The sequence below is a fragment of the Quercus suber genome, unplaced genomic scaffold (genome assembly GCF_002906115.3).
Source record: "Quercus suber isolate HL8 unplaced genomic scaffold, Cork oak 2.0 scaffold_118, whole genome shotgun sequence".
Lineage (NCBI taxonomy): Eukaryota > Viridiplantae > Streptophyta > Magnoliopsida > Fagales > Fagaceae > Quercus > Quercus suber.
Genome location: NW_027069583.1, coordinates 536276 through 608364, shown reverse-complemented (window position 1 = coordinate 608364; position 72089 = coordinate 536276). Strand labels below are relative to the sequence as shown.

General features: G+C 34.7%; 2 protein-coding genes across 2 annotated transcripts; both read right to left on the bottom strand.

The window, feature by feature from the left end:
• Positions 1-14025: 14025 nt before the first annotated feature.
• Positions 14026-19893, bottom strand: LOC111983171 (oligopeptide transporter 2). The gene is made up of 6 exons (XM_024014834.2): positions 19201-19893; positions 18990-19087; positions 15869-16432; positions 15529-15784; positions 15121-15303; positions 14026-14830 (listed from the first exon to the last, which is right to left on the bottom strand). Exons 1-6 carry the CDS (start codon positions 19705-19707, stop codon positions 14213-14215), a joined length of 2226 nt encoding a protein of 741 aa, XP_023870602.1. The 5' UTR covers positions 19708-19893; the 3' UTR covers positions 14026-14212.
• A 14080-nt stretch (positions 19894-33973) lies between these two features.
• LOC111997609 (oligopeptide transporter 4-like) lies at positions 33974-47604 on the bottom strand. The gene is made up of 6 exons (XM_065775724.1): positions 46896-47604; positions 46275-46372; positions 36952-37533; positions 36151-36403; positions 35717-35899; positions 33974-34871 (listed from the first exon to the last, which is right to left on the bottom strand). Exons 1-6 carry the CDS (start codon positions 47400-47402, stop codon positions 34251-34253), a joined length of 2244 nt encoding a protein of 747 aa, XP_065631796.1. The 5' UTR covers positions 47403-47604; the 3' UTR covers positions 33974-34250.
• Between the last annotated feature and the right edge of the window lie 24485 nt (positions 47605-72089).

Here is a 72089-nt window from a genome sequence, read left to right as displayed (position 1 = left end):
CGCCAATCTCCCACCCAAGCTTCGACCCATCACCGGCACCGACCTATCTCGCCAATCTCCCCACCCATTCGCCAAAAAACCCACCTCGCCGATCAGACCCAAGCTTTGGATTTCATCATTGAAGCCACCGGTCAGACCCAAGCTCTGGGTTTCATTCGTCAATCCAAGCTCTGGGTTTCATCATTGAAGCCGTTGCTTTCTTCCTTCGCCCAATGCTTTGATTTCCGTCCATCCAAGCTTTGGGTTTTTATTTTTTTATTTTTATTTTTTTTTATTTTTTTTGCATTGCGTGAATTTGCTTTGGGTGTGGGCTTGATTTTTTTTCTTTGTNGTATAATAGGAATATTAGTAAATTAATTAATTTTATTTTTAGAAACATGACAATATTTTAGAACATCTCAAAATAGAATAAAGGACAAACAAACTGGGACGGAAGAAGTATCTTATTTGAATATGATGATTACAACAAATGATGCCAACTTTCTATCCAAAATGACATTGTTTTTGTTGAATTAACGACAAGATGTAATAGTCGAATGTGTAAATTGCAAATTTTCGAAGTTGAGGAATAATTAAAAACTGATCCCAAACTTAAAAGTGTAAAGTGCATTTTAACCTTAAAAAAGGTATCTTTTATGTGGGTCATTTTTTTTTTCTTTTTTGATAAATAAGATCTTTTATGTTGGTATTTGTAATTCTAGTCATGCTTTTAACCCATTAAGCTAACTTGCACCAAAGAATTAAATCCAAGAGCACACATTAAAAAAAAAAAAAAAAAATCGAATCCAAGAGCACTCTATAAGTATAGGATTAGGGTCCTCTTCATTTGTTTTGAAATGGAGATGGTTCAAATAATGGGAAAAAACCTTTCTTTATTTTTATTTTTATTATTATTATTTTTTATGTAATAGAAAATGTATACGGCTATAATTCCTAATCAATTTTGTGGGGGGTGGAAACCCAAATTTATGTATTGGGCCTAAGGTCCTATTTGAAGGTTACTGTGTGTCCAAAGAGGTGAAAGCTGTTGAGAAGGAGTCCACATGAAAGAAAGATACCTCGAAATGAAGGGGATCAATTCGAAGAGAGCACCAGTGGTCCGAAGAGATCATTCTCCTCGGATGTAAAGATTCTTGGTCAAGCAAATATCTGGAGGGTTCAAGTAATCTTCCTAACAACTTCAATGATAAGGATAAGTTTTGGGCATGCCTGGAGATAAGAAGAATGGAGAAATATCTAAAAGGAAAAGCTGCCACCACCATATTAAATGCACTGCATCTGCTTTTCTGGCCGCATTAATATGGAGAAGACCCCTGAACAGTGTCATCTCAGTTATTACTACTTACAGAGAGCTAAAGAGGAGACCTGACGTGACATATACTCAAGTGGACACTTAGATGAAGAACAAGTGGACGATGAAGATGATGAGGAAGGAGGCTATATAAAGGAAAAAAAGCCTCTGATAAGAATAAAAAAAAAGGGGGAAAAAGAAGTGGACGATAGCTTTAAGAATTGTACTCATCTTTCATTCAATAATATACCTCTTCAGATATCAATTTGAAAAGTTTGAAAGTGTGTTTTTATATTAGTTAATTCTTTAATACTAGAGTTAACTATTATTTAGTTCACAATTAGCCTAACTTTTTCGCACACTCTCTACAAATTCATTGTTCTGGGTTCATTGGGCTCATAATCCAAACCTTTTGGGCTTAGGTTACAAAAACAGACCCTACAAATTTCATCATATACACTTTTAATCATGCGATACATATACCTTCTATGTTCAAATAAAATTAAAAATTTACCTTGAAATGATTCTTTTTCATTTGAAAAACAGATGAAAAAAATCTAGCAAACAAAGATGACAGTAACTCGTACGCTTGGTACCACCAAAATGGTGACATTATTAACATGTGGGGAAAGACTTTTATTTATTTTTTATTTTTTTAAGAGAGTTTCAACTTATGGCGTCCGTTCTTAATGATAGCTCTTTATCATCAAATCAAGACATCAATCAGTTTTTGGTATAAACGGAGATTGAATTCTAAATCTCTTATACAACCATCAGAGACTTCACCAATTAAGCTAATTGGAACCTATTATTGGGAAAAACATTTTTATCAGAAAGTAAAGAGCAGATAGCAACAATTTAGTGGAAAAAAGAAAAAAGAAAATGAACAAGCTTTAGGAAAAGAGTAATTTCAGAAGCATGTCTTTTACCACTCTTTTTTTACAATTTTTTTATGGGATATACTCCACTTGTCACTTTTATGTGGACTCATAATTTCTTATTTTTGAGTTGTGACAAATACAAAATGCTGTGACATTAAATATTTTCTTGGGAAAGGCCGGTTTGATTTGCTCCTAACTTAATACTCAGTTCTCATATCTCATTTCTTATCTCTTAAACTCAGTTTCCATATTTCATATCTCTCTCTCTAGTTTTTCTTTAACTCTATCCAATTTTTGTTTGGTTCCAAATCTTGGGTGCATGTCTTAGTGCCTAACTCAAAATTTTGACAAAATGGTGGAGCCCACATTCTGTGCAGATCAGAACATTAACACCGTGCAGATCAGAAGGGTAACATTGAAACTCTTTCTCCTTTGGCCTCTCACACCTCAAGAATTATATGGTGTGATTCCCAGCTAACCCCGCCTCCACCACCAATGACAACCCACAAACCCACCACCATACAAATCACAAAAAATCAAACCCATCCAAGATCCATTCACACCACCAAAATCTTCAACACCATAACAAATTCTTATATATAAAAATAAAACGAGAAAGAAAAGAAGAAGAAGAAGAAGTTGAGAAAGAAAAAAAAAAAACTACAACAAATTACCCCATAAAAATTCATAGAGCAGAGTGATTAATTGGTTTACCTCAATATATTCCATACGAGGCTTTACACCTATATGACTATACCCATGTTATATGGAATGACTACATATATTAAGATGGTTGTTGCTGAAACATATCATAACTTCTCATGTTTTCTTGATTAATACGTTCCTTTCTAATTTTAGAGTAGTGTTTGGTAATTTAACATGAAAGTACTCTGTATCAGGTATGAAGCATGTCATACCTTTTCATGGTATATTTTTATTGATTTTAATTAGGAACATGTTACAGATATATTCTGTTCTCTTGTTATGAGGAGTGTTTGATTAGTTTACCTGAAGTTTAGGAATGTCTGTATTTAGCTTTTGTAGTTTCAAATTTAAAGATGATATTGTTTATTGCCCATGTTAATTTTCATCCTAGTTTAGCAGAGTTTGTTAGTGTTTATTGAAGTTTGAAATAGCTTAATATATGTGGTTAAGCTTTTGAATCAAGGTATTCTCAAAATGTGTTTTTGGGCTTTGTGTGTAATGATAAAATAGCGAGTGAAAAAAGTTAGCTGCAACAGCAAACTTACCCTCTAGAGTCTCCAATATTCCTTTAACATTTTACCAATGAGGTTCAATGTTGAAATTTACTCCAATAACATTAGCAACACAAGTTTTTTGTTTGTTGTCTATACTATACATGGTTGGCTAACATTCCCTACCAATAAAACTTCTAATGTTAAGAACTTAAGCTTAACATAATTTGTCTCAGATTAAACTCATGCTAATTACATTAAAAATATCAGTTATGTAATCATTTTGGCACTACACTTTTTTTTTTTGGGATATAAAATAGAAAATTTATTATAGTTTAACCTAAGTGTATATGTGTGTAAAGCTCCCTCTTGGAGATTTGAATCTCGGTCCTTGCCCCCACACCTCACAAACACTTATGCTTGTGAAATGATCATCATGCCAAGGGTACGCGGTGGTATTTTGGCACTACAATTGGTTCCATTTGAGTTGGTTATTTTTGGACATTCAGCCTACCCTTGCCTAATTAGATCACGTTGCCAACCATTCCCTACCAATAACACTAGAAATAATTTGTCTAAGATTAACTCATGCTAGTTACATTAAAAATATCAGTTATGTAATCATCTTGGTACTACACTTGGTCCCATTTGAGTTGGGCATTGTTTTGGAAATTCAACCTACCCTTGCCTAATTATATCATGTTGCCAAAGCACGTATGCTGTGCTCATTTTTGTTTCTTTGTTTTTGTTTAGTTATGGTGTGATAATAAACTGATTTTTATAATAACTACTACTACTGTTTTTGGAGTTTAAAAACTATGCAGCACCATGGTTTCTTGACATGCTTCTTTTTCTAATTTCAATAGCTTCACGGTTTTTGCCTTTTGTCTAGTTCTTTGTTACCTATCATGTAGTGGTTAAACTATTGCTGGTCAGCATTGTTAATTGAGGTTGAAGCCAAGTGCATGTTTTTCCTGTTCCCACACTCTACATTTCTGTCTGGTTTACACTGCTCCTTTGGGTAAAAAGAGTAAAAAGTATTGCATCTTTTATCATGTATACGTGATACATCTCTGATGCGGAGATTTGACAACAAGGATGGGATTAGGTTTTGTCGTCTACATCTAGTTTTGTAATAGCTGTGGTTGCTATGACAACTAGTGGAATTAGGTTGTCCCCTACATCTACTTTTGCAATTCCTGTTTTGCTAATTACCGTGGGCCGTAGTAGTGGCTACTAGCTTTGTTTTAGACTTTTAGTTCCCATGCTGGCAACTGGTTGTGTAAGACGTATTGGCTATAATAAAAAGAAGGTTTAAATACATTTTACATAATGTAAGTTTGGGACCATTTCTAAGTTGGTTCCTTAATTTCAAAACTTATAATTTACACCATCGACCAGCTCTAATTGAGTGGTTGGATTTATTCTCTCCGTTTCAATTTATTTGTCCTGTTTAAAAAATCAAGCTTTTAAAAAAAATATTATTTATTGTCTTGTCTGCCTTATAAAAATGCATAAGTTTACAAAATTATTTTTAAATAAATTTATAAATTTTTTTTTAAAAGAGTTATTCTTAATGAAGCAACTAAAAAGGTGACCTAATTAGATTGATTTTTTAAATATTTGTTAGTTTTCTTTTCAAATAGTTTTGAAAATAAAATAGGGGTATAATAGGAATATTAGTAAATTAATTAATTTTATTTTTAGAAACATGACAATATTTTAGAACATCTTAAAATGGAATAAAGGACAAACAAACTGGGACGGAAGAAGTATCTTATTTTGAATATGATGATTACAACAAATGATGGCAACTTTCTATCCAAAATGACATTGTTTTTGTTGAATTAACGGCAAGATGTAATAGTCGAATGTGTAAATTGCAAATTTTCGAAGTTGAGGAATAATTAAAAACTGATCCCAAACTTAAAAGTGTAAAGTGCATTTTAACCTTAAAAAAGGTATCTTTTATGTGGGTCATTTTTTTTTTTTTTGATAAATAAGATCTTTTATGTTGGTATTTGTAATTCTAGTCATGCTTTTAACCCATTAAGCTAACTTGCACCAAAGAATTAAATCCAAGAGCACACATTTAAAAAAAAAAAAAAAATCGAATCCAAGAGCACCCTATAAGTATAGGATTAGGGTCCTCTTCATTTGTTTTGAAATGGAGATGGTTCAAATAATGGGAAAAAACCTTTCTTTATTTTTATTTTATTTTTATTTTATTTTATTTTTTATGTAATAGAAAATGCATACGGCTATAATTCCTAATCAATTTTGTGGGGGGTGGAAACCCAAATTTATGTGTTGGGCCTAAGGTCCTATTTGAAGGTTACTGTGTCCAAAGAGGTGAAAGCTGTTGAGAAGGAGTCCGCATGAAAGAAAGATACCTAGAAATGAAAGGGATCAGTCCGAAGAGAGCACCAGTGGTCCGAAGAGATCATTCTCCTCGGATGCAAAGATTCTTGGTCGAGCAAATATCTGGAGGGTTCGAGTAATCTTCCTAACAACTTCAGTGATAAGGATAAGCTTTGGGCATGCCTGGAGATAAGAAGAATGGAGAAATATCTAAAAGGAAAAGCTGCCACCACCACATTAAATGCACTGCATCTGCTTTTCTGGTCGCATTAATATGGAGAAGACCCCTGAACAGTGTCATCTCAGTTATTACCACTCACAGAGAGCTAAAGAGGAGACCTGACGTGACATATACTCAAGTGGACACTTAGATGAAGAATAAGTTGACGATGAAGATGATGAGGAAGGAGGCTATATAAAGGAAAAAAAAGCCTCTGATAAGAATAAAAAAAAAGGGGGAAAAAGAAGTGGACGATAGCTCTAAGAATTGTACTCATCTTTCATTCAATAATATACCTCTTCGGATATCAATTTGAAAAGTTTGAAAGTGTGTTTTTATATTAGTTAATTCTTTAATACTAGAGTTAACTATTATTTAGTTCACAATCAGCCTAACTTTTTTGCCCACTCTCTACAAATTCATTATTCTGGGTTCATTAGGCTCATAATCCAAACCTTTTGGGCTTAGGCTACAAAAACAGACCCTACAAATTTCATCATATACACTTTTAATCATGCGATACATATACCTTCTATGTTCAAATAAAATTAAAAATTTACCTTGAAATGATTCTTTTTCATTTGAAAAACAGATGAAAAAAATCTAGCAAACAAAGATGACAGTAGCTCGTACGCTTGGTACCACTGAAATGGTGACATTATTAACATGTGGGGAAAGACTTTTATTTTTTTAAGAGAGTTTCAACTTATGGCGTCCGTTCTTGATGATAGCTCTTTATCATCAAATCAAGACATCAATCAGTTTTTGGTATAAATGGAGATTGAATTCTAAATCTCTTATACAACCATCAGAGACTTCACCAATTAAGCTAATTGGAACCTATTATTGGGAAAAACATTTGTATTAGAAAGTAAAGAGCAGATAGCAACAATTTAGTGGAAAAAAAAAGAAGAAAATGAACAAGCTTTGGGAAAAGAGTAATTTCAGAAGCATGTCTTTTACCACTCTTTTTTTACAATTTTTTTATGGGATATACTCCACTTGTCACTTTTATGTGGACTCATAATTTCTTATATTTGAGTTGTGACAAATACAAAATGCTGTGACATTAAATCTTTTCTTGGGAAAGGCCGGTTTGATTTGCTCCTAACTTAATACTCAGTTCTCATATCTCATTTCTTATCTCTTAAACTTAGTTTCCAAATTTCATATCTCTCTCTCTAGTTTTTCTTTAACTCTGTCCAATTTTTGTTTGGTTCCAAATCTTGGGTGCATGTCTTAGTGCCTAACTCAAAATTTTGACAAAATGGTGGAGCCCACATTCTATGCAGATCAGAACATTAACACTGTGCAGATCAGAAGGGTAACATTGAAACTCTTTCTCCTTTGGCCTCTCACTCCTCAAGAATTAGATGGTGTGATTCCCAGCTAACCCCGCCTCCACCACCAATGACAACCCACAAACCCACCACCATACAAATCACAAAAAATCAAACCCATCCAAGATCCATTCACACCACCAAAATCTTCAACACCATAACAAATTCTTATATATAAAAATAAAATGAGAAAGAAAAAAAGAAGAAGAAGAAGTTGAGAAAGAAAAAAAAAAACCACAACAAATTACCCCATAAAACCCACAAACTCAGCCATCTCTGCCATCATCGTGTGAAGAAAAAAGAAAAGAAAAGAAGAAGCAGCAGCTAAGAGAAGAAACCAGAGTGAAGAAGAAAGAAGGAAAGAAAAGAAAAAAGAAACTAAGAGCAAAAACCCAACTTGAAGAAGAAAAGAAACAAAAGAGAAAAAAGGAAGAAAAAGAAAGAAGTAAAAGAAAAGAAGAAGAAGAAAGCATCAAACATCACTTTAGTACTTTGGGAGATAAATGGTTCGTTTGGATTGAACTTATTGTTACTGAAACTGAAAACTGAAAACCCTGTAGCAAAATAATTTTTAAATGTGTGAATAGTACCGTGAGACTCATTTTTAATATTTTTTTGTGCGTGAATAGTACTGTGAACAGTGATGAATAATGCGTGAACAGTGATTTTTGTCTCCTGCACAGTAAACCCATGTGATGTTACTATTCACACGCAGGGGAAAAAAAAAAAAAAAAATCTAAAAACGCAAAACGTAAACGTGGATTCAGTTGAATCCAAATGGGTACAAAAAGTGAACAAGAAAAAGAGAAAAATTGTGGTGGAGCACATGTGTGATCTGACCGTGAATCCCACATAACACCATATATTTATGATAATGCCCTCATATTTCAGTTTCCAAATAATGGAGACCCTTCAAACTTGTTTTCAATTCTCATTACTCTAACTTATTTTTTTGAGTTTTGAATTATGAAAACTCAACTAAAAAACTAAACCAAACAACATACTTTTAAGTGGGTCTCATAATTTTTGAGTTTTGAGTTATAAAAACTGAGTTATATAATTCAAAACTCATCAAATCAAATAGGTTTAGTGAGAACAAAAAAAAAAAAGACCGAGCTTTAGAAAAATAGTAATTTCAGAAGCATGTTTTTTACCACTCTTTTTTTACAATTTTTTTTTTATGGGACATACTTTATTTGTCACTCTTACATATACTCATAATCTCTCATATTTGAGTCGTGACAAAGTTCCGATACAAAATGCTGTGATGATAGATTTTTTCTTTGGAAAAACTAACGGTGACAACAAGCAAAGGTTGGGTAAAAGTGAAAGCTCCCTGTCAAAAGGATGACAGCCCAATACAAAACTTCGTACTTATGAGCCTTCACAATCACACACAACTTGACAAAGAACAGACACAACTAATAGTGATGAATTGGTAAGACAATACATTCCACGGATATACTCTTTACTAACCTCCAAATTTCCACGACTGCTTGTCGAGTCCACCACCATGATCATCAACCAATTACTTCTCTTTCGTGAGCAAACCGAGTTCGCTCCCCCCACACCACACAAACTGTAGGGCAAAAATAGCTGGGAACAACTATAATTTTTGCTAATGCAGTATGGTCTAAGCAGTAATTATTGTTTGGAAACGTGGGTTTTGAAAAGTGAAAACATAATCTTTTTTTTTTTTTTTTTATAAAGATAAAGACATAATAATTTCAAAAAAAGTGTCTTCTGAAAACATTACTTTTTATTTATTTATTTATTTTTATATATAAGATAGAATTCTACTCTATGTGCGTGAATAGGGGTGTTTGTGGTGCAGTTTAGTGCGGTTTTGAGCCATTTTTAACACTACACTTTGTGGTGTGGTTTGGCCAAAACCATCACCACATCACACTTTAGTTTTGCGGTCACATGTTGGATGCGGTGTACAAGGCTTGGTCAGATAGGTTTTAGGTTGATATATTTTTCTAGATGTCATGATCATTATTAGCTTATTACTAATAACTTTGACAATGTGATAGTAAGTTTAAGAAACTAAAAGTACCCCAAATATATACACAAAAAAAAAAAATAATAATTCATGATAGTGAACTGTACACAATTATACTTTTAAACAAATATAACATGTAACACAAAAATGCTTAACAAGCAATAACCATAAAATTCATAATAGTGTAACATATACGCAGCTAGTCATGCCTACTAGTTTCAAGTTTCAATTACCACAACCATAATCGAAACAAGTCTAAAGCAAAATATGAAAAAAAAAATTACAAACCCAATAAGAAATTGTTTAAATAAATATGAGCACAACAACAAAAAAGTTCATCCATCCATTGCTATACCTCTCCCCCACCCAACTATACGTCGTAGCTCACACTCCAACTCTTTACTCAATCTTCTTTTTCAATTGCCAATTTCATCAATTCTATGATGAGTGGGTGAGACTTGAGAGACATTGAGAGTGAGAGGGTATCAGGAGAGAAGAGTAAAAGTGTGAGATCTATGAAAAAGTGAATGGAGTTCTGAATTTTTGATTTTGTATTTAACCAAAACAAAGCCGATTTTAATAGAAAACTGGAACCCACCGACACTGGACTGATCACTTACTTCATATAATATTAAATTATTAATATATATTAAGAAGGAATCAGATTGCAGTCGTTAATGGTGCAAGAAGCAAATATAGAATCGGATTGCAATAAAAAAACTTAACATTAAGCAATGTATTTTTCACACCGGTCGGACCTAAAAAAAGATAAGAGGATTTTGTATTCTTGATAATATCTTTCTTTTCTGTGTATTTGAATGGCTTTAGCTACATGCATTTGTCCTGTACCAAAGCTGGTTTGTTCCAGTAGATGTTGACACAGCCTATGGTGCAAAAAGCAAGTCGATGTGCTTTGAGATTCTCTCGTCAGATCCAAAATCAACCCCGCATGAAAAATTTATCGCCTTCTCTCTCCCTCTCTTATATACCGTCGATTCTTTTCTAAATTATTCTCTTTTACTGACCTCTTTTTCTTAAAATCGAAAAGACTACTCCATACGATTTATATACCATCCTCTCTGCCACACACTCTAAATCCATAACAAAACAAAAAAAACAGAAAGGAAAAGTCCCTAAAGGCCACCACTCTTTTTGAAATGATAATTCATATTCATTTCCAAGCTTAAAAAGTTTTTCCTTTCTAAAAGCTATGGAGAGAACTTCAAGTCCTAGAATCAAAGCAGGGTTACTTTCTTGCTGGGGATGTCTCAAGTTGAAGCTTCCATGGACACAACAAAGAGCAAGAAGAAGTACTCATACGAGGATGAGAAGTGCGGATAAACTTGGTGGTGGATTTAACTATGACCCTTTAAGTTATGCTCAGAACTTTGATGAGGGTTGGGATGAAGATGATGAGGATTTTGCTCAACGTGGGTTCTCCGCTAGATTTGCTGCCCCTCCATCAAAATCACCTGGAGATAAGCAACAAGTTTCATTGAGAGCTGGTTGATATATATACATATAGAGGAGTATGTAAAACCTGATAGGTGCCATGTTGATGTTGATTGCTGAATGAAGCAACAAAGGTGCTCGCTTGGATGAAATTTGTAACTCTATATTTGTGCAGACAAATAGACAAATGAAAAATGCAATACAGATATGTTTATGATTACATTCTGGTTTGCGTTCCAATCATGTTAAGTACATGTGTTAATGATGTTTCTTAGTTAGCACCATCATATATATTGATCGATCTTAATTTCTTTAGTACTATATGTGTTACAACTATTAGGCAAAGATCTGGTTTGTCTTTTTGGGTTTTGTCTAGTTTTCATTTTTCATTTAATTAAGGGTCCGTGAGACTCTGATTCACAAAGCCCAGATATTCTGAGACCAATTTTCTTTGGGACGATTGTTGGTGAGCGCACTGAGAGGGTAATGTTCTTTTCTTCCTGTACTAGATGGTGATGGTGAGCCCTATGGCATGAAGGGACCTTTTACCAAGAACCTTAATTATTATACTAATGACTAATGAGTTCACAAGGGTGGACCAGGCTGCAAAAATATGGATGAAACTATGGTATCTCCTCGTAGTATATGCCCTAATGCTTCTCTAGTTTTGCCCTGGCACTAAAGATGGCAATTTTTTCTAACCCTGCTTAATCCGCTCTTTTCCGCTTTGTTTCACATGAGTTTTTTTATGCCCTACAAAGGTGGTGGGATGGGGATGGGGATGGGGATGGGGCAAAATTTTAGCCTCGCATCGTGGGGCGAGGTGAGGATGGATTTAGACTTTTTAGACTTACCTAGCCCCACTCCTTTCCGTCCCTGCCCCGTCTTGCGTTGCTAATGATTATAATTGTAAAATTTTTATACCCTAAAACCCTACTATTTAAACAAACATATTAATATTTGCTTATTTTATTCTACATAATGTGGTTCTTTGCCTTTATTTTGTCATGTGTTATACTATAAGAAAAAAAAAAAAAAAAGTTTTTGTTTTTGTTTTTATGATTGTCTTGTTAAACACTTAGATATATTATTCAATTTTTTCTAAAAATTTATTTTATTTGACGGGATAAATTTAGTTGTAATTTCAAGTATATTTTTATTAATGAAATAAGTTTCATTAAAAAAATTATACTAGTTGTAGGGAAAATTAACAAAAAGTAGAGTTTTAAGGGGTGGGGCAGGGCTTCATAAGGCTCTAAGGGGTGGGGATGTGTAAGAAATTTTTTCCCGTCATGCGGGTAGGGCGAGGATGGGGCAAGACAAAATCTTGCGGGGCAGGGGCGAAGACCCTATCCTTTGAACCCGCCTTGCCCAATTGCCATCCTTATTCGGCACGCAAGAAATACCCTCAATCAACGTTGAGTAATGAGAAATTATGGGGCTAAGCAACATCAATATTTTCACAAGAAAACGTGTGAACTTGTAACTCAAAATAGAATAAAACAAAACAAAACAAAGAAAGACTATACCCAGATTCACTACAACTTAAATAAAAAATATTAAAGGTATTGTGAAAATATTGTGAGATTTTGTTGTAACCATAGACTTTCTCATCAAGTAGCGATGATGGTCAAAGAAAGAAAAATAGTAAATAGTGGTATTAAGGATACTAAAATTTTTATTATAGACATTTTAAATAATAAATATTTTTGGAGTACCAACCAATTGAGTTGTAAAGCTTTTTGCACATAGATCTTACAAATTAATGTATCACCAATTACGAAAAGTAATTACCAAGAATTTTGTAGTTCAATTAACACATTTTGGTATTTTTAACGGAGATATTTATGGGTTCAATCCCGCCTCCCCTATTATAGCTATCAAATTTATAAAATAAAATAAGAAGTAATTCAAACCATATATTATTTTGTTGAAATACACAAATCTCATTCATTGCTACTACCAAATTTACTTGAAAAATCTTACCAAATTTACTTAAAAAATCTTTACAAATTGATGTGACAATGAACTTTAACAATACAATAAATTAATTTTAGAATTGTTTGTTTGTTTGTTTTTTTGGTTGGTGACATCAATTTGTAGGGCTCATATAATAAAATTAGTAATACTTTTAACATTAATCATCAACATAAGTTTGGTTGACCTACAATAACCTGCAATCCCTAACATTGCTCTACCAATGAATCCTTCTCATCTTGAGAAAATTAATATTCAATTGAGATTCCAATTTGCTATATTATGCAATGGCAATGCAAATGTTATAGGGGGAGTTGCAGATTAAAGAGGTGTGAGGATTGTTTTGTTATTCTTGTATTGGGCTTGGAAAGGATTTTTTAAGCATGTAATGGAAATTTGTAGTTTACTAATTTTCTCCATGCCAAACTATTCAAGTGGCTTATTGCTAATAATCTTGTACCTCTGTCGGGTGACACTAGATATTTAGGGTTCAAATTCTCCTCCCATTATGCTGTAAACAGAATAATAAATAAATAGATTGTGAGGTGAAAAAAACAAGGCCAATGGCGAAAAATCTAACTCAAAATCCAATTGGGCTTGAGAGCTCAGCCCAAGTATAGACCAAGGCCAGCTCCATTTACTTGAATATGAAATTGAATGGGCCAAACTTCAAGCTTCGAGCAGACTCGCGCTGTACAGAACAGCCCAGTTTGTAATCTACACAGGTTCTGTAAGGCAAGCTGACTAGTCTGGCAAAAAAAAAAAAGAGCATGGCCCATAAATTTTTAAAACTCGATTCACAAAGTTTTTGATGCAAGCCCAATTATTTGTAATGATGAGGTGGCCGACCATTATGCAAGCATGATGATGTGTGTTTGATGCATGACACGGTGATGATGACGTGGCCATGCTGACGTGGTTGAGCATACAGAATTATGCATCATTGAAAGGTGGTGAGTGATTTTAGTAACACATAAAAATTCACACTTATTCTATGTGGCATATATTATAACTAACTGTATGTCATTTTCACATAAATTCACCACTTACAGTCTATTATATGTACAGTTGTGAGTACTAAATAATATAGGTACTTAAATTGTTATAGAAAATTATCTAAACATTTCAAGTTACCTGACATTTGAAATTTTACTCAGATTATCAAGAAACTAATATACTTAATAAAACAATATCACAGGTCTAGTTTCTGTTAGTTATTTGTATAAAGAATTATAGAAACCCAAATAAAAAATAAAAAAATTCCCATGACAATGTCATTAAATATTCAACTAAAATCACAAAACACACTAAAGAGACTTCACTTTAATTAATTTGACATTTAACCAACTATCAATTTATCAAAGCCTTAATATTTACAAAAAAAGACCCTTTTTCCAATGATGTTGTGAAATTGAAACGAAACTGCTGAAGTACTTTGGTTGAAAGTGGAAAATTGATTACGAAACTAAATTGCAAACTGAAATGAGAACTAAAAAACAGGGCAGCCATCAACAACTATTCCCTTGGCAGTTGGACATGTGGCCAGTTCACAGCGTTCACCACCATCAGAACCCCACCAGGATAGGCTTATGTCCTCCATGGTAAGCGTGAAGTAGAGAATCACCCCCATGAAAGCCAACCCTGCATCCAGTGCTGCTGAAAGAACATAATTGTACCTTTGCCACCAATTCTTTCTATACTTAAAAACAAAGTAATTGAATATTGTTCCAACCACAATCCAGCAATTGAAGTTCACACTTGTAGCAGGTGGCATTGCTGCTGTAGCTCCAAGAAGTACTGGAAGGTTAATTAGTGAAATCCATTCCTGGTTGGGAAAAGCTTTCTGCATCAGCCATACAATTACAGGTCCAACTGCACCTCCAAGGAAGAACCAGTTGAGTGCTGGGTAGTTACCAAGCTTGCCAAAAATTCGTCTTGGTCCAACCAAACCCCATATGACAGAAGCATCGAAGAAGACGCGGTCACCCGGGCATGTCCAAGGACTGTTGGGAGGTAGTAGTTCATCCTGGCATATGTTCTCGACGGTATTCAACAGCCACCATGCCACTCCAAGATTCACTGTTCCAGCTATTATAGTTCCTATGAACTTTTGTGGAACAACAAAGAGGAAATGACATAGCAGGGAGTTAGATAATGTTTGAAACAATTTTAGTTTATTGTGATTGTTTGAACATGTATGCAACAACAAATGAAGGGAGGGGGGCGGGGGTGGGGTTTTATCACATAGCTGAACAGTAGGATGTTATTATGAAGCATTTTATTTAGGGATAGAGTTTCCTTTCAAACCGGTTTGGATTAATCTCTTCCAACCTAGTATGTGATGATTCATAAGTATATATGTGGATGTTTCTATGCAGTACTTTTTAAAATATTTACCTGAACAATGAACATGGATCGAGGTGGAATCTTCATGTAATGGCCTAACTTGAAATCACTCAGAAAGGAAATAGCCTGTGACATGCTTATATACCCAAAGGTCTTGAAGCAGACATTGGCTATTGGTCTACCTGGCAATATGACACCCATGATGTATTCTGTGATGATGTTTAGTCCTGGTGACTGCGTGAAAGTGGGTAAAATCATAATAATGTTAGAGCGAAATCTCAAATCTCATCAAATTCTCAAGTCTCAATATTCAATAAGGACAAATTCAGTTAATATCTGCAATTAAAAGAGAACCCCAGTTATGAATCAGAATTATATAATTGGTCAATACATTATTTTTCTGGTTTATTCTGATATCAAGTTAAGTGCAATATCTGAATTTAGTTCAGACTTTGTTACCTGATTGGTTGTGGCGGTTATGACACTGACTGGAAGAGTGAAAATTACGGCAAGTCCAGCTGCAAAGATGAGTCCCCACCATGGCATTTGGATCTCATCGATCATAAAAATGCACAATATAAGAGCGAGTATTAAGGACACCACAAGCATCACGTAGAACCACCAGCTAGGTATGTCCTCGTACTTCCTCATCAATCTTGTGTGAATATCTTGTTTTCCAGTGCCATATGAAGCTCGGAATTGCGCATAAATATCCCTGTTAAAACAGCCCATTTGAATCTAGGATATTGTGTCAATAATATAATACAATCACAATATACAACAGCTTCTGATTAGTTACCTCCCATTAAAAAGTGCCACATGAGTGAGGGTAGATATGATACCAGCAAAACCAATACCGTATGAGAGAGCAAAAAATACACTGAGATATATGCGTCCCTGCTTTTCATATGTTGGCAAGTCCAGCTCGAACTTGTCATTCACAATGGCTGATACATTATAAGTATTTCCGTGGGCATTGTATAAATGTGAGGAGAAGATTGGAAAATTCTTGGCATCATACAGGTTTACTCCCCAGTAGGCTATTGGAATTAACACATACAAGAGTAAGACATAGCCTACAGCAACATTGACAATGGCAAAGAAGGGGCTGATAAGAGGGCTGCCCAGGTATGAGGCTATGACTGACCAATCAAGGGAAAATGATCCAAGACCGAGTCCGTGCATGCCTGAACCAATCTGATGGGCTGTTAATGACTTGGGAAATGCCCAACATACCCATGAAATGGTTGACAACAATGGAAAAAGGTAGCCCGGGATCAGGTACCAGGAGAAGCTGCATATCAGTGCAATCAAGAAGAATTTCCCCCGTGACATGCGGCTGTTGTCTTTCTCATGCATAGCCCTGAATAATGTAAATCAAGGAGGCAGTTGATTAGTCTTTTTGTTTGCTTTCATAATTCGAAAATTAGAGAAAGGAGGGTTTGAATCCTAGATATCTTTATTGAAAACACTTTACTAACTGAGCTACAAGATTTTGGTATTCTCATCTTTTTTATTAAAAACTTAAATCGCAAGAAAGCAAGATTAGCTTGATATGTAGCTCAAGTAAAAATTAATGATACTGTAGCCACTCAATTTTAAGAGATGCTTATTGCATAAGGATTTTGTGGGCAAAGTCTATTTTATTATATCCATTTATTACAATTCTGTCTCAGCCAAAAAAGAGATTATTATAATTAATTTGATGATGCAGATGCACCTCATTTTTAATCTATTTAAGTGTGAGACGTACTTTTGAGTGTAACATATTATCTCGTAACTTATATGGTGTGTATTAGCAATGATTGATGACTCTAAGATCGAAGGACGATTGTAGTCACAGTTTCTAATATAATGTAGTTCAGCTCGACATCAATTTGGCCTAAATTTATTCATACATTTGTGAAAACACCTATGATGCACGGGTACGGATACGGATATGGGTACAATACGGGAACGAGAACGGGAATACAATATTTTTTGAAAAACTTAGGGTACTATATATATATATATATCAGGGATACGTGTATTAATAACTTATTAAACATATTTTATTTATGATTTTTTATATATTGTTAAACATTTATTTTATATACTGTTAAGTATATATCAATTTAAAAGCAATAATGGATAACAAAGTGAATCCATGGCCATTAAATGATGTTTAGAATACAAACTAAGATTCAACATTGAGTGTTCAACATTGAAACCAATGTATAAAACATATAAATAAAAATTATTACAAGTTTGGCTATCTCTCACTCTGGGGGATTGAGTTAGAACAACATCCAAGTCATATCATGAGTGTATCCTATATGTATTGGTATTTAAAGAAAAAATTAAAAAAAATTGGAAATGTATCTTTAGAGGTATGTGATACGATACCGGTATGATATGTATCAGACACGGGTATGTGAACAAAAATGGAGTATCCTTGCATTGTAGGAAAACACTACTAATTAAGATTTTTTTCTTCTTCTCATTGGTAAGTTACACAATCATCAAGATTTCATATTAACCTCATTATTATAGTAATAGGAAGTGCTATTTAAATTAGAGCTTATTGGTGTGCTTCTCGTTCAAATTTTAAACTAATTTTGATATTTTTCCTCATAGTCACAATTTGAACTTGAACCCAAGGTCGGTCCATAGCCTTGAGCCAATGCTTCAATAGCTAGCAAAGATAGAAACTATGCATATAGAGAACGATTTTACTTCCAACCCATCGTCTGTGGAGTGTGGACATTGTATGTATACATGGTATACCGTATACTACACATTCGAGTGCCGATAGGTTGGTTGTAAGGTGTAAGTTGTAACTGGCAATGAATGGTGTGGTTGTTCGGGGTTGGACAATAATCACAATATATCTGTCCTGGTCAATGGTGTAATAGTTCCAAAAATATATTACTAACTATAGACATAGTTGTAAGCGTTACGCTTGAATAGCCTTAATTTTCAATACATATGCAGTTATGGCGTCTAGCCTTAACTTTCATATTGTGAAACTTAACATTTAAGATGAACATAATGGCCATTATTATTGTGCCTAAATTTCAAATGTGAACGCCTAGAATCCTAGACCCATCACCTATCCCCTACCAATAGTTTGGCATTCCCTTCATGAATAGCCTTAATTTTCAATACATATGCAGTTATGGCATCTAGCCTTAACTTTCATATTGTGAAACTTAACATTTAGAATGCGTTTGGATTGTACGTTTATTGCATGTTTTGTGTTACGTTTGAATAGTGGGACCCACTGCACTGTGCACGTAAGTGAAGATAAACGCGTTTTAAATGAAGACAAACACAGAGTGGTCGTGCGTTTTGCGTGCATGTCATGTCATGAAGTAATACTTCAAAATTATTTTCATTGCAATTTGTCTTGTCATGTCATGTTTATACTAGAACTCACGTTTTAAAATTATTTTGCTACAATATTTTCAATTTTCAGTAAAATAAACGATATCTAAATACACCCTTAAGATGAACATAATGGAATGCCAGACTATTGGTAGGGGATAGGTGTTGGGTCTAGGATTCTAGGGTTCACATTTGAAATTTAGGCACAATAATAATAATTATTTGGATAATTCGATAAATTTTTTTTTGACAAAAAAAAAATGTAATTATAAAGGTAAAAAATTTACTTATAAAGCTTTATAAGTGATGCAAATGCTGTTATTTGTTCCTTCAAAAGGTAGGGAGTTATATGTAGTTTGCGTTTGGGAAGTAATGAAAATTATAAATTATTTCGCTATTTAGTTTATTTTTGCTACTATTCATGGGTCTTATTGTACTAATTTAACTAACTTTTATTTTTATCCACAGTAATTTCAACAATAAATTTTCAGTTTCAGCCAAATAAACTATATCCAAACAGACTCGTAAATAACAGCCTGGTCATAAAAAATTACCTGAACAAGGAGACCTGAACCAGACTACTAGGCCACCACATTTGCGAAGGATCCACCAAGTACTTCCTCAGTATTCCAGCCCACCCATACCCCAATACCTGCACCCACCAAGTACATCACAATGAAGGCTTAATTAGCACCAAACCAAACTAATCACAGACCTGTGTAGTAATGACTGCAGAGAAAGGGATTGATGGAGCTATATACTGACCTGCGTAGTAATGACAAGGATCCAACTGGCCAAAAATGAGATTTTCCTACGATAAAATGCCCTGATAATATCCACAATACTAATGGCATAAGCGGCTCCACTCCCAAACGCCGAACCTGCATTAGCGAATATCGAAATCAGCACGTGCTCCTTCATATTGAACGGCCCCGGATTCAGCGAAAACTCCCTCTCCCCAAACCCCGGAATCCGAAACGTCGTCGTCGGGAGCACATTCGCCATAAACCGTCCGATCGGCAGCGTCCCAACCTGGACCGAAATCATCGATATCACGAGCGGCTCCGTCCTGTACTGAAAGAAAGTGTTCAGAAACGACAGCAGCACACACGACAGTAGCCCCAGAAACCACATTCGAAACGTCCATACTGGAAGGCTCGGGTCGTCTTCGTTCGAAACGGTCAGTCGTACTTCCTCGATCGGCGACACGTCGTCGTCGTCGTCGTCGATGCCTCTCTGTGTGGGCTCGATTTCGAAGGATTTGGAAGCCATTGTAATTGGCTGGTAGTGGAAGTGTTTTAGAGTGAAGAGTAGTAATGGGAAGTTATATTCATCCCAAAAAAAGTGGGAGGAGTTACGTGGAGAGAGAAAAAGATTTGTTTGCTGATTTAGCGGAGATCATTATGACAAGAGTATAGACTGTTACGCTTGCTAAGTTGGTTGGGTTTTACTTGTCAATTTTGCTTTCAATTCTGTTTCTCAGCTTTAACTTTTACGTCCAAATTTTTAATTTTGCTTTCAAATCACCGATAAAAGAAATAGGAGGTTGACGCGGGTTCATGTATTCACCGCTTTTCGACAAAAATTGCTTTCAAATCTGATTGTGGGTTTTACCGAGAAAAGAAAGAGTAGGTTCATATGAGTCCATATATTCACCAATTTTTTTGACAAAAATTGAGTAAATAGTTGCGGGTCCTAGCATTGATGCCACTTGCTATTGCTATGCAGTAAGTAATTAACTGGGATTTGAAAGGATGTCAAATTGAGTGTAAAAGTAATTGTATGCATTGATTGAATTGTAATTGGCATTTTCCCATTTTTATACTCCTTATTTTGAAATATTTATTAGGCAAAAATATAAAACTCACTTTCTAAGTTTCATCATTTTTCATTTCAGTCATCTAAGTTTGCATTTTGTCATTTCAGTATTCTAAATTTTGAATTTTCTCAATTCAATATTCTGTTAACTCACCACCCATATTTGCCGTTAACTACCCAAAATTACACTGTTTTGGCCATAATTTAATATTTATTTTTATTTTATTATTTATTTCTTAATTAAGAAAAACCCCATAAATAATTTCCTAGTTCTCTTGCGCGTTCTGTTTTGTTTTGTTCGAAAAAGCAGTTTTGAACTCTCAGCCATGGATGTGAGTATGACGAAGCTGGATTCCTACGAGGACAAGTTGAAACTTCATTCCAACACTACACTCCTCTCCTACATCAAGGTCAGTCATCACTGTTTTTTTCTTTGCTTCCCAAACACAACTTTAAAAGAAAATTTAAACAATTAAAAAAAAAAATGATTTGAAGGGCGAAGAAGATAGTTGACACCCTTTAATACTAGAGTCAACGATCTTTCACCCACAAGGTGGAGGTCAACCTGCCAACACTAGCTTCATCCAATTAGCCGATTTCGATTGTGAATTCATTGTTCAAGATGTACGCTCCAAAGACGGAATTGTTCAAGATTTACTAGGAACTCTCTCGCTCTTCTTCTCACCCTGGGTCTCTCCTTATTTGGTTAGGCTAGGGATTAAAATTGTTCTTCTTCAGATGAGGTGGGTGGGTCTAACATGGGTTATTTTAATTTTTGAGGTTTTTTTTTTAATTAACGCTTTTTTTAATTAAGAAATAAATAAAAAGAAAAAAAAATTATGGCTAAAACAATGTAATTTTGGGTAGTTAACTGCAAATATGGATGGTGAGTTAAAAGAAGACTGAATTGAGAAAGTTCAAAACTTAGAGGACTGAAATGACAAAATGCAAAGATGATCAAGATGGTGACTGGTTATGTAATATTATGAAAAATGGTGAAACTTAGAGGGTGAATTTTGCATTTTAGCCTATTTATTATGAGAAATGTTAAGGTATAAACTATTTTATAATATTTTTACAAATAGTTGATATGTTAAATTCTTATTAGTTCTCGTTTGAACTAACTATTAATATAACTTTTTTATTTACTAATAATCATCTACCACATTAGTAATTTGTAAAAATGTTTGTAAAATTATTTGTAGCTATAGCATTTTTTTCATTTATTATTGGAGTAATGCTAGAAATGCAAAAAATTTTACAATTTTTTATTTTTATAGATGATCAATATGGTGAGTGGTTATGTAATATTATGAAAAATGGTGAAACTTAGAGGGTGAATTTTGCATTTTAGCCTATTTATTATGAGAAATGTTAAGGTATAAACTATTTTATAATATTTTTACAAATAGTTGATATGTTAAATTCTTATTAGTTCTCGTCTGAACTAACTATTAACATAACTTTTTTATTTACTAATAATCATCTACCACATTAGTAATTTGTAAAAATTTTTGTAAAATTATTTGTAGTTATAGCATTTTTTTTCATTTATTATTGGAGTAATACTAGAAATGCAAAAAAAATTTACAATTTTTTATTTTTATTTTTACAGATGATCAATATGGTGAGTGGTTATGTAATATTGTTATGTATTAATATATTTAGCCTATAAATTGGTTATTTTCCTCCACCTATTAAGAAACCCTGAGTTTTATAAGGAAACTACTATAAATTATATCTACTCCACATTTGCGAGGAAAATTATTAGGTACTCCTACAGTACCATAAATGCGTATTCTCCCCTCTCACATGAATGGTGAGTCCTACCATGAATTTAATTAGTGGGATCTACCATTCATGTGAGTGGAGAGAGTACGCATTTATGGTATTCTAGGAGTACACAATAATTTCTCAATTTGCGGTTGTTGCACTCCTTTTTTTTGGTTGATAATTTCATAGCTGAAAGACGAGATTTGAACTTGGACATTTACGTTAGAAACACTAAAAAAAATACCAATTAAATTACAAGGCTCGTTGTCAAGTGCACTTTGTCATTCCTTTCTTAGTTTAATTCCTAAAGTAAAAAATCTTGAATACGTTTCTCAGTATCGACCTATTAGCCTCAGTAATGTTCTATTTAGAGTTTTTTCAAAGGTTTCGGCAAACAGGTTGAAAAAGATTCTGCCTCATCTTATTTCTAACCAACGGAGCGCTTTCATGACGGAACGCTTAATCTCAGACAATGTTATGGTGGCTTTTGAGACTCTACACTATACGATGAATCACTCCTCCGGTAATATGGGATACATGGCTTTGAAATTGGATATGAGTAAGGCTTATGATAGGGTGGAATGGCTATACATGGAGAAATTGATGGGAAAAATGAGTTTTGCAGAAGCATGGGTAAAATTAATGATGATGTTTGTAGGGTTAGGATTTGTGGCCCAAGCGCAAAACAATGAATTTGTAGAGTATGGGTAAAAGAGCTAGGTTGATTATGGGATCAACAACAACTAATCACAACCCTCAAGCACAAACCAACATGAATTTTCACGTAAAGAATGGATATCCGAAGAGCTATATTATTGATTATGCGGTGAATACAGATCTTAGGGTTACAGTTAAGCTCTTATTCTTTTCTTCTCCCTCTTCCTTTTCGTTAGGAGCTTCTTTCCTTTATATAACCTCCCTTCTCCTCATCTCCATTGTCCACTTGTACCTCATCCGTGAGTCTACTTGAGAATATGTCATGTCAAGCATCTCTTTTAGCTCTGTGTGAGTGGCGGTAGGTGAGGACACACTGTTCAGAGGTCTTCTCCACATAAATGCGGCCAGAAAAGTTGCTCCAGAGCATTAAATACGGTGGTAGCAGCTTTCTTTTTAGATATTTCTTCATCCTTATCGTCTCCAAGTGTACTCAGAGTTTATCTTGATCAGGAGGAGTCCTCGGAAGATCATCTTGACCTTTTATACGTTCAATTGATCCATACTATTCGCATCAGAGGAATATAACCTCTTCGGACAGAAGGCGACCTCTTTGGATTGTAATCACTTTTCTCTCTGGGGGTCCCTCTTCCAAATGGGCCTTGCCCTTACCATCTTCTTCTTCTCGGACGCATAGTAATCCACATATGGGCTCTCGGCCCACTATGTTAGATTGGGCCTTTTCCCCCCCACAATGTGTATTTCCACTACTACTTACTCAGTTTTGATAAATGGTGAACCACAGGGACATATTACACCAACTAAAGGTCTTCGACAAGGCGACCCCCTCTCCCCATATTTATTGCTCTCATAGGTTGTTAAAAAAAGCAGAAACAATGGGTGACATAAAGGGGGTTTCTATTTGCCGGAATGGTCCTAGACTAACCTATCTTCTTTTTGCAAATGACAGTCTTATTTTTTGCAGGGCAAAAGAAAGTGAGTGTCGAAAACTGTTGGAGGTCTTAGCCACGTATGAAAGTGCACCAGGGCAGCAAATAAATAGAGAAAAACTGCTATCTTCTTTAGTAAATCAACCTCTCAAGCCATGCAAAATACAAATAAAGCAGCTCTTAGAGTACCGGTGGTTCAACAATATGAAAAATATTTAGGCCTGCCATCTTTCATTGGTCGAAAAAAGAAAGAAAGCTTTGATAACATAAAACAGAGGGTGTGGAAGAAGTTGCAAGGGTGGGAGGGCAAATTATTATCTTGAGCAGGAAGGGAGATTTTAATTAAGGCAGTGGTCCAAGCATTGCCCACATACGCGATGTTGTGCTTCAAATTTCCAAATGGATTGTGCCATGATATTGAGGCCTTAGTTCAAAATTTTTTTTTGGGGACCAAGAGGGGAAGGCTTAAAGGTCCACTGGACTAAGTGGGAGAGCTTTGCAAACTGAAGGCACAAGGGGGGATGGGGTTCAAAGATCTTTCAAGGTTCAACGATGTCCTCCTAGCAAAACAAACTTGGCGCCTTTTACATGATAAAACCTTAATGTTTTATAGAGTTTTTCAAAGCGAATTTTTTTTTCCAAATTGTACAATCATGGAAGCCATAAACTCGAGTTCAACCTCATATGCGTGGAAAGGCATTATCAAGGGTAGGGAAGTGATACAAAGAGGCGCGGTTTGGAGGATTGGGGATGGACAATCAATTGCAATCTGGGGTGAGTGTTGGCTTTTAGTGAAACATTCCCCAAAAATTGTATCGCCCTGTATAGGAGCTTTGGTTGGTGCTAAAGTCAGTGTTTTCATTGACAACAAACACAGAACATGGAAGGATGAAGTTTTGGATGCCAACTTGCTACGATTTGAAGGAAACATGATTAAAAAAATTCCTTTGTGCCACACCGATCAAGCAGACACCCTCACCTAGCCTTTCACTCCCACGGGGGAGTACACAGTAAAATCTGGATACACTTTCTTGCAACATGAATATTAGAACTCCCAACCTGGCCAATCTAACCTTGAGTACCTGAAGCTGCTATGGAAAGCAATCTGGAGTTTTCAGGTTCCGAGTAAGGTGAAAAATTTTGTTTGGCGAGACTCAAAAAATTCTTTACCTACAAAGACGAACTTGATGAAGCGGAAAATTATCAATGAGGATCTTTGTGAGCAATGCTGAAACCAAAAGGAAGATGTGGTCCATGCATTGTACCATTGTCCGAAACTAATAGACCTGTGGACAAAGGTTGATCTCTGGAATCACAGTAGCCTTCAACAAGCAACATCGTTTATTGATCTAATGGGTTGTGTTTTTGTAGATAACAGGGACCCTGCACTCTTCTCTGTGGTGGCATAGGTAATCTGGAATTAGAGAAATAATCTTCGCCTCAAAAAACCTGCAGCCCCACTCAACAAGCTGTTGTCTCAGTCAAAAGAAAGGTCGCATGACTTCAAACTCTACAACTCCTCCTCCATAATCCCAGTGGGATGGCCACCTACCAGTTGGCAAGCTCCAGATCGTAATACCTACAAAGTGAATTTCGATGGTGCTTTGTTTACAACAGAAAACAGGGCTGGGTTGGGTATGGTTATTCGCAATGAAGAGGGACAGGTCATGGTCTCTCTCTCACAAAAATCCACGCCCCCTTTTATAGCTATCGAAGTGGAAGCTATGGCAGCACGGAGGGCCTTAAAACTGGCACTGAAGCATTGTAATACTGTAACTCACTCTCTAGCGAGAAGGGCAGTTTCTTTATCTCAAATGCAAGTCTGGATGGAGGATGTATCACCAGATATTATTCATGTACTTCAGGCCAATTTAAATGGCCTTCCTTAATTAAAAAGTTTCGATCTTCTTTCTCAAAAAAAAAAAAAAAAAAAAATTACAAGGCTGTTAAATATTACACTATTATTTTGACTGTGAATATAAGTTGTAGTTATCAATAATATTATTTAGATGTTTTATATTTATATTTTTGAGTGGTGAATTAAAGTTGTCATTTAATATATATATATATATATATATTTGGTACGAATTAAAAGTTAAAAAATATTTTTCGGAGTAATTTTAGAAACACAACATTATACATAAGAATTTAGATGTTTTATATTTATATTTTTGAGCGGTGAATTAAAGTTGTCATTTAATATATATATATATATATATTTGGTACGAATTAAAAGTTAAAAATATTTTTCGGAGTAATTTTAGAAACACAACATTATACATAAGACTAATTAGTTTTCCCTTTAATGTTAAAACAAACAAAATATTTTTTTTTTGAGAAAAAAAAAACAGAACTTTGAAAACTATTTCTTGTGTTTTGAACATTAATTTATGAAGAATCTGATTTTTAAATCTTAATTTAATAAATGGGCTATCGAGTAAAAGTCTATTGAAAATGTATTGTGAAAATTTTGGTAATATAGAAATCATTTGTCATTTTTTGTATTTTATATTATACTCTACATATCACAATTTGTTATATATTTTTTTACTTTCCTTATAAGATAGTCAAGGTTTAAAATAGAAAAAAACAAACCATACTTTTTTTTTGAGTAAATAGTAATACTTATTAGAATACACACGGAAAAAGTAATACTAGTGTTTTAAACTAGGTTTATAATACATTACATAACCAGAGTACAACTACAAAAAGCAGAATCGGAAAAATAAAACAAATGATCTCTAACACGTATCTATATATAAATATAATTATAATTAGAATAATGTGTTATGTTGGTGCAAATACAATAATAATGGAAATAACACAAAGAGAAACTGAATAATACTTCTGAATATTATTAATTTAATAAGAAAAATTACACAATACTATTTGGATGAGGCCCCTTAGGATACAACAGTCTAACAAGTGTTGTATGACCAGAACAACCTCTACACAAAGTGTTCAAACCCAAAACTCCACTAGAAAGAACACCCTTCCTTGCCAAGAACCTCTCTATTTTTTCCTCTCTAGTTTTTTGGTGTATTTTTGCAGTAACTTGAATTGGGTCTGAATGAGTCTATTTATAAGCTCAAAGGGCCTCATCAAATTACTACCCAAATTAATCTGATTAATTAGGTCTATTATTTTGATGTAGTGGGTGTTACAAGATTAATTACTGGATATTAATCTGATGCATTAAGTCCTTCTTGCACACGTATATAGCCTAATATTTGAGGCAATTCATATTAGCCCATTAATCACCATAATTAAAAAGAACAGAATAGTCTCTCTCATTTTCAATGTGAGATTAAACATTTTCATTAACTCATCGTGTTCTATATTCACTCCGACATCTTTACATTTATGTTGTAATATTTATTCATTTTAATTAATTAATATTAAAATGCTCCAACACGTTATATTCAGTTTCCTAGTCTTGATATCTAGATAGCTGTACTTATTGTAACCTTATATAGCTGTACTTAGTGTAATGTATAAAAATGACATATTTATTGTGAGGTGATAAGTTTTATTTATTATATATATATATATATATATTTTTTTTTTTTACAAGATAGAATTTCTACTCTAGCCTAATTTAAGTGTATATGTGCATGAAGCTCTTTTCTGAAGACTTGAACCCGGCCCTTTCCCCCCACACCCCACTAGTATTTATACTTGTAGAATGACCATCGCACCAAGAGTGCGCGGTTGTGATAAGTTTTATTGCTATGTGGTAAGATGTATCATCTTAATAGAGAAAGATATTTTTTGTTAAAGACTTTGTTAGATATTTAATTTGCAGTGTCTATAATCTTAAAAGCAATTCATAGAGGTCTTGGTGCGATGGTCACTCTATAAGTATAAGTGCTTGTGGGGTATGGGGGCTAAGGGTCGGGGTTCAGGTCTCCACGAGGGAGTTTCACACATATATACACTTAAGGCACGTTTGGTAGACTGTAATAGACATTGTAATGTAATAGATATTCCTATAGCACAACTATTTGGTTGTTTGGTTATGTTTTTATTACAATAAATAGTTATTCTTTATGAATAGCTATTCTTCAAAATGAGGAATAACTATTCCTTATTAAAAGTACTGAATATCTATTCCTTCATCTTATGTAATAACTTTTTAAAAAAATTTCATAAAAAACCATTAGTTGCCACTTCAAAAGGAAAGAAAATAAATTTTCCTTCTTGTTAATTATTAGCTATATTTTGAACACTCTAAAATAAGTGTATTTTAGGAAATTTGACTTAAAAATGATTTAATTACACATTCTTTTTATACTCTACTAAATTATAGATGTATATTCAGAATACTATTTCTAAATGGCCACCAAACTAATGAATAGTAATACTTATTACATTCCAACTTAATGTATTCCTTGTAATACTTATTCCTATTTTCATATAATAATCATTACAGTGTACCAAACGTGCCCTTAGATTAGGCTAGAGTAGAATTCTATCTTGTATAAAAAAAAAAAAAATTTGACAAATAATTTCTACTTCATACAAAAAAAAAGTCAAATTATTTAAAAAGATACAAGTTTCAGAAATTGGATGCCCATCATTTATTGGTTTCATGAAAACAGTAATTTCCTCCTTTGGAAATCACACAAGTTTTTGCTTGTATTATTAAAATGAGCACAATTAATATGTCATTAGAGTGACATTAGATCAGTACTACAGAATTTTAATATGTCATTAGAGTGACATTAGATCAGTACTACACAAGTTTAATATGTCAACATTTAACACAAAAGTAAAAATAATTAAAAAATTATATTTATTATTTCTTTTATGTAACACCAATCACATAACTTTTCATGTGTTATTTTATAATCATTTTAAAAAAAAAACAATAATTCCTTCAACATATTTTATATATCCATTGAACAAAAAACTTTTGCCCCAATCCACTAGTACTTAAAGTTGAATTACCACGTGCCAAATGGGAAAGGACTAATTCCCTTCGTTGGGTTCCAATTATTTAATTTAATATCAAGATCAAAACAAATAAGCACACAAAATACAATGACACTTTCTACCGATCCAAAGTGGAATTCATTACAATTCTTCATGCATTGGACAAAGTGATGTGGTAATGCGTGCTTTCTAGCAAAGATGATTAGAATGAGAGTATTTAAAAATTTTTAAAAGGGAGAAACTACAATACCAGTTCCTAAGGTTTACCTGCTGAGCGCTTTTGGTTCTTAAAGTTTCAAGCGAACGTTATTTGTCTTTGAAGTTTTAAATATGATTGTTATTAGTCTCTCTGTTAACTCCCGTTAGTTAGTTTGTATATGTGTCTAACAGAACAATGATGTGACATATTTTAAATGATGAGACAATCTATTTATTATTAAAAAATTACACATCATATATAAACATAGAACCGGGTAAACCCAAATAATGTGGGTCTTCAATCCATCAAAGTCGGACAAAATGGGCAAATGCCCTTTTCTCCCAAACGAAGCAGCGTTTTGCCCTATTTTCCAAACTAATTAGGAAAATGTTCATCTTTTATAACTTGATTTGTGATAAATTGAGTTAAAAAAAAAAAAAAATTATACATAAGACTAATTATTTTTCCCTTTAATGTTAAAACAAACAACATATTTTTTTTTTGAGAAAAAAAACAAACAGAACTTTGAAAACTATTTCTTGTGTTTTGAACATTAATTTATGAAGAATCTGATTTTTAAATCTTAATTTAATAAATGGGCTATCGAGTAAAAGTCTATTGAAAATGTATTGTGAAAATTTTGGTAATATAGAAATCATTTGTCATTTTTTGTATTTTATATTATACTCCACATATCACAATTTGTTATATATTTTTTTACTTTCCTTATAAGATAGTCAAGGTTTAAAATAGAAAAAACAAACCATACATTTTTTTTTTGAGTAAACAGTAATACTTATTAGAATACACATGGAAAAAGTAATACTAGTGTTTTAAACTAGGTTTATAATATATTACATAACCAGAGTACAACTACAAAAATCAGAATTGGTAAAATAAAACAAATGACCTCTAACGCGTATCTATATATAAATATAATTGTAATTAGAATAATGTGTTATGTTGGTGCAAATACAATAATAATGGAAGTAACACAAAGAGAAACTGAATAATACTTCTGAATCTTATTAATTTAATGAGAAAAATTACACAACACTATTTGGATGAGGCCCCTTAGGATACAACAGTCTAACAAGTGTTGTATGGCCAGAACAACCTTTACACAAAGTGTTCAAACCCAAAACTCCACTAGAAAGAACACCCTTCCTTGCCAAGAACCTCTCTATTTTTTCCTCTCTATTTTTTTTGGTGTATTTTTGCAGTAACTTGAATTGGGTCTGAATGGGTCTATTTATAAGCTCAAAGGGCCTCATGAAATTACTACCCAAATTAATCTGATTAATTAGGTCCATTATTTTGATGTAGTGGGTGTTACAAGATTAATTACTGGATATTAATCTGATGCATTAAGTCCTTCTTGCACACGTATATAGCATAATATTTGAGACAATTCATATTAGCCCATTAATCACCATAATTAAAAAGAACAGAATAGTCTCTCTCATTTTCAATGTGAGATTAAACATTTTCATTAACTCATCATGTTCTATATTCACTCCCACATCTTTACATTTATGTTGTAATATTTATTCATTTTAATTAATTAATATTAAAATGCTCCAACACGTTATATTCAGTTTCCTAGTCTTGATATCTAGATAGCTGTACTTATTGTAACCTTATATAGCTGTACTTAGTGTAATGTATAAAAATAACATATTTATTGTGAGGTGATAAGTTTTATTTATTTTATATATATATATATATATATTTTTTTTTTACAAGATAGAATTTCTACTCTAGCAACATCTTTACATTTATGTTGTAATATTTATTCATTTTAATTAATTAATATTAAAATGCTCCAACACGTTATATTCAGTTTCCTAGTCTTGATATCTAGATAGCTGTACTTATTGTAACCTTATATAGCTGTACTTAGTGTAATGTATAAAAATAACATATTTATTGTGAGGTGATAAGTTTTATTTATTTTATATATATATATATATATATTTTTTTTTTACAAGATAGAATTTCTACTCTAGCCTAATTTAAGTGTATATGTGCGTGAAGTTCCTTTCTGAAGACTTGAACCCGGCCCTTTCCCCCCACACCCCACTAGTATTTATACTTGTAGAATGACCACCGCACCAAGAGTGCGCAGTGGTGATAAGTTTTATTGCTATGTGGAAGATGTATCATCTTTATAGAGAAAGATATTTTTTGTTAAAGACTTTGTTAGATATTTAATTTGCAATGTCTATAATCTTAAAAGCAATTCACAGAGGTCTTGGTGCGATGGTCACTCTATAAGTATAAGTACTTGTGGGGTATGGGGGCTAAGGGCCGGGGTTCAGGTCTCCACGAGGGAGTTTCACACATATATACACTTAGGGCACGTTTGGTAGACTGTAATAGACATTGTAATGTAATAGATATTCATATAGCACAACTATTTGGTTGTTTGGTTATGTTTTTGTTACAATAAATAGTTAGTCTTTATGAATAGCTATTTTTCAAAATGAGGAATAACTATTCCTTACTAAAAGTACTGAATATCTATTCCTTCATCTTATGTAATAACTTTTTAAAAAAATTTCATAAAAAACCATTAGTTGCCACTTCAAAAGGAAAGAAAATAAATTTTCCTTCTTGTTAATTATTAGCTCTATTTTGAACACCCTAAAATAAGTGTATTTTAGGAAATTTGACTTAAAAATGATTTAATTACACATTCTTTTTATACTCTACTAAATTATAGATGTATATTCAGAATACTATTTCTAAATGGCCACCAAACTAATGAATAGTAATACTTATTACATTCCAACTTAATGCATTTCTTGTAATACTTATTCCTATTTTCATATAATAATCATTACAGTGTACCAAACGTGCCCTTAGATTAGGCTAGAGTAGAATTCTATCTTGTATATAAAAAAAAAATTGACAAATAATTTCTACTTCATACCAAAAAAAAGTCAGATTATTTAAAAAGATACAAGTTTCAGAAATCGGATGCCCATCATTTATTGGTTTCATGAAAACTAATTTCCTCCTTTGGAAATCACACAAGTTTTTACTTGTATTATTAAAATGAGCACAATTAATATGTCATTAGAGTGACATTAGATCAGTACTACAGAATTTTATTACATATATAAACTTGTGTCAACATTTAACACAAAAGTAAAAATAATTAAAAAATAAATAAGCACACAAAATACAATGACACTTTCTACCGATCCAAAGCGGAATTCATTACAATTCTTCATGCATTGGACAAAGTGATGTGGTAATGCGTGCTTTCTAGCAAAGATGATTAGAATGAGAGTATTTAAAAATTTTTAAAAGGGAGAAACTACAATACTAGTCCCTAAGGTTTACCTGCTGAGCGCTTTTGGTTCTTAAAGTTTCAAGCGAACGTTATTAGTCTTTGAAGTTTTAAATATGAGTGTTATTAGTCTCTCTATTAACTTCCGTTAGTTAGTTTGTATATGTGTCTAACAGAACAATGATGTGACATATTTTAAATGATGGGGCAATCTATTTATTATTAAAAAATTATACATCAAATTATAAACATAGAATCGGGTAAACCCAAATAATGTGGGTCTTCAATCCATCAAAGTCGGAAAAAATGGGCAAATGCCCTTTTCTCCCAAACTAAGCAGCGTTTTGCCTCATTTTCTAAACTAATTAGGGAAATGCCCATCTTTTGTAACTTGATTTGTGATAAATTGAGTTAAAAAAAAAAAAAAATTTCTAGAACCCTATAGCAGCATTTTTAAGGAGCCTATAGTGACGTTTTAAGGACCTATAGTGGCATTTTGTAACTCGACCTCCATGAAATCGAGTTATAGGCAATTTTATTTTTTATTTATTTTTTTTTACCTATAACTCGACTTTATAGAGGTCAAGTTACAAAACGCCACTATAAGTCCTTAAAACGTCACTATAGGCTCCTTGAAAATGCCGCTATAGGACCTAATTTGATTTATCTTAAATTAAGTTTCAAAAGAGGGGCATTTCCCTATTTAGTTTGGGAAATGAGGCAAAACGCTGCTTAGTTTGGGAGAAAAGGTCAGAAGCCAATTTTGTCCCATCAAACTCATTAAAATTGGATCTTTCTCCAAAATCAAAGAACTTAGATTATTTTTTTCACTTTCCTTCATTTTCTCGAAATCCAAACAGGGTCTAGAAATATGTTCAATTCAAAATCAAATAACTAATATATATTTTAAAGGATTTTGCTACTGCAAAACTCCATCGCTGCAGTAGCAACACTAAAAGAAGATGTAGACAGCGAGTTCGTCAAGGCCTATGCCACTCATCTCAAACACTCTAGCCGGATCTCTCACTATGTATAAACACTTATTTTACATGTAGATACATATATTTGTTGAACCTGAAACTTTGTATTCTTTGGTTTCATTAATTCTTTGGGTGAGAAATGGAAGTGATCATTCTATTAAGTATTTGCCGTTAACCATTTGATCAAATACATATTGAAATTATTATACCATGAATGTTTAATTTGATGGTCTAAGGATTTTTCAGTGTTCAATTTTGAAAGAATGGTATTTTTTTCTTGAGAGATTTCTGCTTGGTCGTGTGTATATAGATGCAATTATGTAGATACCTCTAGCCTTGGTTACAATCTCTCTCTCTCCATAAACATATTCCTTGGTCCTGTTTGGATTTTGAGAAAAAGGAGGAAAATATAACAAAATCTAGGAACTTTGAATTTGGAGAAAGACATGTTTTTGATGTGTTGAAGACCCACATTATTTGTGTTTAGCCAGTTCTGATGTGTATAATATAATGTATAATTTTTTAATAATAAATAGGTTGCCATGTCATTTAAAATATGTCTAATCATTGTTCCGTTAGACACATAAGCAAACAAACTAACGGAAATTAACAAATGGATTAATAGCACTTATATTTAAAACTTCAGGGACCAATAACGCATAATTGAAACTTTAGGGACCAAAAGCGCTTAACAAAAAAACTTTAGGGACTAACAATGTAGTTTCGCATTTAAAAAAAATATATGATAGAATTTATTACAAAAATTAATAGTTACCTAAAACAGTTCAACCAGTTAATTAGTAGGTTATCAAGTACTTTAAGAATTACTTGATCAATCGCTCTAGATGTGGTATTCCATCTTTCATAATAGCTTGGCCTCTCTTTGAATTAATATATACACACACACACACACATCTCTCTCTCTCTCAAATAAACGAACTAGCTAGTTTTTATTGTTGCAGAAGCAAAATCAGAAATTTTGCAATGGTTTCGTCCTACAAATCAAACATGCATTAAAGCAAAATATATACCATGCAGAAGTACAGTGTTTTAGAGACCTGCCTGGTAGTGCAATTCATGGATCAATAATTTACAATAAGAGAGGACCTTCTGTTTCTTACAGCCTTCCTATATAAATTCTGTTCTGTAATTAAAACTTTCAAATCTCACACAAGCAAAGTAGGATCCTAGGCACATTAATATTGGACTTAGACTGTAGGGCAGCCCTCAACTGATATACCCTTCATAGTGGGGCAAGTTGCTAGTTCACAGTGCTCAGGATCAACATTAGGGTCAGAACCCCACCAGTGCAAGTTTCTGTTCTCAATGCCTAATGAGAAGTAAAGCAGAACTGCCATGAATGCAACTCCAGCATCCAAAGCTGCAGATAGGACATAGTTATACCTCTGCCACCAGTTCCTTCGATACCTGAACACGAAAAAGTTGAAGATTGTTCCAACCAAAATCCAGGAAGTATAGTTCAATGTTGTTGCTGGTGGTCCAGGTGCTCCTAGAAGTACTGGTAGATTGATGAGAGGAATCCAAGTTTGAGTTGGGAATGCCTTGTATAAGAGCCATACTGCAACTGGTCCTAACAATCCTCCAAGGAAGAACCAGTTTAGTGCTGAGTAGTTTCCTTGAGAGCCAAAAATGCGCTTAGGCCCTACTAAACCCCAGATAACAGAAGCATCAAAGAAGACTCGATCATTGGGACATGTCCAAGGACTATTTTGTGGAAGGAGATTTTTTTGGCATATGTTTTCGACAGAGTTCAAAAGCCACCATGCTACACTAAGATTAACTGTTCCAGCTAAAATGGTTCCAATGAACTGGAAAAAAAATGCAAAAGGAAGACATCATAAGAGGGTAATAAATGTAATGATAAGAACATAGAAAGAGTGATTTGTTTTATTTTTCAGTATCAATTTCAAACAAGAATTATCTGCTTATACTGTTCCAAGTTTTTTTTTTTTTTTTTTGCTGAATATGTTCCAAGTTATTAAGTTCTATAGTCATATGCCTGCAGCAATTTATGAAGTTAATGGACCAATTTGATTATGATATAAGATTCTCATAATGATGGTCAAATTACCAAAAATTAAAACATTGACTTCTTAATCAGGCGATTTCTTACATTGTTACATGTAATTTGTATATTAGATTTACTAAAATTCAGAACAATTGCTTATAGTAGCTGCGTACAATTTGAACACACCCACACACACACATATATGAATACATATATATTCTATTAGAATTGTTTTAAATTCCTACTGAGAGATTCTTTTTTGAGTATAAGTTTGTTTTTGTGAAAGTTTGAGTATATGCTTGTATTCGTGAGGTTTGTAAGTGTTATTTTATAAGTTTGGTTTAGTGTGATTATAATCCATATTGTTAATCAAGGATTTTCAGTAATGTTGCCCGGTATAGGCATGAAGTGTTGGAAAAGCGATGTCAAGTTTCTCAAAGAAAAAAAAGAAAAAAAGAAAAGGAAAAGCGATGTAAAACTGTATCATTTTATGTGCATGTTCTAATTAAATTGTTTTCCCGTGTTAATGAGCTTCCGCTAACCCCAAATTTCAACCATTGGTACTGGAATATGCCATCTATGACAACAATTTCTGAAGATATTAATGAATTATGCTAGCGTAGGGAGAGAGAACAGTGCACATACCTGTACTAGGAACATTGATCTTGGAGGGATCTTCATGTAATGACCCAGCTTAAAATCATTGAGAAAGGAGATTGCTTGACTCATGCTCATATACCCATATGTCTTGAAACAGACATTGGCTATGGGCCTTCCAGGCAATATTACTCCCATTATGTACTCTGTGATGATATTTAGCCCTGGTGTCTATACAAGAAGTATTGGTAATTAGTGGATAATGATTCTTGGAATAACCAAAAAGAAACGAAAACTAATAAAGCAGTCTCTCTTCAAAGCCCTGGTGTCTATACAAGAAGTATTGGTAATTAGTGGATAATGATTCTTGGAATAACCAAAAAGAAACGAAAACTAATAAAGCAGTCTCTCTTCATATTGATTTGATCTTTTAAAATAACAAATTTTCTCGATAATTTGCTCCCATTATGCAATTAGAGTACCTGATTTGTTGTGGCGGTTATGATGCTGATGGGAAGGGTGAAGATGAAGGCAAGTGCAGCTGCGAATATAAGCCCCCACCATGGCATTTGGACCTCCTTTTTCAGGAAGATACAAAGTACAAGCGAGACTGAGATAGTAACAATCAGAAGCAAATGAAACCACCATGAAGGTATGTCTTCGTAATTCTTCATCAGTCTTGTGTGAATATCCTCCTTACCCTTGGAAGAAGCTCGATATCGATCATAAATCTCCCTACAACATCATGGTTCATTCTCAAATGCAACCTTACGTACCAAGAAATTTATATAGAGAACATTATTGCTTGACAAGAACTGTGCATTTGCCTACATTTTTTCCTTTGAACTTCCAGCTTATTTGATAATTTACAGCTATTTCACTTACTTTTTTAGGTACAATGTACAGTTATATATAAACCAACTTTTAGAACAAAACAAACAAATTTTTAGAAAAAAAATTTCATCAAAGCTCATACTTATAATGAGTGATGTATTCATAAAAAAAATAATGAGTGATGTTATGGATATTACAAACTTTAAAACATAAGCATTAATATGTCACAAATTACAAAAAGAGTAATTAAACTATTCCTTTATTATGTTATTGAAATGACACCATCCAATCATATTCTTACCACATTAAGTTGTTAGTTTTTTTTGTAGTAAAATCTGTAGTTGCTATAACATTTTCCATTTATAATTACCTCAAAAGCTTTCACAACGTTGGCAACAAAACATAATGTAATAAAGCATGTGTGAATGAACGATGAAGAAAAACGTTACCTTCCATAGAACAAGGCCACATGGGAAAGTGTAGATGCAATAGCAGCAAAACCGAACCCGTAGGTGAGAGCAAAGAATGTGCTCAAGTGGATCTTCCCTAGCTGCTTATACTGTGCAGTATCTAGCTCAAACTTATCATTGACAATCAATGAAATATTATAATCCTGACCTTGAGCAGTAAACAAGTCAGCTGAATAAATGGGAAATGTTTTAGCATTGTATGCGTTCATCCCCCAATAGGCAATGGGAATCACAATATAGATAATCAATACAACGCCTACGAAGACATTGACAATTGCAAAGAAGGGACTAATTAGAGGGCTGAATAGGAATGAAGCCACTGTTGCCCAATCCAAGGTCAAGGCTCCAACCGCAAGTCCATGCAAACCTGACCCAATTTGGTGAGCAGTCACTGACTTTGGGAAGGCCCAGCAGACCCATGAGATGCTTTGTAAGGTTTGAAAGAGGTACCCAGGGAACAATTGCCAGCAAAAGCTACAAACTAGTGCGATCACAAAAAATTTCACTCTTGATAGACTGGGCTTCTTGCCATCCTCTTTTATTTCTTTTTCATGCAATGTCCTACATTGATATCAGTAAATATAGCATTAGTTTATCTTTGGTTATTGTAACAATTGGTATGGCTAAACTTGGATATTATAGTATAGGCTAAATGACACATTAATTAGTTAATTAATGAAAGGATGAATATGATAAATCTTAAATAACAATAAATGGGAACGAATTATAGTGGAAGAGGATGCATATCTACTCTCTAGTGCCTATGAGTTCAAAGGAAAGCAAGTGCACTAGTCCATCTCCACCTTAATAAAAAATAGTTTATAAATTAGTAAGAGTATTTTAAGTTGTAAATTTTGTTGGATTAGTAGAGCCTGTAATGGTGCAGCCCATACTTATATTAAGCTGGCTGGTAGTCTTAGAAGGTCTTTTTTTTTTTTTTTTTTTGGGTAATTAGTCCAACCTCCCTGTTGCTATTGCTGATATTTGTAGAGCCAATTGTAGGGGGGGTGTAATTAGTCCAACCTCCCTGTTGCTATTGCTGATATTTGTAGAGCCAATTGTTTTTTTTTTTTTTTTTGAGAAACCCCCTAGGAATAGGGAATATTATTAAGCATTTAGTCGAAGATCAAAGTTGTAAACATTAAAAGTGTCGGAATGAACAGACTCCATCCAAATAGTGAAAGGACTAAAAATAACTTTTCTAGCTAATCTATGAGCCATACAATTATCTCGCCTTTTAACATGGCGAAAAGAAACATAAGTAAAAAGAGAACTAAGAAAAGTAATGTCTTGCAAAATATGCCCAAACTTGGAGTGGAACATATTATCACCCTTGATCGAGTTGATAATGCCCAATTGTTCTTCTATTGTTCTTTAATTTTTTCTGTTAAAGAAAGTCCAGTTTATAAGAATAATAATAATAATAATAACACAATAAAGGTTTGCACCATCCCCCAAGGTTTATAAGAAACGATTGAGAGAGGCAAGTGACATCAAATTAGGTTAGTGAAGTTGTATGCTTGTATAAGCAATGCTAGGAGAGAAAATTTTTGAATTCTTAAATGAGTTTAATTTGAGGTTTCTTTTTCCACCAAAAAGAGAGAGAGAGAGAGAATTTTCACAACTTGTTAATGTGATATGTTATTATAGGAGCAACATCACTTTTAATTATATTTGTGGTTTATGAAATTTATTGTACTTTTATCTAACCTTCCCTCCAAAAAGAAAAAGAATAATAATGTGCATTTTTCAGTTGGACAAAATTTTCCTCCAAATTAATTTCGGAGAATTTTTTTAGAACCCATTAAATCTAGATCAATAAAACCACACACACATATATATATATATATACTATTTAAATAACTCACATAAAGATGATTTTATCAATGATCATGCAGTTGAGGCGTTTTTTAAAACCAATTTTAGAGGTAAGCCTTTCCATTTTCAATTTGTTGGTAGTACAACTGTACAAGGTGATGTTAAATTAATTATGACCTATAAATCAAGTAAAAAAATGTATGACTGAAAAAGATGTTGAAAGTGTATGATGTCATGCTTGAAGCCTATATGTATATGATCATGATGTGAAAAAGATAATTAAAAATCTTGAGAAAAATACAAATGGTTGTCAAGAAAAACAGCTAGAAAGTGACATTGGTGTTTTTTAAGGTATTCATGAAGGGTTCTAATGATTCTTTTGGATCTGGCTTGAAGGGTCAAAGTTTTTATTTGATCTTTTATTTCTAGAGGGAGGGTGTCTATCATAGTAAGGATATCATTAGGTTCTGCAAGGGGAGGGTTTAAGGATGAGGATGGATTAGTAATAGGATATACACACAAGGGTGGAGGAATAATGATGGTGTTAAGGACAAGAGGCTTTCTAGAAAGATAATCAGTGATGAGATTATCTTTGCCTTTGATGTGTTTTACTTGAAAAGACCATTGTGAAAACCAATTTGACCATCTGAGTAACTGAGGGTGTGGAAGCATTTTCCTTTTGAACTGGAGCATTTTGGGAAAAGAAGACATGTCCATTTCTACTAGAAAATTATGCCCAAGAAGATGGAACTGGAATTTTTCAATCCCATGTTTGACTGCTAGAATCTCTTTGAAAGTGGAGTGGTAATGAAGTTCTGAAGGCTTGAATGCACTACTTTTATATCCACAAATGCTTCTTTTGCCATTAAGTTCTTCAAAAAGGGCTGCTGCCCAATATTCATCACTAGCATTTGTCTACAGTATGCGTTTACCTGGTCCTAGAATCTGCAAAGGGGGAAGCTTTTCTGCTAATTTCTTTAGCTGTTGGACTGCTTCTGTATGAACAGAATTCCATTCTGGAGGTGATTTCTTCAGTAACTGAGCCAAACAATTCCTGTACTTGGAAATCTTTGGGGTGAAATCTGACATATAATTAACAATTCCAAGGAACTGTTGTATTTGCTTAGCACTTGTGAGCTTGTCTGGAAATTCACCAAGAGAGACAGCTATGTGAGGCTGTAAAGTATACTTTCCTTCTGAAATATTTACTCCCAAAAAGTCTATGGAAGACTGTCCTATGACCATTTTCTTTTCTGAAAGTATTACCCCTTGAGATCTTACCAAATTGTAGAATTCAGTGAGTAACTTTTCATGGGACTCTTTATCCTTTGAGAACAAAAGGATATCATCTACATAGATTAATGCATTTGTCAAGAGGGGCTGGAACAGAGTTACCATTGCTTTTTAAAATTGGGATGGAGCATTTTTAAGGCCAAAAGGCATGACTGTCCATTGGTAATGATGGTCTGGAATGCAGAATGTTGTCTTGTATCTTTCTTCTGGATGGATTCCTAGTTGCCAAAATCCTGCTTTAAGATCAAACTTTGAGAATACTCTGGCATTTGAAAGATGCTGGAACAGAGCACTCTTATTTGGCAAGGGAAATTTGTCATCTGCAAGGAAATGGTTGAGATCTTGATAATTGATCACCAATCTGAGTTTTCCGCGCACTTGCTCAGCATGTTTGTTAGCTTTACATGCCCATGGCGAGGTTGTGGGTTCAATGAGTCCTTCAGAAAGGAGGGTAGATAGTTCTTGCTTGGCCAAAGTTAAGTGTTCTGAGTTCATTCCTCTGTGACTGGCTTTTGTGGGGTTAACATCTTCATTCTTTTTGAAGGGTAAACTGATGAAGAAATTTGGATTTTTCCACAAAAGGTTTGGATTTTTAAGGAGGAATTCAGAGTGGCTGTTTGCACAACAGTCATTGATAATCTGAAATCTTATAGGATCAAAAGGAACAACTATGAATAAATGGGGAACTTGGGTCCAAGTGAGAAGGTGTTGTTTATGCATAAGTCCTTTTGAAGACCATCTAAGGCTAGGTATTTGATGAAGGAGGTCAAATTCTATAAGAAGATCTTTTCCTGAAAGAGGGGAGCCAAGGACTTGGTGTTTGATAGTGAGTGTTGGGAAAATTCTGATGAAGATGGGCTTACTTTTCAGGGTGATCAAAAATGTTTCTCCATTTGCTGCTCTGAACATCTGATGATGAGGTAACCAACATTCTTTGGGTAATATCTTAGGATGGAAAATTGTTGCTGCTACTCCTGTATCAAATAAGGCTATTACTGGGATGGGTCTAGCATAAATATCAAGAAGGATGTTTACTTGAGCTATAGGTGTAGGATTGGTTAGGGAGGCTATACTGGGCTGTGATGTAAAGATGGTTTGGATTTGTGGGTCTGAATCTTCTTCGTTGTCTAGATCTAGTTCTTCTTTAGAAGTAGAATAAGCCATAATTGTTAAGGCTTGAGGGGAGTATTCATCATCTAATGAAAAGAGGGACTCTACGTCTGAAAAAGGAGTGTCATCTGTATGAATCTGTGCCTGCTCCAAAAGTTTTGCTGATTTCTCCTGTTTTGGACAATTTTTTGCAAAGTGGCCTGGCTTTCTGCATACGAAACAGACTTTTGAGGTTTTTCCTTTGAACTGCTTTCTTCTGAGAAATTTCCATTTCTTCCTGCGAAAAGATTTCTTCTTGTGACTTGCATAATGCCTTTTCTTCCAGGAATATTTTTTGAAATGATCTCCCTTTTTTGTTGAACAGGTACAATTCTTGTCATAACACTTGATCTGCAAATTTTTCTTTTTACAATTATCCTTGAGTTTGCCATGAATCTTGCTAATTTCTGAAAGAAATTTTCTCTGGTTGCAGAGTTTTTCTATGGCAATGAGCACTTGCTGATAAATTTCTCCTAAAGAAGCTTGCTGCAATGTTATCTTTTGGAGATTCATCATGCAAAGAGTTTCGTCTCCCAATGGTTGTGGAAGGGAATTGAGAAAAGTGTATTTGGCATTGACATCATCCATGCCATTGAAAGAGTAGTATCTTCTTGACATTCTGTCAAAATGTTTCTCCAAATCTTTTCTTTCAAATGAGCAGCATTTCATCAGTAGAAATTCTTCTCGTGCTACATCAGTTTAATGAGTCACAGATCCAAGAAACTCATTATGGATTATCGTGAAAAAAATCCTCCAAGGCATTACATTGAGCGGCTTGTCCTTGCCTGTACTCTCCTAAATTAATCCACTATTCTCGCGATCTTCCTGTGATCCTTGCAACAAACTTAGTAATAATCTAGGAAACAGTGGCATTTGGAGCTTGGAGTTCTGCTATACACCAGGAGTACATGTTGAAAAATTCTTCATGCCATTTAGAAAGGGGAATATTATCAAGAATGAACAGATGTTTGGAGTCAGTGGTTGATGAATAAGTCAACCTTGTTTGGTAGTCTAAGATAATAGGTGGTGGGGGGAATATTGGTGGTGGAGGGGGGGGTGTTTGGGTCGAAGAACATTATCTTCTTCTTCTACTTTCGGTTCTGTATTAGTCATGAACACTTTCTCTAGACCAAGATCTGATAGGTCTAATTCAGAATCCTCAATTACATGGAGCACAAAGGGTTCTCTTGAATCAGCAAGGGTAAGGGTTTTGAGGAATGATGAAATTGGGTTTGGGGGGTTAGGGTCTACAGCCAACATGTTCATATCTGGAGGCCTTGAAGAAGCACCAACAGTTGGATCAGGAGGTTGGTACAAAGGTTCTTTGTCTTTCTTGATTGGAAAAGGTTCAGTTTGTGGTTTGTTTTGAGACTCAGATTGAGGTGGAATATTGTAGGTTATGGCAGGAAAAATTCCACTTGGCTTGAAAGGATTACGGTCTGGATGTGTTATGGCTAATGGTTGAAGACTTTGATAGGGAGAGATTAGGGAAAAAGGAGAGGTTAATGGTACGGACAAGTCTTTATATAATGATTGGCGAGGCTAAAGGGGCATATGAACATGTATCGGAGGAGTCTGAGGTGTTTCTTTCTGTGATCCTTCCATGGATTGGAGTTGTAGCAACAACTGTCTTCTTTCTTTTTCTTTTTGTCCAATAAGAGGAAAAGAGACAGATAGATCTCTGACTGTAGCTGTAATGGTTGCCAATTCTTGATCAATTGTTTTGATTTTCTTTTTCAAGTCCTCAATAAGAGAGTTTGAGGATGAAAAGGTGTGGGTGACTACCTCAGCCATATTTTGTTGATTATCCAGAATCTTTGAAAGAACTTGGTTTTGGGCCACAGCATTTTCTGCTTGCCAGTTTACAGCTGCTTCTGCCAAGGAAACCTGCTTCTTGGTTCCATCTGGATTAACGCCAACAGGGTTTTTAATTTTCCACACATGTTTGGTGTTGGTTTGAGGATGATCAAAGCTTTCTAATGGAGGGAAATTCTGTGAGTAGAAAGGTGAAGCTTGATCAAACATGTAGCATGGTAAATGTTTTTGTGTATGGTTTTGGCCAACAGGGAGGGGTTGACATTTTGGTATCTGGGGAAGGATCTTTTGATAATATGGGATTAATGGAGGTTTCTGGTTTTGGTTATGCTTTTCTTTACATAGGGAAGGAAAACGAAGAGGTTGTTTCTTGGTTCTGGAATAGAGAACATAGTAGTCAAATTTACCAGAGGATTTTCCAAGGAGGTCAACTTCTGGATCTCCTGCTTCATATCTTTCTTTGAGTTTTTGCTGGGAAGATTTCTTCTTTCTTCTTGAATTATCTTCTTCAAAATCTTCATCTTCTTGGTAGTCAACACAATTACAAACATCCCACCATATGTGGCCAGAAAGTGATTTTCCTTCATAACAAGGCTTTCCATCTTTGCCAAATGCCTTAATTTTAAGACCATTTTCACCAACATATGAAACCGGCTGGAGCATTGCCATTTGAGTCGGAAAGACTGTTACATCTTTCTTTTCTGGAGGAGTCGTTATGAATCTTGTCTCCATTTCACCATTTGCTTTTCTGATAAAGAAAGGCTCCTTTGACTGAATTGGCTTAGTTGCTTGATGAAGCATCTCATATCTTGTAATCCATGATTTTGGAAAAATAGAAGTCATTTGTTCCCTATTTAGTTTTCTGGGAACAAATGTACACATTGGTGTCATCCCTGAGGATCTCTGAGGGACATGTTGAAGTTGGGAAAAAGGGTAACAAAAACTATTCCTGCATTGAGAGTGATTTGAACAGTTCCAATGACTGCATTCTGGTATTCTAGAAATCTAGAGTCAAGAAGTGAAATTCTGGAAGCTATAGGAAGCCCCTTTATTCCATGGAAGGTTAATGCCAGCCTTATTGCACCAAAATGAAGATGAGTGTACCATTGTTTTTGCCATGGAATCACAAACTCTCTGGGAAGGGCAAGAGTGATAAAATTTTATGTTTCACTTGTTGGGATATTAAATTGATCAAACTTAGAGGCTTGAACATATTCTTTTACAGTAGAAGGACGAGAAGGACCTAACAACTTTTTTATAGATTGTTTAAAAGAGGTTTGAGGTTTATCAAGTACAGTATAAAGATTTACAATAGGGAAATCAGTAATAGGGATCTTACTATCCTCAGGAATGTGGGAAATTTCGTACAGATAGTCTAATCTATTTGCAGTAGATTTGCGAAGGGAAAGATCAAAGATAGAGATAGTTGGTATCAGAGCCATATGATCTGTTTCTCACTCCTTTGATTAGTACACTTTGATTATTGTCCTGATTAGTATGCTCTATGAATTACAGTTGCCACAATATGTGGATTCTCTGTATTATTCACATCAGAACACTGGATTTGATAATCAAGTAGAACACTAAGGGGTTTGTTCTTAGAAGTCTCAAAGAACCTTATTTTCCATAGTAACCTTGTGGACGTTTAAGCCTGAGTTGGTGTTTAGTCCTGTTAGGCCTTGGTAAATAGTTCTTTCTCAAAGAAACTATCATGGCAAATCTAGAGTCAAGAAGTGGAAAACACCTTTTGCCTTTTGGGTAACCAATTGGAATGTTGCACATTACCTCTACATCTTTAGATTATCAATAACTGTTGTGCAAACAGCCACTTTGAATTCCTAAGAAGGCAAGAGAGAGTTAGGATCCATTTGTATTTTTCTCAAGATTTTTTCTAATATCCATTTGTATTTTTCTCAAGTTTAAACTATAGAAGTTCACTGTTTCCATTTTCTTTGTCCTACAAGTTGATTAGGCTGACGGAGGACATTGACAAAGTAGAAATCAAGGAAACAAAGATAAAGACAAGTCTTTTTGCGCGTAAATTTTTGGCTATAAGCCTATAATATTGAAAATTGGGAAGATGTGGACCTGCGGTTGTTTCCAAAAGTTAAAGATAATGGGACTGCACTGAAATTCTATGTACTATGTATGCATGTTCACACATGTTGGTGGACATGTTAGAGGTCGTTTTCTAGGTCAATATCATAGCCAGTGAATTAAAGATGGAAAATGTCTAATTAAATTTTTTTATTAACTTATGACATCCATTATATGATGATTGCTCTTTATTATTAAACTAAGATATTAATTGATTTTTTATATAAACAGAATTTGAACTTCAGACCTTTTATTTGACGACATATGATGTTACTAGCTTAGAGGAAGTTTCACCATCACCACCCCCAGTTGGGAGATGGGCAAGGTAAAATATGGGCATGGGGGCAGAGCTAGCTAGCTATATGCTAATATGAGGACATTAAATTTGCTTATTAATTATAAAAATGATATTGCACCGCTCAAAGGGGATTATGTATCTCTTCAAACTAGTTTAGAGAAAAACTTTCTAAACTTATCTTACGTCTTTTTATTAAATGTGAATTTTGAAAATCTAATCGTTGGATTACATAATCTTTATGTTCTTAACTTGAATGTTAAATTTCGTTCAAATCAGATATTATTTACTATTCAATCAATAAACCTATTTTCTGTGCATAATTTTTTACTACAAAAACTTCAAATTTAAACAAGTCATTAATAACATAGCTATTGATCTTTGATCTTTTTGAAATTTTACAAGTATGAAAAATATAATAAGAGCATGCAATTTAAAAATTAAATTTTCAAAATTCACATCTAATAAAAAGATATAAGAGAAGTTTAAAGGGTTATTTTCCAAACTAGTTTGGAGATAAACATTTTCCATTCAAAATTTCAAATATACGACATTCGCGCCTTCAAGTCATTCCTTGATGTTCGAATATCATAACTTGGTCTGCCATTTGGGTTGTAGGACCATAACGTAAATAACAAGTTTTATTAATATAAGCATTTTTAAGGAAAAGACATTTTTCCTTGGCTTATTATCGTGGTCCAATAATTCCAAGTCCAAACAAGTAGCTAAGGGTAACAATAGTTTGGACTTTGGACTCATTTCATCATTAGTCACTGTGCATAAAAATTGGAAAATCAAATTAGGACACCAAAATTTTTTAACGAGTGTACGGTACCTGAAGAGTGATATTTGAACAAGTGTATTCGGCCACCACATATGAGCCGGCTCCACCACATACTTCCTCAACAGCCCAGCCCAGCCGTATCCCAAGACCTACATATATATGTCACCATACACATGCTCATGTTAGTATGAACCATGAACCACCAAACGACAGCTTCATATGATGCAAGTGTTGGTCTTCACTCAATAATTATCCCAAAGTCGTACCTAAGACTCATATCATATATTATAAGCGAAATACAACATATATCAGATAATATGGGAGTAAAAAATACTTAAAAACCCATTTTCTCTGTGGATAATAGCAAGACATAAAGGAAGATCCCATTTTCTGTGGTTGTGTCTTAATCAACAACAGAATAACCAAAAGGCTAATTAAAAGGTTGCAGGGAAATATATTAAGGTATATATATATATATACACACACAATTATACATATAAAAGGTACGTATACAAGCTTAGTTTAGGCTAGAATTCCGTGTCTGTGTGTGTATGTATATATTCCTCACTTTTCTAGGCTACCAAACAGAGTAAAAACCAAACCAATATTACCTAACTTTGAAAAACATAAATAAGCAAATTTGAAAGAAAAAAGAAGAAGAAGAAGAAGAACCTGGGTTGTGATAATAAGAATCCAAGCAGAAAAGAAAGAGATATTCCTTCGATAAAAAGCCTTTATAATGTCAAAGATATAGACAGCATAAGCTGGGCCATTCCCAAAAGCACTTCCAGCATTAGCAAATATAGAGATGAGAACGTGTTCCTTCATGTTAAAGGGACCCGGGTTGAGCGAAAACTCTCGGGACCCGATGCGAAACTTGGTTGTGGGAAGAACAGAGGCCATGAGCCGTCCGATGGGGAGGGTGGCAACTTGGACGGTGATCTGGGTGATGATGAGGGGCTCTCTGCGGTAAGAGAAGAATTGGTTGAGGAAGGAGAGAAGGGCACAAGAGAGAAGGCCTAGTGTCCACATTCGAAATGTCCATACAGGGAGTGAGGTATCGTCGGTGGTTGGTACAGTTAGCCGGACTTGCTCGATTGGTGACTGCTCATCTTCGTCTATGGTGGAGTCTTCTCGTAAGTTACTGCTTGGTGGTGCCTCAGTTTCTAAAGTTTCCATTTTGAGAGTAAGAACAAGGAGTGTGAGAATAAATACTCATTATGATTGATTGGTATACCCAATCTCCTGATAAGGATGATGTATTAAGCCGTGTTAAAGTCTATATACACCCAACTGTTTCAATTTCACAAGAGTTTTCTTAATGATAAATTATGAGTGTTTGCAACCAGGTACCGTCCTCCTCAATAGTACCATCACACACAATGGAATTGAGAAGATGCAATTGTTATATCCAACCTTAAAAAAAGTGGGTCATAAAAATTTGTCATATTAGTTTGGTTGAGTGACTATTTAGAGAGAGAAATGCTAAAATTATTATATATTTTACAACATAAAACTTAAAAATTGATGTGAAAAAAAAATATAATAAATGAATTTCAAAATTATTTTTTTTGTAATTAGTAACACATCAATTTGTAGAGAGTTTACTTTATATTATTCCTAATGCCACTCTTTTAAAAATACTTTTTTTCTTTAACTTTTAAATTTATTTGTTTATGTTGTTTCAAAATAAAAAATTTATTTGTTATGCATATCTTTTTAAAAGCTCATTTTTTAAAAATATAATTATATTTTAAATAATTTTTTATTAATAAAAAAAAAGTTTTGATCAAAATGTTATGTCCAACAACAGTACAAACTAATTTACAGCGTTAGTATTGCTAGAATCATTCATCAAATTAGCAATAATTTTAGCATCCAACTCAATTTCTAGAGCATTGATTTGAAAATTTTGACACATGATCAGACCATCCCTCAAAGCCCAAAGTTCAGCTAGGAAACTTGTTGTGGTTCCAATATGCCTAGAAAAAGCATGAACCCATAAACCTGCATCGTTTCGGAGAATACCCCCACCACCTGACATACCAGGATTGCCTAGCGAAGAACCATCAGTATTAAGTTTAAACCATCCCCTTTGAGGCCTCTCCCATCTGATGCGCTTTTCAACTCGAAGCTTGCTGGCAACCATGTTCTGAGCACAAAAAACATACTCAGCTGCTCTTTGGATGATTTCTTTATGGATTGCTTGATTAGTGGGTAGATTTTTGAAAACCNTATTCTCCGAAACGATGCAGGTTTATGGGTTCATGCTTTTTCTAGGCATATTGGAACCACAACAAGTTTCCTAGCTGAACTTTGGGCTTTGAGGGATGGTCTGATCATGTGTCAAAATTTTCAAATCAATGCTCTAGAAATTGAGTTGGATGCTAAAATTATTGCTAATTTGATGAATGATTCTAGCAATACTAACGCTATAAATTCTGCTATGGTGGCTGACTGCAGGCTCCTAATTTCCCAAGTTCCGCAAGTTAAAGTGATGCATTGCTACCGGGAAACAAACAGTTGTGCTGATGGTCTTGCTAGAGTAGGAAACAAACAGCTTGATGCTGATATAATGTATTACAATGCCCCCCCTCCCTGTTTGCGTGACTGTTATCTTTCGGATTTGTATGGTCTGTATCATGTTAGGATTTGTCCTAACTCTGATGTTGCTGTGCTTCTTTAGTTGAATGAAATTCCCTTTTAACCAAAAAAAAAAAAAATTAAAAAAGAAAAAAGAAAAAAGACACTGGTGGCTGGGTATAATCTATGGAATTTAGAGCATCCACATCAGTGGATGTAAAAATTTTGTAAATTTACACATCTAAAACCTACTTTTTTTATTTTACACAGTCACTTATTCAAAACACCCACATCAGTTTATCTATTATACATGCTATTTTCTTTAAATAATCATTTTATATTCTTTTTTTATTATTTCAACAACTTTACTATTTAATCCCACTTTCTCACTTCTCCTTTTTGAATCGAACGCTATTCTCTCTCTCTCTCTCTCTCTCTTTCTCTCACACGGTGAATCTTCTTTCTTTTTCTTCTTTCTTTCATCTTTCTTCTCCAGTAAATATTTCTTCTTTCGCCCATTTCTTCCCCGGAAAACTCTATTAACAAACCAGAAAACTCCATTAACAAACCAGCAAACTAGAAAACTCCATTAACAAACCAGAAAACTTCAATTCAACACAAACCCATGTCAATCTAAGTTCGATCCAAGCACGGTGCCGATCTGAAACTCCAATCCAAGCACAGCGAGAAGAACGCCGATCCAAGCATGCCGATCTAAAACTCCAATCCAAGCATGCCGATCCTCCATAAGCCTCGATCCATTCTCTATGTCTCCGTTGGTGTGTCTGTGTGTGGGTGTGTTTGGTTTTGTGGTTGATTTTGTGGTTGATTTTTGATTTTGTTTGTGGGACTGTGTGTATCAGAGGAAGAAGCAGATGATGAAGGTGTTGGATTTGCAGTTGGAGAAAAGAGAGAAAAAAAGTAGCGAAATTAAAAATTATTAAAATAATGTATAGAAGATCACAGTAACCGTGTATATATCCATGGTTACTGTAGATCTTGCATATTTATGCATAATTTTGCACAAGTTTATACCCACTGATATGAGTGTTTTTTTGATCAAAATGTGTAAAAAGAGCTTTTTTTTTTTTTTTTTTTTGTATTTTGTATTTTGCAAGATTATTCATAAGCCAAAAGTGATATTTTGTCCTGAGCTGTGAAAGGTTACTGAAAGGTTTGGGAAAAGCTTCAAAGTGAAAAGAACAAGAGTAATAAAAGATAGAGTTGGAAATCTCAAGAAAAGACTACTAAAGGTAAGAAAGAAAAGGGAGGCGGACAAGACAATACAAGTCTAAGGAGTTATGGTTAGGATGCTTGTGAGACACAAAAGCTATTTGGCCTTCAGAAAGACCAAAAGTAAGAAAAAACTCTCATTGAAGAGAGAGAAGCTCTCGTTTTAGAGAGAGTTCCTTGCCTCTAATGTGTTATTCCAAGGTAATATATGATGTGACTTGCATTTGACTATTCGACTGTTGAAAATATTCATTTTATACACTCACAGTTCACACTCTAAGAGCATTCACATCAACTCATGAATAATCTTGCAAAATACAAAATACAAAAAAAAAAAAAAAAAAAAGCTCTTTTTACACATTTTGATCAAAAAAACACTCATATCAGTGGGTATAAACTTGTGCAAAATTATGCATAAATATGCAAGATCTACAGTAACCATGGATATATACACGGTTACTGTGATCTTCTATACATTATTTTAATAATTTTTAATTTCGCTACTTTTTTTCTCTCTTTTCTCCAACTGCAAATCCAACACCTTCATCATCTGCTTCTTCCTCTGATACACACAGTCCCACAAACAAAATCAAAAATCAACCACAAAATCAACCACAAAACCAAACACACCCACACACAGACACACCAACGGAGACATAGAGAATGGATCGAGGCTTATGGAGGATCGGCATGCTTGGATTGGAGTTTTAGATCGGCATGCTTGGATCGGCGTTCTTCTCGCTGTGCTTGGATTGGAGTTTCAGATCGGCACCGTGCTTGGATCGAACTTAGATTGACATGGGTTTGTGTTGAATTGAAGTTTTCTGGTTTGTTAATGGAGTTTTCTAGTTTGCTGGTTTGTTAATGGAGTTTTCTGGTTTGTTAATAGAGTTTTCCGGGGAAGAAATGGGCGAAAGAAGAAATATTTACTGGAGAAGAAAGATGAAAGAAAGAAGAAAAAGAAAGAAGATTCACCGTGTGAGAGAAAGAGAGAGAGAGAGAGAGAGAGAATAGCGTTCGATTCAAAAAGGAGAAGTGAGAAAGTGGGATTAAATAGTAAAGTTGTTGAAATAATAAAAAAANAAAATTTTCACTAGACACAAGCCTTGCCCATTTTCAACAATATTAATATTCATGTTGGGGAGGGGCAATGAGTCAGAAACTTTCAAACTCATTTTTGTCATTTCCAAGGCTTTGTCATGTCACACGTGCTAGGCTCACCAAACTAAAAAGCAAAATAACGTTGAAAGAAGTCATCTACTTAAACTGAAGGCAGGAGACCATGAAGAACGAAAGAAGAAGTAGTGAAGAAACAAAGAAGAAGAAGGAGCTATGTCGTCTATGATGGGTTAGGTGTTTTTATTTTTATTTTTTTTAAAGAGCTTGGCCTGAGTTGTAAGAACCGCTCTCTGTTTTCTTGGCTCTTTGTTTTCTTTTTCTCTCTCACAATTTGTTTTTGTATTTTTTATATTCAAATTCTTTATGGACTGAGATTAGTTTTTTGGCCAAATATAGTAAAAAAAACAAACCATGAGAACCTCTAAAATTGGCCACGGTTCTCAGAACCATACAGTTTGACCGCGGTTCGAGCGGTTTCATGCACTTTTCACATAGAGAAGTTCTTAGAGTTAAAAGAACCGAAATGATGAGGGGTTCGCGATTAACCAGGTCGGATCGTACGGTCCGGTCCTGGTCTAAGAACCATGATTCTATGTATTATGTATGCATGTTCACACATGTTGGTGGACATATTAGAGGCTGTTTTCTAGGTCAATATCACAGCCAGTGAATTAAAGATGGAAAATGTCTAATTAATTTTTTTTTAATTAACTTATGACATCCGTTATATTATAAGTACTCTTTATTATTAAACTAAGATATTAATCAATTCTTTATATAGATAGAATTTGAATTTTAGATCTTTTGTTTGACGACATTTGATGTTACTAGCTTAGAGGGAGTTTCACCATCACCACCCCCAGTTGGGAGATGGGCAAGGTAAGATATGGGCATGGGGGTAGAGCTAGCTAGCTGTATGCTAATATGAGAACATTGAATTTGCTTATTAATAATGTGCATTTTTCAGTTGAACAAAATTTTCCTCCAAATTAATTTGGGAGAATTTATAAAACCATTTATATATATATATATATATACTATTTAAATAACTCACATGACGATGATTTTATCAATGATCATGCAGTTGAGGCGTTTTTTTTAAACCAATTTTAGAGGTAAGCCTTTCCATTTTCAATTTGTTGGTGGTACAACTGTACAAGGTGATGTCAAATTAATTATGGCCTATAAATCAAGTAAAAAAATGTATGACTGAAAAAGATGTTGAAAATATATGATGTCATGCTTGAAGCCTATATGTTCATGATGTGAAAAAGATAAATAGAGATCTTGAGAAAAATACAAATGGATATTAAAAAAAAGAATAATCAAATTTAAAAGTTCACTGTTTACCATAAAAAAAAAAAAAAAAAACTTACGATCGATAATAGTGGACCGCCGGTTGCACTCGTTGGCAAGTAATTATGACCTCTCCACTAAACTATGGCCTATAAATGCAGGAAGTTTGGAGAAGAAAGGGGTTGGAAAAAATGGTGCGCAGTATGGAGAGTATAAGAACAGAGTGAGTAAAAAGAGAAGGTGACCCAGACCCACGAGGAAAGAAAAGAAAGGGCCTTAGGTCTCAGCGAGAAGAACGACCCAGTGTTGGAAATCCAAACCCACTATACAAGTAAGTTGTGAGCCCAACTTGAGGCCCAGTCTGACGGGTTTCGGTATCGGGCGCGCACATGATGTTACTAGCTTAGAGGAAGTTTCACCATCACCACCCCCAATTGGGAGATGGGCAAGGTGAAATATGGGCATGGGGGCAGAGCTAGCTAGCTATATGCTAATATGAGAACATTGGATTTGCTTATTAATTATAAAAATGATATTGCATCGCTCAAAGGGGATTATGTATCTCTCCAAACTAGTTTAGAGAGAAACACTTTAAACTTATCTTATATCTTTTTATTAAATGTGAATTTTGAAAATCTAACTGTTGGATTACATAATTTTTATGTTCTTAACTTGAATGTTAAATTTCGTTCAAATAAGATATCATTTACTATTCAATCAATAAGCCTATTTTTTGTGCATAATTTTTTACCACAAAAACTTGAAATTTAAACAAGTCATTGATAACATAGCTATTGATCTTCGATCTTTTTGAAATTTTGCAAGTATGAAAAATATAAATAAGAGCATGTAATCTAAAAGTTAGATTTTCAAAATTTACATCTAATAAAAAGATATAAGAAAAATTTAAAGGGTTATTTTTCAAACTAGTTTGGAGATAAACATTTTTCATTCAAATATATGACATTCGCGCCTTCAAGTCATTCCTTGATGTTCGAATATCGTAACTTGGTCGGCCATTTGGGTTGTAGGACCATAACGTAAATAATAAGTTTTATTAATATAAGCATTTTTAAAGAAAAGACATTTTTCCTTGGCTTATTATCGTGGTCCAATAATTCCAAGTCCAAACAAGTAGCTAAGGGTAACAATAGTTTGGACTTTGGACTCATTTCATCATTAGTCACTGTGCATAAAAATTGGAAAATCAAATTAGGACACCAAAATTTTTTAACAAGTGTACGGTACCTGAAGAGTGATATTTGAACAAGTGTATTTGGCCACCACATATGAGCCGGCTCCACCACATACTTCCTCAACAGCCCAGCCCAGCCGTATCCCAAGACCTACATATATATGTCACCATACACATGAGGCCACCACATATGAGCCGGCTCCACCACATACTTCCTCAACAGCCCAGCCCAGCCGTATCCCAAGACCTACATATATATGTCACCATACACATGCTCATGTTAGTATGAACCATGAACCACCAAACGACAGCTTCATATGATGCAAGTGTTGGTCTTCACTCAATAATTATCCCAAAGTCGTACCTAAGACTCATATCATATATTATAAGCGAAATACAACATATATCAGATAATAAGGGAGTAATAAATACTTAAAAACCCATTTTCTCTGCGGGTAATAGCAAGACATAAAGGAAGATCCCATTTTCTGTGGTTGTCTTAGTCAACAACAGAATAACCAAAAGGCTAATTAAAAGGTTGCAGGGAAATATATTAAGGTATATATATATATATATATACACACAATTATATATATAAAAGGTACGTATACAAGCTTAGTTTAGGCTAGAATTCCGTGTCTATGTGTGTGTATATATTCCTCACTTTTCTAGGCTAACAAACAGAGTAAAAACCAAACCAATATTACCTAACTTTGAAAAACATAAATAAGCAAATTTAAAAGAAAAAAGAAGAAGAAGAAGAACCTGGGTTGTGATGATAAGAATCCAAGCAGAAAAGAAAGAGATATTCCTTCGATAAAAAGCCTTTATAATGTCAAAGATATAGACAGCATAAGCTGGGCCATTCCCAAAAGCACTTCCAGCATTAGCAAATATAGAGATGAGAACGGTGTTCCTTCATGTTAAAGGGACCCGGGTTGAGCGAAAACTCTCGGGACCCGATGCGAAACTTGGTTGTGGGAAGAACAGAGGCCATGAGCCGTCCGATGGGGAGGGTGGCAACTTGGACGGTGATCTGGGTGATGATGAGGGGCTCTCTGCGGTAAGAGAAGAATTGGTTGAGGAAGGAGAGGAAGGCACAAGAGAGAAGGCCTAGTGTCCACATTCGAAATGTCCATACAGGGAGTGAGGTGTCGTCGGTGGTTGGTACAGTTAGCCGGACTTGCTCGATTGGTGACTGCTCATCTTCGTCTATGGTGGACTCTTCTCGTAAGTTACTGCTTGGTGATGCCTCAGTTTCTAAAGTTTCCATTTTGAGAGTGAGAACAAGGAGTGTGAGAATAAATACTCATTATGATTGATTGGCATACCCCAATCTCTTGATAAGGATGATGCATTAAGCCGTGTTAAAGTCTATATACACCCAACTGTTTCAATTTCACAAGACTTTTCTAAAATGATAAATTATGAGTGGTTGACAAAAACAAAATTTGAAGTTAGTGATCGGGCCATGTTCACAAGTCATGTTTCTCCCGATCACAATCAACCGATTATTAATTTATTATGAAGAGGTTGAGAAATACAAGTTCAGTGTTCCTTCCGTTGCTCTTTTAATTTGATCATTTAGTTTAGCTTAATTAGAACCATTGTCATTATCATTTGCAACAGGAAAATAGAGGGCTCAAGAGCTATTTGATGTGACATTATGTATACATTTATACTATTACTAATGTGAATGCCAACTCACCTTGATTTCTTATAAAAAAAAAAAAACTCACCTTGATTTAATTGCACTTGGAGTAATTTTAACTGCACGTTGATGTGCATTAATAAGTAAAGAAACTGTTTTTCCCCCTAAAGAAGAGATTGTATTAGACACATCAACCAGGTACCGTCTTCCTCAATAGTACCATCACACACAATGGAATTGAGAAGATGCAATTGTTATATCCAACCTTAAAAAAAGTGGGTCATAAAAATTTGTCATATTAGTTTGGTTGAGTGACTATTTAGAGAGAGAAATGCTAAAATTATTATATATTTTACAACATAAAACTTATAAATTGATGTGAAAAAAAATATAGTAAATGAATTTGAAAATTATTTTTTTGTAATTAGTAACACATCAATTTGTAGAGAGTTTACTTTATATTATTCCTAATGCCACTCTTTTAAAAATACTTTTTTTCTTTAACTTTTAAATTTATTTGTTTGCGTTGTTTCAAAATAAAAAATTTATTTGTTATGCATATCTTTTTAAAAGCTCATTTTTTTAAAATATAATTATATTTTAAATAATTTTTTATTAATAAAAAAAAGTTTTGATCAAAATGTTATGTCCAACAACAGTACAAACTAATTGAAAAAAAAAAAAAAAAAAGACACTGGCGGTTGGGTATAATCTATGGAATTTAGAGTATCCACATCAGTGGATATAAAAATTTGTAAATTTACACATCTAAAACCTACTTTTTTATTTTACACAGTCAATTATTCAAAACACCCACATCAGTTTATCTATTATACACGCTATTTTCTTTAAATAATTATTTTATATTCTTTTTTTATTATTTCAACAACTTTACTATTTAATCCCACTTTCTCACTTCTCCTTTTTGAATCAAACGCTATTCTCTCTCTCTCTCTCTCTTTCTCTCACAAGGTGAATCTTCTTTCTTTTTCTTCTTTCTTTCATCTTTCTTCTCCAGTCAATATTTCTTCTTTCGCCCATTTCTTCACCGGAAAACTCCATTAACAAACTAGAAAACTTCATTAACAAACTAGCAAACTAGAAAACTCCATTAACAAACCAGAAAACTTCAATTCAACACAAACCCATGTCAATCTAAGTTCGATCCAAGCACGGTGCCGATCTGAAAACGATCCNCCCACCCTTCGAAGCATGGCTGACATACCCTTTGCACACATCAGAAACAAATAAGGTGATAAATGGTCACCTTGTTTAATTCCCCTAGATGGGTTAATGAAGCCCCTAGGCTTCCTATTGATAAGCACGGAGTATGAAGTTGTGGGGACAGTTTCCATTGCCAAATGTACCCATTGTTCATCCAAGCCCAAGCATAGCATCATTTTTTCAAGGAAGCCCAATTCCACCCTATTATACGCCTTGCTTATATCTAGCTTCACTGCCATCTAACCATTTTTTCCCTCTTACGATTTTGCATCCTATGCAACACCTCAAAAGCTATAGTTGTATTATCTATGATCAGTCTATCTAGCACAAAAGCACTCTGAACATCAGATATGATTTTTGGTAAAATAATTTTAAGTCAGTTAGCAATAACTTTGAAATAAATACGTGAAATCACATTGCCCAAACTGATGAGACGGAACTCTGAGAGGTATTGGGGATCATTTTTTTTTTTGGGATCAACACAAAATAGGTGCAATTCATTTTGTGCAATAGGTGACCCGAATTTGGTACTGACAAAATAGCTTCAATAACATCAAGTCCAACTATATGCCAATATTTTTGGAAGAAGAAAGGGGACATACCATTAGAACCTAGTGACTTTGAAGGATGCATCTAGAAGAGAGCTTGTTTAACCTCACCAGCAGTGTAAGGTTGTAATAAAATATGGTTAGATTAACTGTAACCCGTTTGTCCACTGAGTCAAGCACAACCTCCATATTTGCATTATCTGGATGTGCCGTTGTAAACAACATTTTGAAATAATTATTTGCCACTACTGTAATCTCATTTTCTTCGGTACACCAGCTACCTGCATCGTTGAATACCCCCACAATCTGATTTTTTCTTCTTTGCTGACTTGCCCTTTGGTGGAAAAATTTTGTATTTTTGTCCCTTGCTGGTAACCAAATTGCCCTTGATCATTGTCTCCAAGCTACTTCCTCCTGGTAAAGCAACCTATTTATTTCTCCTCTAACCATTTTGATCCTTTCCACTTGATCTCCACGATTTTGACATGTTAAGTCCTCCAACTACCTATGCTTCTCCTCAATTTTTGCTTTAGTATTTCCAAAAGCAAATTGTGACCAGCCCATCAATGAAGTCCTACAATTTTTAATTTTTTCAAATAGCCTAAACATTGGATTGCCATGAGGATTAGACCGGTTCCAAGCTTCTTGAATGACCCATTCACACTCGGGGTGCGTTGCCCATTTTTCCTCAAACTTGTTGGGAATTTTTTTACTACGAACAGAATTATTTGGGCCAAAAGTAGTGAGGAATATTGGGTCATGATTAGAGTAAGAAACCTGGAGGTGTGTGACTCGGTAGTGAGGGAAAAGCTTCCTCCATTCAACTGTTGCACAAGCACGGTCTAGTCATTGTTGGACATATGCGTCGTCATGCCGTCCATTATTCCAGGTGAAGATGTTTCCAACATATCCAAGGTCAATCAAATTACAATGGAGCAGAGCAGTTTTGAAAGCTTGCATAAGGGCGTGTGATTTAGGTAATCTACCTCGTTTCTCCTCTGATGATAAAATCTCATTGTAGTCCCCGATACATATCCATGGCATTGAGTATCGAGAGTGGAGATGCCGCAACAAACTCCAAGTTTCATGACGACAAGATCAGTCTAATTGGCCATAGAAACCTGTTATTCTCCAAGGGGGATCTGTAAGGCTAAACACAATGGCATCAATGTGATTCTGGGAAAAGGTTTGAACATGCAAGTCGATTTCTTCCTTCTAAAACATTGCCAATCCGTCGCTCCTCCCCAAACTAGGAATTGTAAAACTTGCTTGGTACTGTAGGTCTTCTTTCATATTTCTCATCTCCTTTACTGATTATTTGGTCTCCATGAGAAACAGAACCTTGGGCGCTTTACCTCTCACAAGATGCGAGAGAATTTTTAGTGCTCAAGGGTTCCCAAGTCCCCCGACAATTCCAACTGAGGATATTCATTGTGATCGGTGGGGTTGTATCATAGCCTCTATCGTTGGGTATGATGATTTTGTGTTGCCGGCCAAAATCCTAAGCCTTTTTTTTTTTTTTTTTTTTCAGTCTTCTCCATCTTCGAATCCCCCTCAGGTTTGTCACTGTATGTCCATTTCTTGCTTGCGAAACTCAGTCCAATCAGAGAGTCTAGTACCATATCTGTTCGTGTTCTGTGAGTTATTTTTTCCCCTTCCCCAACTTTACTGAGTCATGTGGTGTATCAAACTCCTTAGTTGTCTTACGTGATCCCTTAACAGAGACGTGCATTTGCTAGTCTTTAACTCCTTTATCAGATATTGCTTCAGTTATGTAATCAATAGAAATACTAATTAGATCAATCCTAGGAATTTCGGAGTTATTGATGTTGCTGTTATTCTTCATATCGATGGGGTTTAAAGCTACCATTTTCAACATTAATAAGCCTTTCCGTTTCAATTCCTTGATTTTCGGGCTTGTCATGCTACGCAATAACTTCTGAAATAACTCCCTGGTTTGGTTCTGGCTGCGGCGGACCCCTAGCATGTGTTTTGTTCATTTTGGTTTCGCGTCGTTGATGTACATGAAATATATACAATAAAGTACTCACATATCTACATATTTAGCCTTACTTCTATGTTATTTTGTGACTGATTATATAATATCTTTGTGTTGTAGATAACAAGGGCTTTACATGCAAAGTGGGGCTATGCCAATTAAATCAAGCCAATTTACATCCAGCCAGGCATGAATATTAAATTTAAGTCTAATTGGAGTAAGGAATCAAAGGAAATTTGCACCAAATCCAAGTCCAATTCGGATTAGGATTCCAGCCTGCACATCAGTTAGTATTTTCGGCATAACTTTCGGCTCAGATGTCCAATTGAGATGATTCAAGTTGGGCTGGAAAGTTAACTTAAAGGGCTACAACTTTGTAGTTTACCAGAAGCCCTAATTCTGACGTTAAGTGGGCCTAAATAGTCGGTTAAGTAAAGCCTAAAAGTCTGGGATTTTCTCCAAACGGGAATTCAACTTGTAATAGGATTCATTGACCTATTTAAAGGTTTTTTAGGGCAGAATTCAGGGGGGACTGAGGCTAGTGCTAGGGCTGTGATGCAAAACAGAAAATTGGAGCAAGAGACAGTGCCGCATGTGGCTTCTCTGTAGCTTTTCTCCATGTTAGCATTGTGACTATTTCTTTCTCTATTTTATTTGTCTAGTTTAATGTTTAGTATTTTATTCTTTTGTTTTATTTCAATTACCATGAGTAGCTAAATTTATAATTAGGGTTGAGGATGAAACCTTGTTAAGGATTATTAGTAATATTTATGTGATTTGATTTTTCCCACAATAGTTGTTCTTTAATGATTTAAATTGTTCTTGCTTCATATCAATTGACTAAGATGGGATTCTAGATATGAGTTCAATCATGTTTTTCTCATGATTTAGGATTTGTCTTAATTAATTGAATGCTTGGTTTATTAATTCTTGATTATAAAATTGGATATTGTTTGTGATTTGTCTGTCAATGGATACAAGTTATGATTTGATTTTTAGAATTGGATATATCTTGTGATTTGTTTGGCTACGGATACAATTGATGATTTGGTTTTATACTTAAGAAGCGAAGAAGAACATGCTTTTGATTTTTAAAATAAGGATTTTAATGAGGATATTTTCCATGATAGCAAGATTGATTTCTAGATTATCATGTAGTGAGTTGGGAAAAATTAATGATCATAAATATATGCTGATATGACTTACAAGGTGGATTCCAAAACCTTAATTCCTTTCCCTTGATTGTTTTCATCTTTTTATTGCTTTATATCTTTTGCTTAGTTTAACTATTTGCTTAATTTTATTATTTGCTTAGTTTATTTAATTTCAAAACAACCAATTTTTATTAAACTAGATTAGGATTAATTTGGTTAAGGTTTAATTAATTTTCCTACGTTCATTCAAGTCCCTGTGGGTTCGACCTCGTTCTTGTCAAACTATACTTCGGTACGGTTCGTACACTTGCGAGTATTTTAAAATTTCACAACAGTCGTCGAGGTGGATTGGATGGCTTCCTCCCTGAACTATCGGGCTTCCGCCTGTTTCCTACTTTCAACCATTCCCCGTAAGGGAGCTCGCCCCCTTCATGTATTTTCTCCTTTGAGCAATCCTATACCTCATGGCCTAGCATGCCATAGTTGTAGCACAGTTCTACGAGTCGCTCATATTTAAAGGCAACCCTAACTTCGTCTCCCTTTGAACTAATAATAGGAGCCCCACGGAGAATAGGTCTGGTGAATGGAATTTCAATACGAATCCTTAAGAAATGTGCTTGGTCGGATGCAATGGCCTTACAATCCACCTCCACCACATGGCCTAGACCACTCCCAATATGCTGGCCTGCTTCTTCATTTATGAGGTCAAATGGTAGTCCCCAAAGTTGAACCCAAATTGGTAAGACTGGAAAAGACATTGACCTCGCCGTCATGCCTTTTTCCCATCTTCTGAGCACCAAAAGTTGATTGTCAAAACTCTACGGTCCATTATTCATGACCCATCTCAATTGGCTTTCAATGGCAAACTAAATTGGATTAAGCCATCTCCAATGTCCACCATCTTCAAATCATTCCCCATTTTCCACACTGACCACAACAAAATCCTTCGTTGCTTTTTGGTTAAATGGTCAGGGGTAAGAAACTTTCCTATAACACTAAGTGAATGTTCTTCAAGTGTCCTAACTCGATGGACTGGCTGAATAGTGATTGCTTCCCCTTCCTCTGACGTGAGTTTTTTCTCTCTCCATACGTTCTAAAATGTTAACAATTTATCGTGTGGGAGAGTGAATTACAAAATTCAAGGCCTCAAACTATTGGTGGAAGTTAATCATCAATCATGATTTGGGACACTTACAACATTTTGTTTTAATAAGCAAGTTAGGATTGCAATTAGATTGGATTTTTTTTAACTCAAAATTTTGGGGCCTTATTATCAAGGGTGAGGGTCTAGTGATTTTATCCTAGGGAAAATATTCGTCCTAATTGTCATAAATTGAAATTTAAGCATTCTGTGTTTCAATCTAGGATATGTGATGATATTTCTCCTGCCATAAGTCCATATAAATTGTTTCATATTCTTTTGAAAAATTTGAGCTTGTTGGCTTGTGAAAGGAATTTGTAGGATTTCAGTCTCTCTCAAAAGATTGGTGTAATTCCTCCAATACACTCTGCTTCACATGGATTTTCACCTACAAAGCCGAAGACTCGTGCTATATGGGTGAGAAAAGATTCTCCAATGTGAGTGTTGCTAACATGTCCCTGATTTAATTCTTTCAATTAATTGTGGACATGTTTTGTTTTTGTTTTTGGTTGTTTTGTTTTTCAGATTGTTTTTTTTTTTATTTAAAAAAAAATCCAAAAACATTGAAAATTTTCAAAAAGACAAAAATATTTTATTTTGTGTCTTGTTTTATTTTTCTTGAGGATTACATGAGTTATAATATCTCCCTCTTGATTTAAAACATACTTGACATTGTGGAGAAACTTGAATAGTTTGTGCTAAGTTATTTCTGATTTTGTGTGAATATGTACTAATTTGTACATGTACTCAAGGGTTAATTAAGAAATTGATATTTCTTGTCTGTGTACCCTTTATAGCTTAGTAAGCACTATCATGTATAGCTTTGCATTGTTCATTTAGCATAATGTGTGCTTTTTTATTTTTGGTCATAAAATTTTTTAAACCAAAAATATTTTTGTGTTTTGTATTACATATCATGGATTTGAAATCAAGGTTGGCCACCTTATCTTGACATAACATGTTTATGTACCCTGTTTAGCTTTGATGAGTTTATTTATTGCACTTTACTAATTGAAGCTTTGTAGTGCATGTTGTGTCAGAAAGATGTTAATGGTGTTTATCACTTTGTCTTAATCTTGAAGTCAAATGTTATTTGACTGTCAGACTTGATCCTTTTGAGAAAGGCATAAATAACCACCTCACCACTATTCACTAGCCAATCATGAACACCTTAGTGCATATCTTAAGATTTTGTGCTCACGAAAGTATAACACATACACAAAAAGAACATAAGGTGAAGCCTCGGTTTAATTGCTTAATGCTTAAAATTGGTGTGTACTATTAGGCTTCATGCCAAATCACATAACTAAAATCTGTGTGTACATTATGAGGCAAAATTCAAGAAACTTACATGATTGCAAGCTTATGTTCTAGGAGATGTGAGAGTTATATGATGTAACTCTTTAGGTGATAGTCTCTTTCAAATTCTATGTGATGAATTTTGTAGACTTTGTGTTTGATTACTATTCACATATCACCTCACATGTATCTCAAGTTTTTGCTAGTTGCACACACTACACAAGTTACTCTTTGCTAAACTTGGCACATTTTATTGTGTGTGATCTTGTTGTGGCCATCCAAGATTAAAAGTTCATTGATCTTAATGCAAAATGTGTTTAAAATTGCAAAATGCAAAAAATATTTTTCTTAAGAGATATGATGGATAATCAATGTGCAAATATTTTTCTCTATTCATACAACTGTTTATGGGTCACATAGTGTCAAGTTTGTATTTATTGAAAGAGAGAATATTTTTGCCATGTGTATCCTCAACTTAGTTTTTTTTTTTAACTTGGTTTGTGTCTTTTTATTTATTTCACCCCCTTTATTTCTCCCCAAAACTTGTTTTGTTGTTCCTATTTTTATAGGGGGAGAAATTTTTTTTCTAACCTTTGTGGTTCTTAGGGGGAGTTGTTGCTCTTCAAGGGGGAGTTGTCTATATTTTTTCTTATTCTATTGCGTATGTTTTCTGTCGACCTTTTGATTAGGTAGTCTTTGTCAATACATGACAAAAAGGGGGAGACATAGATGACCTGTTTGTTTTGTTTAGGGAGAGAATATAAAAACTTTTTGTTATATCTAACTTAGGGGAAGAGTTAGTTTACTTATGTTTTTACTTCTGTTTCTTGTTCACTGCTCATTGATTTATATTTATGAGTTATTCATGATATATGTCTTTGTTTTGTGTTTTGTGAAGTCAAGAATTTATTTGTTGATTTACTGTTTTTCTGTCACACATGTGTTTATGCGTTTGTTAAGTGTTTCAGGAATATACAGGTTGATTCAATTGAGCTGTTGTCAACACTTGCAACTAATGGATAGTAGTTAGGATTGAATTTGTGTTTTGTCACGAATTGCCAAAGGGAGAGTTTGTTAGGTTCTAAAGACTTAGGATTTTATATATTTAGAACTCTAATGTGTATTGTTGGCAAATCATGATCAAAACAGGTTGTTAGTCTTGTTTAGACTTGCTCAAAGTGTGGGCGTTTTATGTAAAGTTGGAATCTAGTGGCTACAGAAGTATTAGCGACTTTCGGCCTAGCTCGATCGATCGAAAATTAGACTCAATCGATCAAATCTCGGGCAGAATGTTTTTTCTGCAGAATTTCCAACTCAACCCAAGTCTATTAAGGATTAGGGTTTTAGATCTAATTCTCCCACTATATAAAGGAAACCCTAAGCCACGTTTTTGAGAGCTTTTGAGAGAGAGAGAAGAGTGTGCCTCTTTTGTGTCTAAGGTTTGTACCCAAACCTCTCCAAGGTCTTTGTTACTCATATTGCTTTTCTGTGTAAATCTCTTGCGAGATCTAGAGGAGCTTTCCTTTACACAAAGTTTAGAATTTTCAAGGTAGAGATTACTTCAACATCTTGATGATCAACTCAGTTGTTGCTATTGGAGCTTAAAGAAAAACAAGCGGGGGTGCTTGTATCTTGATTGGAGAATCCAAGAAAGAAGGAGTCCGTGGATTCGGAGCTTCCACATGGTCATGTCAGTAAGTTATACTGGTCGGTAGCATTAGGAAGTCAAGCGGGGAGCTTGTAAGTCCTTTTGTATGAACTTCGATTATTTCATATAGTGGATTCAAGTTTATCTTAAGGATAGCTAGGTCAAATCCTCCCCAGGTTTTTTACCGGTTTGGTTTTCTTAAGTGATCATATCTTTGTGTTCTTTATATTTCTGCTGCTTTATTTTTTGATATGATTATTTGATTGTGTCAACCTAGATTTGCATAATTTAACTAAATTAATCATTTGACCAATAAACTAAGTTAATCCAATTGTTGTGTTTTAAGGGGTCTAAATTTCTAACATAACTCACTAAGTACAGCTTTCCACTCAAGTACTTTATGCAAGTTGAAACTCTTGATGGATGTGTGTTCTATGTCAAGCAAAACCACAACAAGGGATTGGAACATCACCTTCCTCACTGCGTTACCATATGTGCACCTAGACATAAAATCCGGATGCTTTGACAATACTTTCTCCAGCAAGGGCAGACCTTCAATGGGAACATCAAACTGGTGTAATTTCACTGTGACTCTCGAAAATGTATAGAAGTCCTCAGTAGATTTGTCATTCTCCCTTTCTTGATCGAACATCTCCATGAAATCTTAGACATTAACCCCCTGAAATGCAGCACTTGGTGGCTCTCCTTCTACAACTGTCAAACAAGATTGGTGAGAGTTAATCCATTTGTCAAAGTAACAAAAAGGGAAGTTTTGTCTTTACAAGGCAAACCCAACATAAATCTTCAGATGTTATTGAAGTATGGGCAGCAGACTCTGTACCTGTGGTTTTTTTGCTCTAGGGAGGATCAAGATCAGATGTGGGCATGGTAGGTTCACTTATAATTCTTTCTCTGGCTGCACCAGCAACCCCTTCAGGTGGCAGCAAAGAATTAGTGGCACCCTCTCCAGTTGCCCTGCCATCATTAACTTCCTCAAGGACCAACGGGGGTACATTGGTCCCTGTTTCAACTATACTAGCGCTAGGCACTGGGGAAGGGTCAATGACAGTACCAGCCTCACCAATTTCCATAGTTTCCACCTGTACCATTGAGGGATCAGCAACATTACCTATGATAGAAATGCCATCATCGACGGCAAAAGCATAGGATGATAAGGAGACAAGTAATAGAAGGTTATCGAAACCCATGGTGATGTCCATAAAGTCACCTCTGCGGTCTTCAGATTGGGTTCTCTCACTATCGCTAGACTGATGGGGTAGTTGACGGTAAAAAGAAAATATACCAGTATGAAAAAAAAAAAAAAAAAAAAAAAAAAAAAAAAAAAAAAAAAAAAAAAAAAAAAAAAAAAAAAAAAAAAAAAAAAAAAAAAAAAAAAAAAAAAAGGAAATAATATAATAATAGGAGCAACAACAAAAAAAAGGTCAAAAATTTACCTCTCCAGAGGAGCTACATCAGATCTAACAACTTTTGCCCTAAAGGCAATGGTTTTCTTCCTATATGTCCTTGCCTTAAAATCTGGCTCGAGAAAGGGGTAACCTCAGTAGTCGGCACAAATGGAGGCCCCATGGTCTCTACCGCTGAGGTTGTGAGGGAAAGACTTGTATCCCTAACTGGAGAGTCATGCAGCTCGATCACCGGAGACTTGGATCTATCTCTCTTACTACTGCCAATGTCATGCTCTCCCTTAGACCTTGTCCTCCTAGCAACACTTCCAGTCGGAGGAGTTCCATTGCGAGCTTTACACTCCTCTGCTTTAGGTTTAGGGGCTTCCACTATCCTATTATGCCTGCTCCATTCTATTGGAACATTTTCGCCATAGACGACCTAACCATCAAGGTCAACATACCACTCGGCGAAATTTATTTTCTGCCTAGCGCCTATGTACAAAAAACCCAGGTATTCAGAACCAAGCACTAGTTAGGAGGAATATTAGTCCTTGGAGGGCCAATTGCCACCCTTTCCTACTCTCGACTAGCAACAAAATCCACAAATCTGTTCATTATCTTCCGCTAGTAGGTACACATATTCTGAGTAACACGACCTTCCCTTCGCCTACACGGGATCAACACATCCACCTCCCTCTCACACCAGTAATCCATGGCCAAATCATAAAGTAAAGGCTTTATTGCCTCTCGAACATCATACTCCATATCATTAATTGTAGGCACATCTTGGTCGAGCCCAAATTGGCGTGACACTCTATGAGGATTGTATTTCACAAGGCTAAAACCTGAACTGCTGAGGCAGGGGAGCGATGATGGAGAAATAATGATCAGAAAGTTCAAAACCTTGCTATCATCCCCTATGTTAAACATTTGAGAATCAGGTCTAGCACATGGAAATGGGGAAGGAGAAAAGAACCTATCGGCATGATAAGCATAAGGCCTCCAAATAAAATCAGAGGCAGTGTCTAACGAGTCAATTGCCAGCAAACCCCATACCTTTAAGGCCATCCACTTCATCAATAGAGGAAGGCCATGATCAAGCCTGAAAAATCTCTCCTCACCATTAACAATTCCAAGCAAAATCACCCTCTTAGTGTCACGAATGTCACTTACGCTTTTTCCGAAGTTAATGTAATTTCTTGAACGCTCCCAAGCAAAAGCTTGCAACATCACTATGCTCACCTTGGAATCAACAATATGGTATAGAGGACCAGCTAGTTCATTATAATGAAGTTGATCTAATTCTGAGTAAAGACAGCCTAAAAATAAAGCACCTAACAGTAAGGGCATACCTTGGGAATGCTTTATGGCAAGGCGAAACATGAAGGGTTTGATGAACTGAGTGGGGTAGCAGCCAAAAATGTATTTACTCAACCACATTGCCAAGAGTGCAACCCTCCCAACCGCACAACTACTAGGCTTTTTAAACGCAAGAATCCATGAAGAAAGCCAGCCCTTTGGCTAGTAAGCGATGCCGCACGACCCCCAAATGCCTTATAAAGTCTCTCTTCGATTTTAGCCTCTTCACTATTCAACTCCAAATCCATTGGATTCAACCTCCCCGTGCTTGGTAATAAAAATAATCTCCCTGCATCTTCGAGGGTGACAGTTGTTTCGCCTCAAGAGAAGAAGAAAGTATGGGTTTCCGGGCTCCAGCGGTGGATCAAATATCGCAGTGAGATAATATCCCTAAATACATGCTATCCTCAAGACATCAGAATTGCTTCAAAAATGTTAGCATCGCAAAGGGCTTGACAAAATCCTTCATTTTCAAATTCCTTATCAAGCCAATTGGACTAACCATTGATCAATGTGCTGGGACACCAAAATTGCACTGGTGAAAGTAGAAGCTCTTTCTGCTAGAGGCACAAATCCATAACCCTAGATGCTAAAGGCACCCATGCAGTTTAGGGATTAGGGGCTTCACCCCATATATTCCATTAGGAAGGAGCATTAGATGCATCGATGTCAGTCAGAACCATGGGAAACAAGGGAGAAGAGCAATACCATGAGTCTAGCAATGGTAGGAGCGATTTTTTTCACAACGGCAATGGGTGTTTCCTCTTCTTCAGCCATGGACACAACCCGGTGGTGAGAACCTCTCAAACACAGATAAAAGGGAGAAACAGAGGAGGAACATAAATGGTTTTCTTTTTTGTTTTCCCACCACGCAAAAAATATATAAATGGAAAATATATATGAAGAGAAGTTTTACCCTCTCCTTTCTAGTGTCAAAAATCAAGAAAGGAAGATGTAGAGGAAGAAGTTTTATCTCTGTTTCCCTTTTTTGATGGTGCCGAAACAAGGAAGAAGAAGGTAAGACCCCTCTCTCTCTATTTTATTTTTTTCTCCTTTTCTCTCTCTCTCTCTGTTCCTCAGTCTTGACCAAAATAATGGGGAAGGGGTAGAATTGACGCCTTGGGTTGCACTGAGAATCGTGAAACCCAGCCTTGAAAAGACATGCAGGGGCTATAGTTATTGCAGGTAATAGTAACCGCCCTGATGTCTAGAATGAGGTTTTGCAAGGGTTCACGCATAGCACCACAAACGGTCACCATTTTTCAAAAATACATGTATATATATATATATATAATGATAATAATATAAAAAAAGTAAAATAAAATAATAAATAAGTAAAAGAAAATAATAATAATAATAATAATAATAATAATAATAATAATAAACATATGTACAATAACAAATAACTAAATAACTAAGCAATAGCAACAACAACGTATATTCATAGATGTGTATCTGAAGCATAACAATGACAGGTTTTCGAAGTATATACATACATGCATATATATATATATATATGTATATATATATATATATGAATGAAAAAAATAAGCATATATGTATACAACAATGATAATAATAGCAATGATAATGGTAATGACACAAAAACAAAAAAAAAAAAACAAAAAAAAAAAAAACAAAACAAAACCAAAAAGAATATAGTATTGACTTGATCACACATGACTTGAGGGGCTGAATGTTAGGGTACTTTTTTTTTACACCTAATTTTATTTGAGTATCACCTATTTACTTTCAAATGCACATATCCTATTCTATTTAAAAGCCCAAGAATACTTATGTTTGACAATATTTGAAAAGCCCATGATTTAAATCTATGGCAAAACAATTTTATCAATGGAATTCAAATCTATAATCAAAGCCCATGATTCAAACCCATGGCAATTTATTCATCCAAAGTCCAATTCTCAATGGCAACATCAAAACTCAATTCTCGTTGGCAAAATCAAAGCTCAATTCTCGTTGGCAATGTTAAAACCCAATTCTCATTGGCAATATCAAAAGCCCAATTCCCACTGGTAATATCCGAAACCCAATTTTCATTGGCACTATTTTATCAAGGCCCAAGATTATCAACACTTGGTAGAAAAAAAAATATCATGGTAAAATATTACCATGGCAATCGTCTTATAAAAAACTCATTGGGAGTTATCTCGAAGATTAAGTTCTCATATTATAAACCCATGAAATACATGGACATCATTTGCATCGCAACACCCATAATATATACCTTCAACACTCATGGTAAACATTCAAACCCACAAGATCATCATTTAAGTTATGATGAGATTATTAGAAACCATGAACATTATTTGCAATATGGGATTCATCATAGTAAATGTTATTTACAAAAGTATTTGAAGCTTGTCCTATTATTTCAAACAATACAACTAATTGCCCAAAGGCCCATTGCAAGTATCTATGAAAAAACCCAAACTATTCACTAACAAATGCCCATGAGGAATAAAAACCCATGGCAAACATGTGTTGGATGCACACAACTTGGCCTAAAGAACCAGCCCAATCCAAAAGACACCAGCAAGGGGCAAAGGATTGAGAATGAGCAACTAGCCCTTGTTCATCCCTAACTAAAAAACAACTAGAGACTCCTACAAAGAGAACCAAGTCTTTGAGGAAGAACTGGGGACTGTCCCATTAGTTTTGTGCCACACTCTACCTGACGTGAACAGTGCCTGAGGGCTGTTATATCAGCTGAGGTCTGAAGGATGATGGAACTCCATCATCTTCCTCAAGACTGTGTCTTTAGCAAAAGGGGAGCTAAAACCAGAGTATCAAAACTTCAACAAAATTGATGCTATAAATGATATTAAAAAAAAAAAAAAAAACACCGTTGAAGACGTGATTCATGTGCCAAGCCCATGAATCCTAAAAAGGGAAAATTGGGAACATATGCTTTGGAGGGCATAAAGGGATCTTCAGGGGAACCCACCTGAAGTAGGCCTAGAGCTTGACACCTAGCTTGGGGTGTTAAATCTTACTTCTTGGGGGTTCAAATCTCATTTGCAGCATTACGATCTGTTCTTGATACACCCCCTTAATCATATTGATTCAACTTAGCCCCATAAATCCTGGCATTAAAAGCAAAGCACTCTAAAATCCCATCATTACCCAAAGAAGCAAGGCAACCCATAAAATAAATCTCCTACTTTTGACCAAAAATTCTCAAGAAGCTTAACTCATCACCTCTGAGTAGTCATACGTGTTAGGTTCTAAAGATTTAGGATTTTATGTATTTAGAACTCTAATTTGTATTGTTTGCAAACCATGATCAAAATAGGTTGTTTAGTCTTGTTTAAGCTTGCTCAAAGTTGGGTCTTTCATGTAAAGTTGGAATCGAGAGGCTGCAGATGCATTGGTGCATTTCGGTCTGGCTCGATTGATCGAAAGAAAGACTCGATCGATCGAATCTCGAGCAGAATGTTTTTCTGCAGAATATTCCAACTCAGCCCTAACTCATTAAACATTTTGGGTTTTCTGTTTTTACCCTAGGTATATAAAGAAAAACCCTAGCCTCATTTTTAGAGTTGCTCCAGTTGAGTTGTTGCTTATACTTTGCTGTTTTGTGTAAATCTCTTGTGAGATCTAGAGGAGCTTTCCTTTACATAAAGCTTAGGGTTTTCAAGGTAGAGATTACTTCAACATCTTGATGATCAACTTGGTTGCTACCATAGAAGCTTAAAGAATAGCAAGCGTGGGTGCTTGTAGCTGATTGGAGAATCCAAGAAAGAAGGAGTCCGTGGATTTGGAGCTTGCACATGGTCGTGTCAGTAAGTTCTACTGGTGGGTAGCATTAGGAAGTCAAGCGGGGAGCTTGTAAGTCCTTTTGTATGAACTTCGATTCTTTCGCATAGTGGATTCAAGTTTACCTTGGGGATAGTTAGGTCAAATCCTCCCCAGGTTTTTACCGTGTAGTTTCCTGGGTGATCATATTATTGTGTCTTTTATATTTCCGCTGCTGTATACTTTTGATATGATTGTATGTTTGTGATAACCTAGAATTGCTTAAATTGACTAAGCTAATCACTTGGCTAATTAACTAGGTTAAACTAGTTGTTTTAAGGGGTCTAAAACTCGTTCAAGTGGTATCAGAGCAGATAACTCTTTTGTTAGAGATTTTTTGATCTCTGAGCTGATCCTTGACCCCTGTTGTCATGGAGCATGGACACTCTCTTGTTGTTCCTCCTTACTTTGATGAGAATGACTATGCTTATTGGAAAGTAAGGATGAAAGCATTCCTAAAATCTATTGATGAGAGGGTTTGAAATTCTGTTAAATACGGATGGCAGAAGCCCACTACTCCTGTGAGTGAGTGGCAAACTTCTGAAAAAGAAGTAGCAGGCTTCAATAGCAAAGCTATGAATGCCATCTTCAATACTGTTTCTATAGAGGAATTTAAGAGAATCTCTAATATTGAGGTTGCTCACACTGCTTGGAAAATCCTCCAAACTGTGCATGAAGGCACAAAGGCAGTAAAGATTAATAAATTACAGCAATTGACTTCTAGATTTGAAAGCATTAGAATGTCTGATGATGAATCTTTTGATGAATTCTATGCTAAATTAAATGATATTGTTAATTCTGATTTTAATTTGGGTGAAATCTATGATCAACCTAAAATTGTTAGGAAGATTCTTAGATCTTTAACTGAAAACTTTAGACCCAAAGTAACTGCCATTACTGAGAGTAAGGATGTGGGCACCATCCTTGTTGATGAGCTTGTAGGATCTCTTCAGTCCTATGAGTCTGACCTACCCAAAGTGAACAAATCAATAGCTCTTAAGTCAGTTGATGATGTTGATGCTGGTGAATTTGATGATGAGCTTTCTACTACAGAGATTGCTTACCTTGCCCAGAACTTTAGAAACTTTCTTAGGAATAACAATAGAAAGGCAAGAGGTACCAACACTGTTGAACCTAGAAACTTTAGGAAGAATGATCCCACTAAGGTTAATAATTTTGAAAAACCTAAAGA

What these genes read in the sequence shown, in the direction of transcription:
- LOC111983171 (XM_024014834.2), bottom strand. Translation starts at nt 19,707, where the DNA reads ATGGCTTCCAAATCCTTCGAAATCGAGCCCACACAGAGAGGCATCGAC. An exon ending in TCCTTGTCATTACTACGCAG is followed by an intron (nt 19,088 to 19,200) that starts GTCAGTATATAG and finishes TGGTGGGTGCAG; the next exon opens with GTATTGGGGTATGGGTGGGC. An exon ending in GTGGCACTTTTTAATGGGAG is followed by an intron (nt 15,785 to 15,868) that starts GTAACTAATCAG and finishes CTGTTTTAACAG; the next exon opens with GGATATTTATGCGCAATTCC.
- LOC111997609 (XM_065775724.1), bottom strand. Translation starts at nt 47,402, where the DNA reads ATGGAAACTTTAGAAACTGAGGCACCACCAAGCAGTAACTTACGAGAA. An exon ending in GTTCAAATATCACTCTTCAG is followed by an intron (nt 37,534 to 46,274) that starts GTACCGTACACT and finishes ATATCAATGTAG; the next exon opens with GACATTGCATGAAAAAGAAA. An exon ending in GTGGCCTTGTTCTATGGAAG is followed by an intron (nt 36,404 to 36,951) that starts GTAACGTTTTTC and finishes ATGATGTTGTAG; the next exon opens with GGAGATTTATGATCGATATC.